This window comes from Vipera berus (assembly GCF_964194415.1).
Source record: "Vipera berus genome assembly, chromosome: W".
Classification (NCBI taxonomy): Eukaryota; Metazoa; Chordata; class Lepidosauria; order Squamata; family Viperidae; genus Vipera; species Vipera berus.
In genome coordinates, this window is record NC_138210.1 from 40286739 (window position 1) to 40358827 (window position 72089).

Genomic DNA, 72089 nt, shown 5'->3' on the forward strand with positions numbered 1-72089 from the left:
GTTGTTCTTCTTTTGCAGGAGGGCAGGTGGTAGGGGAAGCCGACTGTCAAGCCCCGCCGGTCCGCCGCCCGCTCGGGCCTCGACATTGCCACCGTCAAGCCCCGGAACCTGCCGTGATGGGCGTGGCTTCGCCCAAACATCGTGGAGCGCGCCGCAGGTCCGCCGATCAGCTAGCCGGCGCCCAGCTAACCGGCGCGCCCCCTCCGGATCGCCGACATTGTCTCCGTCGAGCCCCGGAACCTACCGTGATGGGCGTGGCTTCGCCCGAACGCCGTGAGGCGCGCCGCAGCTCCGCCGATCAGCTGGACGCTGGAATGATGGGCGTGGCTTCGCCCGAACACCACGGAGCGCGCCGCAGCTCCGCCGATCAGCTGGCCGGTGCCCAGCTGATCGGCGCACCCCCTCCAGACCGTCGGCTCCGTCGGGCCCCGGGCATTCGGTCGATGGGCATGGCTTCGCCCGAACTCTGCAGGACGCACCGCAGCCCCGCCGCGCAGCTGGCCGGCGCCCAGCTGATCGGCGCGTCCGCTTCCAGACGGCCGGCGGACGCGCGTTCACCATGTCGGCGAGGACGGCGCCGGGCGCCCACCGAACTACTGCTGGCGTCTGTTCCGGGCCCTTTAACATCTCGGCGGCAGGGCTCTGAGCTGCAGGCAGCGTCCGGGCAGGAACAGACTGGAGGCACCGTAGGGCTGGACGGACAGACAGGCCCGCCCCAGCAAAACGTAGAGGGGGGTGTGGCTGTGCCCGTGTTGCCACCCTCACTCACTGGGCGCTTAGATGGACTCGGGGGGGAGCTAACAGCCGCAACGCCGGCACGGACTAGGGCGCATGAGGGAGGCTTACCTGGGAGGGGGCTTGGCGGGCCGCAGCAGTGCACACGGTGGGTGGTGGCTATGCAAGGTGATGGGTGGGGCATTTATGGGGAGGCGGGCGGATGCCGGTTTGCTTTGAAGGGGTGGGGTTAGGGTGTGGTAACATGATAAAAGAGCGTTGAGGCTAAATGCCTCAACGCTGACTTTACCGCGGTTTGATTTGTGGAAGAAATAAACCTGGTCACCCGTTCCTTTTGGAGTGCTTTTGTTTCCTGGCAGAGGACGTCGTGACAGGGTGGCTTGTAGTACACACCTATAGCAAAGTCATTTCTTTTTCCTCTAATATTTGCCCAAGTACTTTCAAAAGGGCATTAATCCCTAGGATTGTATTTCTGTGGCGGTGTAGTAATTCCTTACATACAATGTGACACACACACACCTTTTGTTGGGACCATTTCTTATGAATAATTTGTATTCTCCCAGTTGTGTGTTCCAATCATGGGTTCCATCCCACCAAATTTCAGTAATAGCTACAATATACTTGCCTTCATATACTAGCTCTCCCTGTTTGTTCCCCATATTATGAGCATTGGTATACCGGTATTTAATCCCTTTATGGTTGACCCTAGTTTTGCCTCCTGTATCTCCTGATTTGTACTTGTGTGCCGCTTGTTCACCACTCCCTATCTCGTTTTTTGTTGGGCTTTATGCTTTGGGTTTAGTCCTATAAGTTGGTCTCCTTCTTCCTTTAGGTTTAGATTAAAGCCATTCAGACTTCAAATACATTCTTGCTGATCTTCTTTTTTCTTATTTCTCCCTCCTTACCTGCTTTCACTTCTGCCCACATTTTTATTTTTATTCTTTCCTTATTCTTTGTTTGAAAATATTTTTTATCATGCAATTGCTTTGCTTATTCACAAAGGTTGTAAAGGGTATAGATGATGATATCTTCCTTTCCTAAACCTCCTGTGTTTTTTCTCTTTTTTTCTTTATTAGAGAAAATGCATTAAGAAAGGAAATAGAGAATAATTGTACAATGTCTTTTGATGCATAGCACTAGGAGCTATCAGTCTGGCAATACCCCTCAAGGCATCTGACAACATCTCACACTTCAACTAGTACAAAATGAAGCTGACAATCTCAAGTTTGAATGTGAATATGCCCTGTGTTACAGGCTACTTTGACCAGTATTGGATTATGTACTACCCATCCTAAAATGTAACCTACTAATATTATTAAAATTCACAGTTTCTACATATCATTTAAGCAAGGGTGAATCAACATAATTTTTGAAGTAAAAGTTTAGTTTAGTTTTGTCAGTGCTACATAAGTGAATAGCCTAACTTCTCTTAGATAATTTGAGAATTGTCAGTAGCTATTTTGGCTCTAAATGCCATTGCATACATGTTGGTGCTTGTCACAAAATCTGTTCCTTTCTTTATTTTTTATTATTAATCCTTAGGTCTAGAAACTCAACAAAGATCAAACTGTTGTTACCACCTCATTGGCTTTTTTTATCTGTCTAGCCTGGCAATTGAAAGGAGTTCTTGGTAAAAGGCGAAAGATTTATACGATCTGAAGAGAAACCAGCTGGATGGATGGAAGGATTAGGTGGTTCTCTTTGCTTTATCAAATCATTTTTCTCTTAAACGCCTTTCAACCAAGTCATGGGGATAGAGCAATAACTGCAAAAACAATACAACAACAACAACAACAACAATAACAATAAAAGATGGATTAGTAAACTATGCAATCAAGCAGGGGAGATGGTACATCAAAATGAAGAAAAAAATGGGTGACGTATGAATGCTATAAAAATCTTTATAAAGATGACAAAAAGATTACTGAGGAAAGAATATCACAATATCTTATGAAAGTGGATTTACCAAAGGTTCCGGAAGAATTTCAAAATATATTAAATAAGGATATAACAGTCCAGGAAATTATAGAAGCAATTAAAAAGCAAAAAAAGTAATAAAATACCTGGCCCCGACAGATTACCGTCTGAAATATATAAGAAACTCCAAGAACTTTTGGCCCGAACTCTATTGGACATATTTAACAATGTACTAAACACAGCAAAAATCCCAAACTCATGGAAAGAAGCAATCATCTCACTAATTCCTAAAGAAAACTCTGATTTGACCTGCATTAAAAAGTATAGGCCCATTTCTTTATTGAACACGGATTATAAGACTTTCATGACCATAATGGCAGAAAGATTAAAAAAATATTTAGCTGAATTTATCCATACTGACTAAAACGGCTTCTTGCCCAAAAGACAAATTAGACATAATGTTAGGATCATACTAGACACCTTAGAATATTATGAATCACACAGCGAAAAACAAATGGCATTGATTTTTTTATTGAAAAGTTTTAAAATACATTTTTAGAACATATACCCCATCTCCCCCACCCCCTTCTCCTTCCCGCCCTTCCCAACCCCCCCCTCCCGACTTCCCAGAGCTGAATACAGGGTATTACATCATACAATCTTAATCTAAAATAATCTAATTACTATAATTACTCTTTAAATCCTATCGCACTTTAACTCTCCTTAGCCATAGAAAAGAAAAATAATATAGCCTCTAATTACTATAACTAATAACTATTCATATGCTAAATGATACTTTATAGTCCCATATTTATTCTGAATATAATCAATCCATCTTCTCCATTCTGCTATATATCTTTGTTGCGAGTGATCTTTCACATATGCTGAGATTTTGGCCATTTCTGCCAGGTTCGAAACTTTCAAAGTCCATTCTTCTATAGTAGGCAGATCCCCCTTCTTCCAGTATTGCGCTACCAAAAGTCTTGCAGCTGTTATTAAGTTCAGCATCAATTTCGTTTCTATAGCAGTACAGTCAGTGATAATACCCAACAAAAACAATTGTGGTGAAAATCTTATCTTTTTCTTAAAGATCTTCTGCATGTTCCACCAAATTTTGATCCAAAAAGCTTTAACTTTTTTACAAGTCCACCATAAATGATAATACGTTGCATTATCACAACCACATCTCCAACATTTTGGTTGACAATTTGGATACATACATGCTAATTTTTTGGGATCTAAATGCCATCTATAAAACATTTTGTAAAAATTCTCCCTTAAGTTTTGTCCCTGTGTAAATTTAATATTCCTAACCCATATTTTCTCCCAAGTATCCATTATTATTGGTTCTTGAAAATTCTGGGCCCATTTTATCATACAATCCTTAACCAGTTCCGCTTCTGAGTCAATTTCTATCAATGCATTATATATCCTTCTTATATGTGCTCTACTTTGATCTCTAATTTGCTTTAACAAATTCCCATCTGATATTGAAATGCCAATTTTCTGATCTTCTTTCCATCTGGCCTGTAACTGACCATACTGAAACCAAGTTTGTACTATTTTTTCTTCTTTTAGAATATTAAAAGACTTCAATTGCCATTCATTCTTTCTTTTCCAATCTAAGAATTTCTTTATATGTTATCACATCATGTTTAAACCCCACATTTATATTTTCTATTGCATGTTTAGGTATTGCCCAAATAGGAATTTTATAATTCAACTTTTATCGATATTTTTTCCAAACTCTCAACATGGCAGACCTTAATATATGTGTTTTAAAAACTTTGTCCACTTTTTTGTCATACAATAAATAAGCATGCCAACTATATAACAAATCACACCCTTCAATATTCAATAATCTCCTTTGTGTTAAATTAAACCAATCACTAATTGACGATAATACTGCCGCCTCATAATATAATTTAAGATTGGGCACTTTGAGACCACCTCTTTCACGTACATCTTGCAATATCTTAAGTTTAACTTTCGGTCTCTTCCCTGCCCAAATAAATTTATTAATACCTCTCTGCCATTCCTCCAAATTTGAATCTTTTTTAAGCACAGGTATCATTTGAAATAAAAATAAAAATTTAGGTAAAACATTCATTTTCACAGCTGCAATTCTTCCCAATAAAGACAGTTGTAATTTTCTCCAACTATCAAACTCTTTTTGTATTTTTGACCATAAAAATTCATAATTATTCTTGTATAGTTTAGTATTTGAAGCTGAAAGATATACCCCCAAATATTTAACCTTTTTAACTATTTTAACTATTTTTTGTCTGTTTACCTTGAATCCAGAAACTTGTCCATATTGTAAAATTATTTCCATTAAATCTATAACTGATTGAATTGGTTGTCTTAATGTAATAACCAAGTCATCTGCAAACGCTCTCAATCTATAGTCTTGATCTTTTATTTTAATTCCTTTTATTTCCTTTGAATAATGTATTTTAATCAATAATATTTCCAATGTTAAAACAAACAACAATGGTGACAGTGGACATCCCTGTCTTGTACCCTTTTCAATTTTACAAGCTTCTGATAAGCTACCATTAATTATTATTTGTGCTGTTTGTTTTTGATATATAGCCCTGATAGGTTGTAAAAACTTATCCCCAAACTGCATCTTCTCTAGAACTTTAAATAAGTATTGCCAATCCAATTGATCAAAAGCTTTTTCAGCGTCCAGAAAAATCAGCGCTGCAGGGACTTGGTTATTTCTTTCTAAATATTCTAATACATTTACAATATGTCTCACATTATTTTTCATTTGCCTACCACTTATAAATCCTGTTTGATCAATATGAATCATTTGTTGCATAACCTTCATCAATCTATTTGCTAAAATTTTTGCAAATATCTTGTAATCAGTATTTAACAACGATATAGGTCTGTAATTTTTAGTTTGTATAGGATCTTAATCTTCCTTTGGAATCAATGTTATAAATGCAGTTTTCCATGATGGAGGAACCTCTCCTCCGGATTGAATTGTTCTAAACAATTCTTTTAAAGGTTCCACCATCTCTAATTGTAAATTTTTATAATAAGTAGCAGTCAATCCATCTGTCCCAGGTGCCTTACCTACTTTTAATTGTTTAATTACTAGAATAATTTCTTCAGTGGTTATCAATTGGTTCATCTCTTCCTGTTGCTCTTGTGTGAGCACCGGGATATTCACTCCTTGCAAATAACTATCTATGTCTAAACCTTGACTTTTATCCCTTGCATACAGCTTAGAATAAAATTCAACAAAGGCCTTTTTAATGAGATTTTGCTGAAACACTTCTTTACCCTTATAATCTATCTTATCTATATGACGAGACCTTTGTTTTTTCCTTAAGCTAACCACCTACCAGGTTTATTTGCGTTATTAAAAATGTTATGTTTAGCATATCTTAAATTAGTTGCCACCTGGTCCGCCATCAGCATATCAAACTGACCTCTTAACAAATTAATTGACTCTTTTAGCCTCTTATCAGATGGATCCATAGTAAAAGCTTTCTCTTTCCTCTTTATTTCCTCCTCTATTTCTTTACGCTTAAATTCCATTCTACGTCTATATTTATTATTCAAATATATTAAAACTCCTCTCATATAAGCTTTACTTGCATCCCGTACCATTTCAATAGAGGTGCCTTTGTGCATATTCATAATAAAAAATTCTTTCATCTGCTTTTTACATTCTTCCACATTTTCTACATATCTAAATAAATTTTCATTTAATCTCCATGATCTTCTGTCACCATTACCCTTATCCAATTCCATCCAAACTGGATTGTGGTCTGATAAAGTTTTTGGACATAACTTGATCTTCTTAATCCTAGAAAAAAAATCATTAGTAATTAGTATAAAATCAATCTTAGAAAAGGATTGATGTCTGTCAGAGAAAAAAGTAAAATCCTTTTCATCCACGTTTCTTTCTCTCCAAATATCTCTCAATTCCAAATCATCTTTCAAATCAAAAAAAAGATTTAGGCAATCTAGCATGATTAGGAGTATTTTTAAAAGATCCTTTCTTATCATTCTGTGTGTCCATCACACCATTCCAGTCTCCCATTAAAATACAAGACTTGTAATCCCATTGAATTATTTTGTTATGTAGCAATTTATAAAATTCTTCTTGTTGATTAGGAGCATATATTCCAATTAGAAGTATTTTCTTCCCTTCAATAAAAAGTTCAAGTGTATTTGTCACCCTCAAATGCAAAGTTATATAAAAATAATTATGAAAAGGTATGGGGAAAAGTTCAAAAAGAATTGGAGAGTTGGAAAAAATTACAATGGTCTTTATTGGGAAGAATTGCAGCAGTGAAAATGAATGTAATCTGGTAAAGCAAATTAGAAATCAGGGTCCAGCACATATCAAACGGATATATCTTGCATTGATAGAAATTGACTCAGAAACAGAACTTGTTAAAGATTGCATGATAAAGTGGGCCCAGAATATTCAAGAAGTTATTACAATGGACACTTGGGAAAAGATCTGGGTGAGGAACGTAAAATTCACGCAAGCCCAAAACTTAAAAGAGAACTTTTATAAAATGTTTTATAGATGGCATTTAGATCATAAAAAGCTTGCAAGCATGTATCCGAATTATCAACCTAAATGTTGGAGATGTGGTGGTGAAGATGCAACGTATTTTCATATATGGTGGACCTGCAAAAAGGTTAAGGCTTTTTGGATAAAAATTTGGTGGAATATGCAAAAGATCTTTAAGCAAAGGATAAAGTTTTGTCCGCAATAGTTTTTGCTGGGCATAATTACAGATGCTACTGTTGTGGACATCAAGTTGATGTTGAATTTAATTACAGCAGCAAGACTCTTAATAGGTCAATATTGGAAAAAGGAGGAACTGCCGACTATAGAAGAATGGACTCTAAAGGTTTCTGACCTGGCGGAAATGGCAAAGATTTCTGCTTACTTGAAAGATCATTCGCAAGAACGTTATATTATGGAGTGGAAAAAGTGGATTGATTATATTCAGAACAAATATGGGACTAAAAAGTTTCATTTAGCATTTGAATAAGTTTTCTTTTCTTTTTTCTTTTTTTTTCTTTTTATATGTAACATTAGTATTGCTTGTAGTCATTTTATATGAGCTAGAGGGCGATAGAATTAATAGTTTATTGTTTTTAGCATATGGATGTTTATGATTGTTCTTTGTTTCTATACCTTGTACTTAGCTCTGGGAAGTCGGGGGGGAGGGGGAATGGGGGGGAGGGATAGGGAGGGTTAGGTAGGGGTGGGGGGAGGGGGGGATTGTTAAAGATAAAATGTACTGTAAAACTTTTCAATAAAAAAAATATTGGAAGAAGGAGGAACTGCCGACTATAGAAGAATGGACTTTAAAAGTTTCTGACCTGGCGGAAATGGCAAAGATATCGGCGTACTTGAAAGACCATTCACAACAACGTTATATTACGGAGTGGAAAAAATGGATTGATTACATCCAGAATAAATATGGGACTAAAAAGTTTCATTTAGCATTTGCATAAGTTTTGATGTGGTACTAGTATTGCTTGTAGTCATTTTATATGAGCTAGAGTGCGATAGACGTAATAGCTTATTGTTGTTAGCATATGGCTGTTTATGATTGTTTTTACTTTTATACCTTGTATTTAGCTCTGGGAAGTCGGGGATGGGGAGGGGGGAAGGGGAGGGGGGGAGGGTCGGGGAGGGTTGGGTAGGGGGTGGGGGGGAGGGGTTGTTAAAGATAAAATGTATTGAAAAACTTTTCAATAAAAAATAAAAATAAAAAGTTCAATAATAATATATCTTCCTTGTATATCTGCTTCTATTAATTTGGCTATCAGACCCTTCTTCACATATATTACTACACCATTTTTCTTCTCTGGAGCGGATGCAATAAATTGTGTACCCAGTCTCAGATTTATCAAATATTTCTGATCAGATACCCGAATATACGTCTCTTGCAAACATACAATGTCATTTTTAAAATGTTTCAAATACTGAAATATTTTCTTCCTCTTTTGTGGTGAATTCAAACCATTAACATTCCAAGTCAGGAATTTTGTCACCATCTTTTGCGACTTGAAGCCTCCGGAGCGCCTCCTGAAGATCTTCAGAAATCTGTATCTTCGGCCTCGCTCCTCCCACTGCTTCACTTGATTCTTGAGTTGTAATCATCAAACATTGATCCTGTTGCCGTTGTTGTTGTGCCTTATGTCTAGATGCAGCCCGTGTTATTCTTTGAGTCATAGGTTCTTCTACTAAAGCCAAGGGTTGCACAGTTTCAGAAAATTGCTGTTTTTCTTGTGACTGTCGCTCTCCTTCATCCTTTCCTCCTTTATCTTCTGAAGATGGTGGTGAACCTGCTTTCAATACATTAGTATAAAAATCTCGTGCCTTCAAAACTGTATTAAGACGGTATCTTATTCCAGCATAATTCACCACAATCCCCATTGGTATCTCCCATCTGAACTGAAGCTATTGTTTTTTCAATTCTTCTGCCAAAAAAGCAAAATCTTTTCTTTTTCTCAAAAGTTTTGGGGGAATCTCTTTCAGAATCAAAACCTCCTGACCAGCAATTTTAAATCTCTTATTTTAAAAAAATTGAATAATCTCATTTCTTATCTTTCTCTTCGTAAAATACACCACCACATCTGTTGGCAATTTCCTTTGCCTGGCAATCCAAGAATTAACTCTGAAAACTTTATCTATCTCGCCAAAGAAATCTTCAGGTTGAAACCCCAAATTAGGTGCCAGGGCATCCACCAGCAAATTCTCCTGAGGAGTCTCTTTCAAACCTCTGATCCTCAGGGTAAACTCCATATCTCTGTATTGTATCATCACAACCTCTTGATCCATTTTATCCATATTATATTCAACTTCACCCATTTTGGCCTCCAACATCAGATTATTTTGTTTCACTTCTTCCACCCGCTCATTCAGAGTCTCAATACAACCTGCCAGCCCCTGAAGTGCTAACAGAATGTCCTCCCGCATTTCTTTGTTCTTATCCTCAATAAGCACAGCCACCTGTTCAGTTATTTTTTCAGTTATTTTTTCAGACTGAGTTGCTAAAGCCACTTTTAAAGCATCTTGTAAGTCCTTTAAAGTTACAGGTGGAGCAGCTGCGGGGGATGAAGTCAAAGACTGCAATCCAGATTGCTGAACAGGCGATGTCCCTGCACTTTTAGTAACAGGGATTCTAGGAGGCTTAGAAGCCATTTTATAGCCAGTTAACTCTCCGTACACACTTTCACTTTTCTTCTCCTTTAACAGCTTAAACCAAATCTTGTAAATTTAAGCAGGTCAAGTTTAAAGTCCAATTCCTCCTCAATATCCCAGCAAACACTTTCACTGTAAAAGAAGTGAGAGAGGAAAGGAAAAAAAACCCCTGGAACCAACTATTTAGCGTCTGGCTCTTCACGGGTACTGGGCCGGGGGTGGTCACCTTTCAGGAAACCGTCAAAATTGACATGGCACCTGTCCCCTTAGGGGTGGCCACTCCTGGTGATCCGGGGAACATTTGGATATCCCGGACGAGCCCCCAAGTTGTTTGGAACGTGGCTCAAGATCCCAAAAGAAACAAACTCACTTGGAATTCCAGCAACAAAGTTTTATTCAAAATAAAGCATTTGCAAATGCTTGGTGGACTGAAACACACACAGGAGTTCAGCCACACCTTAAACAGCTCTTTGACACATTTTTATATCCTACCCCTGACGCAGATTCCCCCCTCCCCTATCGCAGTCAACACCCCTTCCCTAATCATCCAGTAAACTATCCGGACTGCCTAAAACTACTGTCCTTCCTATGTTCCAGGAAGCCCCTTTGTCCATATCCTATCTTTCACCATCTAATTTTCTGTTAACACAGTTCATCTCCTATAGTTATTTCTATATTTCCTCTAGCAAAGTTAGTGGTAACTTCTGCTTTTCACATTTGTACCTGTAAATACTTAGATAAGATATATATTATTATTTCTGATCTTCAGTTGGCTTCTGCTTCAACCTTTAGACTCATTAGAAATTTCTGAATACTTTATTCCTTTCACTACTTTCTTTTCTTTCCTTCTGTTTGTACCTCTCTTCTTTGTTCTTTAACTTTCCTGACTTTTTTCTATTTGTATTTTATATTTATATTTATATTTATTAAATTTTTATACCGCCCTTCTCCCAAAGGACTCAGGGCGGTGTACAGGGCAATAAGTATTAAAAAACAAAATACAAAAGTTAAAAAACAATTAAATAATTATGCCCGATATATACAATAATTAAAACCATGTTAAAAACCCAACCCCAAACCCATCAAACCAGGCCGGATTGCTCAAATAAGTAAGTTTTTAGATCCCGCCGGAAGGAGCGAAGGTCGGGGGCCATCCGGAGCTCAACCGGCAAGCGGTTCCACAGGTCTGGCGCGCCCACAGAGAACGCCCTCCCCCTGGGGGCCACCAGTTGACATTCTCTGATCGGAGGCACCCTGAGGAGGCCCTCTCTGTGGGAGCACACTGGACGGAGGGAAGTTGACGCCGGCCGCAGGTGCTGCCATAGGTAATCTGGACCCATGCCATGTAGGGCTTTGTAGGTCATTACCAGCACCTTGAATCTCACCCGGAGGGCAACTGGCAGCCAATGCAGCTCGCGGAGCAAAGGTGTAACATGGGAGTATCGGGAGACTCCCAACACAACTCGCGCGGCTGCATTCTGCACCAGTTGGAGCCTCCGAGTGGTCTTCAAGGGCAGCCCCATGTAGAGAGCATTACAGTAGTCCAAACGAGAGGTCACGAGTGCATGAGTGACTGTACACAAGGCATCCCGGTCCAGATAGGGTCGCAACTGGCGCACCAGGCGGACCTGGGCAAAGGCCCCCCTAGTCACAGCTCCAATATGATCTTCTAAAAAGAGCTGTGAGTCTAGGAGGACCCCCAAGATGCGTGCCCTATCTACGGGGGGCAATAGCTCACCCCCATAGCAAGAGATGGAGTAATCTGAATTTCCCAGGATGCCGGCATGAACAGCCACTCAGTCTTGTCAGGGTTGAGTCGAAGCCTGTTCCTCCCCATCCAGACCCAGACCGCCTCCAGGCAATGGAACATCACGTCAAGGGCATCACTGGGGTGGTTTGGGGTCGAAATGAAAAGCTGGGTATCATCAGCATACTGATGATACCCAACTCCAAAACCACGAATGATCTCACCCAGAGGCTTCATATAGATGTTGAACAGGAGAGGCGAGAGGACCGATCCCCGGGGAACTCCACAAATGAGAGGCCTCAAGGTCGACCTCTGCCCCCCTGCCAACACCGACTGCGAACGTCCCAGAAGGTAGGAGGAGAACCACTGAAAAACTGTGCCTCCCACTCCCAACCCCCTGAGACGCCGCAGTAGGATACCATGGTCGATGGTATCGAAAGCCGCTGAGAGGTCTAATAGGACTAGGACAGAGGAACAACCCCTGTCCCGAGCCCACCAGAGATCATTCACCAGCACGACCAATGCCGTCTCCGTGCTGCACCCGGACCTGAAACCCGATTGGTACGGGTCTAGATAATCAGCTTCATCCAAGAACAAAGGGAGCTGATGCGCTACCACGCTCTCAACAACCTTCGCAAGAAAGCGAAGGTTGGAGACCGGACGAAAGTTGTTTAATATTGCTGGGTCCAAGGCAGGCTTCTTGAGGAGGGGTCTCACCACCGCCTCCTTCAAGGCGGCGGGAAAACTGCCCTCACTCAAAAAAGCAGTTATCACTGCCTGGAGCCAGCCTCGTGTCCCATCCCAGGCCGTATAAACCAGCCAGGAGGGACACGGGTCCAACAAACACGTGGTGGAGCTCAGCTTCCCCATGATCCTGTCCACGTCTTCAGGAGTCACAGGGTCGAACTCCTCCCAGATAACATCGACAAGACTGCCCGTGTCCTCATCGTCAGACTCTGCCCAGTTGGAGTCCAAACCGGTCCGAATCCGAGCGATTTTGTCCGACAGATATCGGCTAAACTCCTCAGCATGACCCTGCAAGGGCTCCTCCCTCAACTCCTGATTAAGGAGGGAGCGAGTTACCCTAAACAGGGGGGCCGGGCGATTATCTGCGGATGCGATGAGGGTGGCAAAGTGGTTAGACCTTGCCACCCTCATCGCCGCGAGATAGGTTCTCGTGAACGACTTTAGTCGCAACCAGTCAGATTCGGATTGGCTGGACCTCCAACAGCTCCCTAGGCCCCGTCTCCGACACTTCATCTCCCGGAGCTCCATGGAGAACCATGGAGCCCATTGGGATCTGCACCGGGTCAAGGGCCGCATGGGTACAACTTATAACAAACTTTAATAAAACTTTAATAAAAATATTAAAACTCAAAAATCATGAGTCACAAAAACCACCTTTTAAGAATATTTGTTTTTCTTATTTTTAGCCTTATTAAGATCACAGTCCTATACATTTCAACAATAAACCATTTAACTGAGCATTTGTGTCTATGGAAATCTATTCTTGAAGATTTGCCTTGCCAGCTAAAGGAATCGTGTTTGTTAACTTTAGTGACTCCTTACTTCTAGTTGCATGAAGATAAACTTTACTTTGCATTTCCAGACTTAAATCATAGTGTCCAACCAATTCACTATGCCAGTGCTTTTCAACCTTTTTACAGATTGTACCACTTTTAGGACATAACAATATTTGAGTACCACCAATGCTTAGCAAAGTGTCAAACACTTGATGACTAGGAAAAAAAAGTGGGGGGGAATTTTGGGTTTTACTGATTAGATTCATTTGTTTTTATAGAAATGGCTAGTTTATAGTATTATGGAAAAGTAAAGCGGGTAAAACTAATTACATTTGTTTAAAGGGATTAAATCTACAAAGCCAACACTTTGGACTCATTGCTAGCCTTTGTGAAACAGACTAAAATATTCCAATAACCAAAGCACACAAACCGAGCCTCTGAATTAGAAAACGCTGTAAAAACTGTATAAAAATCCTTATGGTAATCCATTCAAGCCACCAGCTGAACAGGAACCCACTGGCTTCCGAAATAAACCCACCTTCTTTCCAACATGCTTGTCTGCCGGCTTTTCATTTCATCAGTGCTGATTGCATTCTCCTGGCTGGAGAAAATGAACCAGTGGACCTTTTCTTCTAGCAACAGCTTCTTCTTCTTCTCTGTCTCTTTTTCCTCCCTGCCTGCTGAGCTCTCCTTCCACAGCTTCTTCTCCATCCTGTTCTCTTTCCCTGTTCTTTTTTCCCCCTTTCCCATCAAAACCACCTCCTTTTATATCCTCACCTCTCCTCCCCCCCTTTTCTCCTGTTCACCTCCAGCTCCGTGCTGCTTCCGGAAGCACCAATCAGCTGGAGCCAATCAGCTGAAGACCTGCTGGTGCTCCTGGGGCTTCTGCTGAGCCCTGACAGTCCTGCAGCTCCAGCTGCCTCTCCCTCAGGCTTGGGTCGCTTCAGCTCATTCCCCTCCCCCGCTACACTTCTTTAGGATGGTCACGTACCACCTGCCAGGTGCCAAAGCACCACAGGTGGTACACGTACCACTGGTTGAAAAGCCCTGCACTATGCCATTGACCACTGAACAAGCTGCAAATACATGTTCGCTATTGCTCCAGCATAAAATCTTGGTGGACCAACATCTAGGTGCCCAGATTAAACATTTGAAGCAGGCAATAAACCAAATAGTAAAAGAGAATGGCTAAATCCAGCAACTCTTAGCTGTTGCATGGCTTCCTGATATTATGTTGCTTTGATTTCCAGGTTGCTTCCCAGATAATTAGCATAGAACTCCAGAGAGATTTATGGTCCATCATTCAATAAGAACTGTACTTCTCTCTGTACAGACTGTTCAAATGTAGGTTTTATACTTGGAGATGTGAAATGGGCAATCCTCTTGTAGAAAACAATAACCCTGTTCTTGACAATTATGCTAATTTTACTGCCAGACCAAGAACTCCTTTTTTTGTTTTTTATTGAAATTTTTATTAAATGTACATTTAAAAACAAAAGTGGACACGATTCAACTTCACTGGCTACAGCACTGCTATTAGTATTACCTTATGTGAAAAAAGAAAAACAGAAAATTAAAATACATTCTATGATGGGACAGAGTATGACAAAATGTACATATAACATCTGTAAATTTTCTGGTAAACCATCTTTCGGTCGTCTACGTTGTACTTAAATATCTTTCAATTGTGTCCTGATAGAGGTGCTAGTAAGAAGTCTTTACGTTATCAACTAAACAATCGATAGTCATCTCAGCGTTCCTCCTTATCTCTAAACAATCGTACAAATTTTTCCAAATTTCATAATATTCTGTTTCACTTTTATTTTTAATCTCTAGAGTTAACCTGTCCATTTCGGCGCAAGATAAAATTTTATTTACTATTTCTTCTTCAGTAGGGGTTTCCTTTCTTTTCCATTTTTGGGCGTAGGCCAATCTTGCTGCGGTTAAAATATGCAATAGTAAGTAAAAAGATGCTTTGCTGAGTTTATCATTAATAATCCCTAATAAGAAGGTTTCTGGTTTTAAATCAATTTTTTGTAATAATATTTCTTCCAACCAATTTTTTATCTGGTGCCAAAGCTTTTGCGCTTTTGGACATTCCCACCACATGTGACAGTAGGTCCCTAGAAGCTTTCTGCATTTCCAGCATGTCGGTGAGATTTTTTAATCCATTTTTGCTAGCCTTGTGGGGGGAAGGTGCCACCTATAAAACATCTTGTATAAATTTTCTTTATAGGAGGTGGCTAGCATTAACCTCCTGTTTCTATCCCAGAGTGATTGCCAATTATCTAGGTCTATACTGTCTCCCCTTCATGGATTACTGCCTTGCATAATTCAATGAAGCTATGAGCTATGCCATGCAGGGCCACCCAAGATGGACAGGTCATAGCAGAGAGTTCTGACAAAACGTGATCCACTGGAGAAGGAAATGGCAACCCACTCCAGTATCTTTGCCATGAAAACCCTATGGACAGTACCAAAAGGCAAAATGATATGATGCTGGAAGATGAGCCCCTCAGGTTGGAAGGCATCCAATATGCTACTGGGGAAGAGCAGAGGGCTAGTACTAGTAGCGCCAGAAAGAATGAAGCGACTGGGCCAAAGCCGAAAGGATGCTCAGCGGTGGATGTGTCTGGTGGTGAAAGGAAAGTCCGATGCTGTAAAGATTTTTTCTCCATAGGAACCTGGAATGTAAGATCCATGAATCAAGGAAAGCTGGACGTGGTCAAACAAGAGATGACAAGATTGAACATTGACATCTTAGGTATCAGCAAACTAAAATGGACAGGAATGGGTGAATTTAATTCAGATGACCATCAGGTATACTACTGCGGGCAAGAATCCCTCAGAAGAAATGGAGTAGCCTTCATAGTCAATAAAAGAGTAGGAAAAGCAATACTGGGATACAATCCCCAAAATGACAGAATGATCTCAGTTCGAATCCAAGGCAAACCATTCAATATCACAGTAGTCCAGGTCTATGCCCCAACCACCAGTGCTGAAGAGGATGAAATTGACTGGTTCTATGAAGCCCTACAGCACCTTATAGAACTAACACCAAAAAATGATGTCCTTATCATCATGGGGGATTGGAATGCTAAAGTAGGAAGCCAAAAGATAACCGGAATAACAGGCAAGTTTGGCCTTGGAGTACAAAATGAAGCAGGGCACAGGCTGATAGAATTTTGTCAAGAGAATATGATGGTCATAGCAAACACTCTTTTCCAACAACCCAAGAGACGGCTCTACACATGGACATCACCAGACGGTCAACACAGAAATCAGATTGACTATGTGCTCTGCAGCCAAAGATGGAGAAGCTCTATACAGTCAGTAAAAACAAGACCAGGAGCTGACTGTGGCTCAGACCATGAGCTTCTCGTTGCAAAGTTTAGGCTTAAACTGAAGAAAGTAGGGAAAAGCACTAGGCCACTCAGGTATGAATTAAATCATATCCCTGTTGAATATACAGTAGAGGTGACAAATAGATTTAAGGAATTAGATCTGATAGACAGAGTGCCTGAAGAACTATGGACGGAGGTTCGCAACATTGTACAACAGGTAGCAACCAAAACCAAAGAAAAAGAAATGCAAGAAAGCAAAATGTCTGTCTGAGGAAGCTTTGCAAATAGCTGAGGAAAGGGGGGAAGCGAAAGGCAAGGGAGAAAAAGAAAGATATGCCCAATTGAATGCAGAATTCCAGAGAATAGCTAGAAGAGATAAGAATGCCTTCTTAAATGAACAGTGCAAAGAAATAGAAGAAAACAATAGAATAGGGAGGACCAGAGATCTCTTCAAGAAAATTGGAGAGATGAAGGGAACGTTTCATGCAAATATGGGCACGATAAAGGACCAAAATGGCAGGGACCTAACAGAGGCAGAAGAGATTAAGAAGAGGTGGCAAAATTACACAGAACTGTACAAGAATGAGCTTATCGTCCCTGATAACAACGATGAGGTGGTCACTGACCTCAAGCCAGACATCCTAGAATGTGAAGTGAAGTGGGCCTTAGAAAATCTGAGCAACAACAAAGCTGGTGGAGGTAACAGTATTCCAGCTGAGCTATTCAAAATCTTAAAAGACGATGCAGTAAAAGTGCTACACTCAATTTGCCAGCAAATTTGGAAAACTCAACAGTGGCCACAGGATTGGAAAAGATCAGTTTACATTCCAATTCCAAAGAAAGGCAGTGCCAAAGAATGTTCAAACGATCGCACCATTGCACTCATTTCTCATGCTAGTAAAGTTATGCTTAAAATCCTACAAGCTAGATTCCAGCAGTATGTGGATCGAGAACTAGCAGATGTACAGGCAGGATTTCGAAGAGGCAGAGGAACTAGAGATCAAATTGGGAGATGGGAGTACCAGACCATCTTATTTGTCTCTTGAGAAAGCTATATGCGGGTCAAGAAGCAACAGTGAGAACTGGACACGGAAGCACTGATTGGTTCAAAATTGGGAAAGGAGTCTGGTAAGGCTGTATACTGTCGCCCTGCCTATTTAACTTATATGCAGAGCACATCATGAGAAAGGCAGAGCTAGATGAATCAAAAGTTGGAATTAAGATTGCCGGAAGAAATATCAACAACCTAAGATATGCAGATGATACCACTCTAATGGCAGAAAGTGAAGAAGAACTAAAGAGCCTCTTGTTGCGGGTGAAGAAGGAGAGTGCAAAAGTTGGGTTGAAAGTTAACATTAAGAAAACCAAGATCATGGCATCCGGCCCTCTCAATTCCTGGCAAATAGATGGGGAAGAAATGGAGGTAGTGACAAATTTTATTTTCCTGGGCTCCAAGATCACTGCAGATGGGGACTGTAGCCAAGAAATTAAAAGACACTTGCTCCTGGGGAGGAAAGCCATGGCAAATCTAGACAGCACACTAAAAAGCAGAGACATCACCCTGTCAACAAAAGTGCGTATAGTCAAAGGTACAGTCTTCCCAGTTGCAATGTATGGCAGTGAAAGTTGGACCATAAGAAAGGCTGAGCGCCAAAGAATTGAGGCCTTTGAACTATGGTGCTGGAGAAGACTCCTGCGAGTCCCTTGGACTGCAAGGTGATCATACCGGTCAGTCCTAGAGGAGATCAACCCTGACTGCTCTTTAGAAGACCAGATCCTGAAGTTGAAACTCAAATACTTTGGCCACCTAATGAGAAGGAAAGATTCACTGGAGAAGAGCCCAATGCTGGGAAAGATTGAGGGCAATAGAAGAAGGGGACGACAGAGAATGAGGTGGATGGATGGAGTCACTGAAGCAGTAGGTGTGAGCTTAAATGGACTCCAGAAGATGGTAGAGGACAGGAAGGCCTGGAGGAACATTGTCCATGGGGTCGCGATGAGTTGGACACGATTTTGCAGCAATAGAAGAGAATGAAGAGAAGGGTGAGGGGGTGACATGATAGCAGTGTTCCAATATCTCAGGGGCTACCACAAAGAAGAGGGAGTCAAGCTATTCTCCAAAGCACCTGAAAGCAGGACAAGAAGCAACGGATGGAAACTAGTCAAGGAGAGAAGCAACCTAGAACTAAGGAGGAACTTCCTGACAGTTAGAACAATTAACCAGTGGAACAACCTGCCTCCAGAGGTGGTGAATGCTCCAACACTGGAGGTTTTTAAGAAGAGACTGGACAGCCATTTGCCTGAAATGGTATAAGGTTTCCTGCCTGAGCAGGGGGTTGGACTAGATGACCTCCAAAGTCCCTTCCAACTTTATTATTATTATTATTATTATTATTATTATTATTATTATTATTATTATTATTATTATTATTATTATTATTATTATTATTATTAAAATTGGCTATGTCAAGCACTAAACATATAGGTTAATAAAAGAAGTTTATATGCCTGTTGGATCCCAGGCAATATATATTTTTTTATTTTTTTAATTTTAATTCCATTTATATCCCGCCCTTCTCCGAAGACTCAGGGCGGCTTACAAGCTTAGCAGTAGCCTTCATTCTATGTATATGCCTGCTTATTAGGGCTTTCACACACACACACCCAAGCGGCATTTTTACAAAGTCAGCTTATTGCCCCCAACAATCTGGGTCCTCATTTTACCTACCTCGGAAGGATGGAAGGCTGAGTCAACCTTGAGTCTGGTGGGATGCGAACCTGCACTAATTGCAGGCAGCTGGTGTTACTTAAGGAGGCATTAGCCCACTGCTCCACCAAGGCTCTATATAGTCCGTTTTTGTTAGAGGAGTGTGGAGATAGTGTATATGTGTCTGTCTGTGTTGTGTCTAATAATAACAATTAATAAAAAGGCCTTATTTACAAACAAAGAAAGAGATTAAAAAACTAAAGGAGCTCATTGGCTTGTAAACAGCTCTTTGTAATTATAATAATAGTTATTGGTTTGTCAGGAGAAAGTATGAAATGAAATATCTGTATGTGAAAGTGTTTATGCAAGCAGTTTGAATGGAAGTGAATGGAAGTGAGTTTCTCCCTCACCCCAGACTGTGAAAGAAACAGTAAACTGCAGATTTTTTGTTTGTTTGTTGTTGCTGTAAAAGTGAAATGGAAAGGCAATTGTAAGCATTTGCATGAGAAGAGTCCCATGGATGATGTGTGAGAGAATTCATGGAAATGCATTGGAAAAAGAGAAAACTATTTTGTTAGTGGTGAGATTTTTGTGTAATTCTTCTTTTCCTGTCTCTCTCTCTCCCCCCCCAGTTGTGTTGCTTTAAGTGCGAGAGAGAGGGAGAGAGAGAGAGAGAGAGAGAGAGAGAGAGAGAGAGAGAGAGAGAGAGAGGGAGGAAGGAAAAGGGGGGGGTTCTGATATTTTTAACTATTTTTTTCTGCTTAGAATTCTGGTTTGAGGAAGGGAGGGTGGATGTGAAATTTAACCTACTTAATGGAAATTTGTTTCCATCTGAATGGAATCTGATTAAATTGGAATTTGAGTAAATTTATATTAAGAGCAAAGAGTTGATACTAGAGTATGATACAAAACTATTTCAGTAACTCAGAATATCTTATTAAGCTTGTTTATTTATTTATTTTTTGTGGAGTTGCTTTTTGTTGTTGTTTTATTTTTATTTTTATTTTTTATGTTTTTATGTCTGTGTGCTGGACACACTGATAGAAAATAATAACCAAGAGAATTGAAGAAATTGTAATTCAACCCTTGTTTAAAACAAAGGAGTTGAGAAAATTTTGGGGATTATAAATGAGCTATGTTGTTTTTAATAAAGATTTGTGTGCAAACAAACTCAAGCAGAGTTTGATGAGCGATCCGTTGTTGGCTCTTTACTAATCAATTTGTTTGTAAATACAGACAAAGGAATGGCTAGGGGAGTGGGGGGTTTACCCAGAAGTGGGGGAAAAGAGGCAGCCAGTGGTATTTTTGTCTAAAATTGACATTTGGGGAAGTCTTGTTGGTTAGGATTTGTTATCAAGTGTGGGTAATTTTAATTCAGAAAGCTGAAAGGATGTAAACACTTGTTCATAGCAAAGTAGTTGGGGGAAAAGAAGCAGCCACTGAAGGGAGGGATGGTTGATATTTTTCTATGGTTAATATATGGTTGGTTATGTGATAAATATGATATGTAAACAAATACATAAAATGCTCTATAACATCTAGTGGTGAGGCTATTTCAATGCATTCAAGTTGATTTTAAATTACCTCAAGTGGGAAATTCTACAATACTATGAAACTAATGACATGTTTATAAAGAATTAGATATTGGGGCTGTTTTCTGCTTTGTCTTTTCTCAGTAAGCAAGGATTGTTAGCCTAGACACCTCCATTGAAGTTTGCTGTCCACAAGTTTCAGCCTGGTGATTGGGTCCTGATAAACGCTGGTGTGAAGAAAAACTTACTTCAGCCTGGGGTGGTCCCTACCAAGTCCTCCTAACACCTGAAACAGCAGTTTGAAAGAAAAGAAAGGGTGGAGCCAAAAGAGTGGAAAAAAATTCCTGTAGAAGACCCCCTGTGAAGAAAAATTACCAAAAACTTATGTGGTCATTGTGGGCTGAAAAAATAATAGCCTGGGTTTATTTATGATTTTTCTCATTGCAGAAAAATCCGCTGCCAATCCTCAACAGAAATGCTCACAACAATGAAAACCTTGGACAGGAGGAAGAGCGCCGCCAGGCGGGCAGGCAGGTGTCTTGCTCGGCTGTGGCTTGGGGGGCACTTTTTTCAGTGCCATTGTAACTTCGAACAGTCACTAAGTGAACTGTTGTAAGTCAAGGACTACCTGTACTTCATCACTTTTTTCTCTTTTTTTTTGGTCATCAAGTTCGCCTGCCCGCCCAGTGGCGCTCTTCCTCCTGTCTGAGGTTTTCATTGTTGTCAGCATTTCTGTTGAGGATTGGCAGTGGGGGTGGGGGGGGTGTTTGGTTTTTATTTCCCCCGTCTGCTGGGTGGTTGCAGCAGGGTTTGGTCACTTCACATGACCCTGGGACACTGTGACCGTCATAAATATGAATCAGTTGCCAAACATCTGAATGTAAATCACAAGACCCTGGGGATGCTGCAACATTCCAGCTGATCCGCACTTCTTTTGTGCTCAGCAGAAGCACTGGGATCAGTGCTTAGCTTCAGCTGGAGCCTGGTGCTGATCCTGGAGCTTCCGCTGAGCCCTGACAGCCCTGCAGCTCAAACCATCTCTCGTTCAGGCTTGTGCAGTGCTGCCACCAGTTCATCTCATTCCTCTCCCTCACTACCACTTTTCTAGGATGGTCGAGTACCACCTGCCAGGTGCCAATGTACTACAGGTGGTACCCTTACCACTGGTTGAAAAACCCTGTGCTAGGCAACTGGTGGTACTCGGATGTTGTCATATCCTAAAAGTGGTACAATGGGTGTAAAGGTTGAAAAGCCCTGATCTAGAAGAGTGAAAGTTTCCAAGTACAACAAAAGTCTTATCTGGGTCTGGGTTTCAAGCCACGTTTCCCTTAAACATAATAAATTGTAGTGCTGTGGTTCACCACTACATGTTGTTGACACCGTCATCCAGCTTTTTAAATCCAAACTTATATTACAAGCTTTTGAAGTCTCTTTTTTTTTAAAAAACAACTCTAGACTTCCGGGTGGCTCTCCAGTGTTGCAGACGGTCGGAATCGACCGCCGGCCCTTCGTTTCTGTTTAAACTGCGGAGCAGCCGACAATCAGCTGCTCTACGGCGTGAAAACTCCACTTCTTGGGTGAAGAGGGGAGGGACAGTTCCCAGGTAGGGGTAGAGCCCCCTTAGAGCCCCAGAACATTTGTTATGGGGCTTGAAGGGTGAGGGCTCCCCCAAAGCCTGGGAATCTCCGGAGCGGAGGACTCTTCTGCTGTTAGCAGAACAAGACGCTGAATCCACTCCTGCTGGATCTGATTGACATCTAGAAACATTGTTGCAGCAGAGCGGAGACAGGAGCCTATAAACAGTGTGAGGTGTTCTCACAATGAATCGTTAAAGGTGCTTCCAAGCAAAGGCATCACGCAGAGATGCAATCATATTAGCTTTATTCATGATAGATCAAAAAGAAAGAAATACTTGGCATGAAAGCATTCATGCCTGCATGTGAGAGAGAAATAAAATAAAAGGAAATAAGCTAGTATTACATGACTAAAATAGAGGTTAGGAGTAGAGATAGAACTGGAACAAAGAAGCTAGAAAACTAGAACAAAGAGCAGCCCCTCGTGCAGAGGTATTTATGGGGGGTCTTGGCCCCTCCTCGACCATAAAACACTCTCGCCAATGGGGCTGTGGGTCCGAGACCCTTGGCTCATCAGTGGAAGCAAAGAAGCCTCTTTGCCTCCATCTGATGACCCTTTTGGGGAACTGCCAATGGCTGGCACTAATCATCTAACAATTCCCCTTCTTGCCAGCCAATGACAGGGACCAGTGAATGTATGTAAGGGGTGAGCAGGTGTCATAGACATGCATGAAAACATTCAGAAGGCCAAACACAAACGCTTACACAGAAGGTTGTGCCGGTCAATGGGAACAGGCTTGGTAAACAGATCAGCTATCTGGTCAGCTGTATTACAGTGCTCAACATGTATAAAACCCTTTTTGGTAAGCTGCCTGACATTTTTGTAGCGTATGTCTATATGGCGAGATCTGGAGCCTACTGCATAAGCCTCCGAGATTGCAATTGCGGCAGTGTTGTCCTCTAGAATTTGGATGGGCAGAGGGGGAGATGCCCAGATGCTTGCTATCAGCTCATTGAACCAAGTCAAATCATTGGCCGTGTCTGACAGGCTGGCATATTCAGCCTCGGCCGTGGAGCAAGAAATAAATTTTTGCTGCCTAACATGCCAATGTATTGGGCAGCCATTTAGCAATATGAGGAAACCAGAAGTTCTCCGTCTAGTTTTGGTGTCTCCAGCCCAGTCTGTGTCTGAGTAAGCAGAGAGCTGGGCCGTCTTCCCCTTCTCTGGTTCTAGCATAAGGAGAGCATCAGCTGTGCCCTTTAGGTATCTAAGCACCCTTTTAACAGCAGTCCAGTGGAATTCCTTTGGGTGTTCCACATGCCTGGACAATAGATTCACAGCTAAAGCTATGTCAGGTCTGCTCCAATTGCTGATGTATAGCAAGGAGCCAATCACAGATCTCTAAAGCGTGTTATCTGTGAACTCAGGACCGTCCTTATGGGTGTGGTTGTAAAAGTCGCTTTGCATTGGGCTATGCATAGGATTAGATTCTGTCATTTTGCATTTGGCCAGTAATTCCTCTATCTTTTCTTTTTGAGATAGAGCGAACCCCCCCTTAGTGGCCAAAATATGCACACCCAAGTACTTGTCAACCCGCCCCAAAGACTTCAGAGTAAACTTTTCTTCCAGGGCCTTGGCAAATTCATCACACCTTTCCTTGTTAGGCCCTACATATAATAGGTCGTCCACATAAACTAACACCCGTTCTGTGGTTCCCTTGGAATTGCGTGTGAAAACACATTGATCTGCATGAGATTCTGAGAAACCAACTCATTCTAAACTCTTTCTAAGACAGTCATACCATAATTTCCCTGACTGCTTAAGACCATATAACCCTTTGTGAAGCAACCATGTATTTCCCCCTTCTTGCTGGTAGCCAGGAGGAGCCTTCACGTAGATCTGCCGGTCCAAGTTGGCGTGGAGGTAAGCCGTCTGGATGTCAAATTGGAAGACTTCTTCTCCCAGAGCGGCTGCAGTCACGAGGGCGGCCTTGACGCTCTCTGCCCGGACGGTTGGAGAGTAAGTCTCCGAGTAGTCCTCCATATAACGCTGAGCGAAGCCCTGGGCTACCAAACGGGCCTTGTATAGGTAGAGGCCATTGGCAAGTGGTTTGGCCTTGTAAACCCATCTTGTGCCAATGACTTTTCTCTCCTTTGGAGGTTGCTGGGGGGGTGAAGACCTTGAGTTGTTTTAAGCTCTGCATTTCCTTCTCCATCGCGAGCTGCCATCTCTCCTGCTCCTCGATGGGCAGCTCCTGGATGTCAGAGAAGGATTTTGGGGTGACCACAACGCTGTTGACAGACGCGATGTGGCCAATGTCAATTCTCTTTGGTGGGACCCCTTTGTTGGACCGCTTTGACCTCCTTACCTTCTGCCACTCACCGCTCTTTTCTTCCGCGGGTTTCTGAGGTGTCGCTGGGGGTGAAGACGGCGTGTCTTCTTCCATGGGGCTGGACGCATCTTCGTCTTGTTCCTCACTTTCGTCGGTGGCAGGGTATGTGGTCGTCTCAGGTGATGTCGTTGTCGATGTGCCTCTGCTGGGTCGGTTGGCATATGGGCCCAGATCATTTGAGTGGATCTGGGTCCAATTGGAATCCTCTTCGAAAGAGGCAGATTGGGAAGTCACAGGCCTGCCCCCTTCTCCCAGGAAACGATAGGCCTTGGAGCCAGGAGCATAGCCCAAGAACCTTAGTCTCTGGGAAACAGATCTCCCCTTCTTCCGCAGCTGCTTGGGGATGTGCACCCATGCATAGGTACCAAAAACACGCAAATGTGCCAGATTTGGTTTCCTACCGTGAACCAGGAAATATGGGGTCTGGTTCACAACACTGCTCCAGGTGCGGTTTAAAGTGTAATTGGCATAATGAATTGCCTCCCCCCAGTATGATTCTGCGACACCCGCGTCTGCAATCAGACTACGCATCATGGTTTGCAGGATTCCATTCCTTTTCTCAGCTACACCATTTTGCGAAGGCGTGAATGGTGCAGTTAGAAAATGGCGGATGCCCTTACGCCTTACCCAGTCCTGGAACTTCTGAGACATGAACTCAGCCCCGCGATCGCTCTGCAATTGTGCGATCTTGGTCTTGTACTGGTTCTCTACGAAGTTGTACAGCGACTTTATGGCGTCAAAGGCTTCAGATTTTTCTGTGAGAGTATACACGTGACCGTAACGTGAAAAATCATCAACGGCAGTGAGAAAATACCTTTTCTTTCCTAGGGATGGTGTAAAAGGCCCAACCAAATCAACATGTACTAGTTGGTAAGGGTATTGAGTCTTACGGGATGACACCTTTGGTATAGGAGCAGCCTTCCTCTTTGTTTTCTTGCAAATGGCACAGTCCAGAAACACGTCACAGTCCTTGAGCTGGACTCCCTCAGCAAATTCTCCCATCTTTTTAACTACAGGGAAGCTTGCATGTCCTAGCCTTCTGTGCATGAGGTGGACGCACTTATTGTGAATTGGCTTTCCCATTGACACTCTCTTGGCTCTTGTTGCTTTGAGTGTTGCTGTAGGTGCCTGCTGAGATTCAGGCTCCTTGCCCACACTGCCCTTGGAAAGCCTTGGGGCAGGTTGTGGTGCCTTGGGAGAAAAATATGGCAAGCCATTTATTATTGTAATATTTCCAATGACCTTCTGGTCCCGGGTGACATGACCTCCCCCCTTGCGAAATAAGACTTCCACTTTGTCATCGTCACACAATTTGGTGATGCTTAAAAGGTTGTTGGCTATGGAAGGGGCGTGCAAGACACCTTCAACTTTCCCAAGTCCAGGTACAGAAACAAAACCCTCCCCAACAACTGAAGCAGTATCACCGTTTGCAACCTTGACAGATGAGTTAATTTTCTTTAACCTTTTAAAACCTTGACTCATATTAGTAATGTGAGAAGAAGCTCCAGAGTCCAGTAACCATACGTCAGTGGAGCTATCAGCCTTTGTTGTGGGGGTGAGGGAACAAGTATGCAGTGAATTTCCCTTGCCCCTGCCACGCCCCCTTCCTCCCCCCTTGCTTCTTACTTGATTGGGACCACGTTTAGGGGCTTGATATTGATGGGGGCAGTCTTTCTTGAGGTGCTCCTCAGAGCCACAGATGAAACATTTAAGCAGAGCATTAATTTGCTCTGAGTTGTGGCGCCCCCTTCTTGCTTGCTGAGTGGTGACTCTGGCGTATTCTCCAGCATTTCTCCTTCTCCAATCTTCTTCGATCAGTCTCCCTGTGAGGTAGGACAGATTTATGTCTTCCCTCCTGACCGCTTCGAGTGAAACAATGAAATTGCTCCAACTCCTGTCTAGAGAAGTAAAAATTATGGAGAGCATGTTCACATCAGACACAGGAAAATCTCTGGAAATCAATTCTGCCCTGAGTGCCTTTAATTTTGCAAGATGTTCAGGCATGCTGGCACCAAATTTCAGTTTGGTTGTATAGAGCTCAGTTGTATATCTGGTGATGGAACCAATGGTATCGTTGTTGAATAATTTGAATAACAGTTCCCAGACCTGAGCAGCTCTGAGACCAGCTGGGATGCTAGGGAACAAGTTATTGTCCAGAGAACTGAGTAGAGCAGAATAAGCCTGCAAGTGTCGCAGCTCTTCTTGACGTCCCCATGGGGGAGGGGGTGGTTTTCGAACCATTTGTAGAATCCCATTCTTTAAGAGATATAGCTGTATATCTTTACTCCAACTGCTATAATTTTCTCCCCCTAGTTGCAGTTTTTTAAAATCTCTAGGAAGATCTGTGGCTAGGAACTCAGACCCATATTCAAAAAAATCTGAAACGTCCATTGACGTAAACGGGAGTGGAAAAATGCTTGCTCCTGAAGTGGTTCCTTCAGTGAATCCTTCAGTGAAAGGGGTCCCTCTAGTGGTCGAGGAGGGAATCCTTTCTTGATTATTTATTGACTCCAGATGGGCGTGCCCGGGAACCATGTGACCCGGGGGAGGGCGTTGTTCAGGGTTTCTCCCTTCTTCCCATGAGGCATTGGGGGGGCGGAGCCCAGATTTGCCGGCTCGGGGTTGCTGCAATGGATCCTCCCGAGAATTGCAACAGCATGGATTTTCATCATTGCCCTGAGGAGCCCATTGCTGGTCCTGAAGACCTGGAGAGAAGGTGGGAGGCCGCGGGGGTTGATTGTTGGGAGGCTGCAGGCTGGATTTCCCCCGGCAGTTGGGCCCTGGGGAGAGGATGGGAGGCCTTGGGGGGGGCACCCCCGACGTCTGCTTGGCCCCCAGGGCCGTAGTCAGGACTTGGATGGCCGTTTTAATTGCATTTGTACTTGTATTAGTATCGGCTGGGCAGATCTCATCGCCATCATAGGCCTTTAGGCTTTGTGGTGGGGAGAACTCAGGAATTAACATGCTGCTGTGGCTAGAAGCCAGGGATTGCATGTCATTTCTGCTGTATGCCAGGGACTGCTGGCAATTTTGGCTGGATGCCAGGGACTGCTGGCCTTCCAGACTTAAACAAATCAAGTCTTTGTTAGATTTAGTGGGGGCCGCCATCTTGTTTCCTGTGCCAGACCACGTGGGCGTAGCCATCTTGTTTCCGCTTGCCCCAGGAAGTTGTAGCTCACGGCTGGGCGGGGGGGTTCGCGCCAAAAGCCCTGGGGTCCCGGGGTCACTAAGGGTGGCAGGCGCCATATTTGGGAGCCTCGTGGTGTCTAGGGAGAGACTCACCAGGGTTTCTGAGGCTTCGGTTTCCTGGGCTGCCTTCCCCCTCCCTTTCCCCTGCATTGCAAGGATCTCTTTAAGCAGCTCTTCACGTTCTTGTGCAGTCAGTTTACTCACGCGACGTTTGGTTTCAGCCAGGTCCGTCTCTGCAGCATCTGAGCAGCCTTGGGCAGTCTGCAAACCTTGTATGCTCTCCTCTGTGGCGTTCAGTTGTAGAGAGGCATGTGAAGGGGTCCTGGACGCTCTGCTGGATCCTCTGACGGAATGAAGGCCATCCGCGTTTTCATCTGCAGCTGAGGTTGCTTCAGGGACTGAAGTCTTGGATGTAGGCATCTTTGATTGATGACTCCTGGTCACGATCTGGGATCTCCGGCCATCCATTTCAGTTTCAAATCTTCTGCAAGCTTGGAAGCTTTCCTTTAAACCATCCTCTGGCTACCAACTTGTGAGGTGTTCTCACAATGAATCGTTAAAGGTGCTTCCAAGCAAAGGCATCACGCAGAGATTCAATCATATTAGCTTTATTCATGATAGATCAAAAAGAAAGAAATACTTGGCATGAAAGCATTCATGCCTGCATGTGAGAGAGAAATAAAATAAAAGGAAATAAGCTAGTATTACATGACTAAAATAGAGGTTAGGAGTAGAGATAGAACTGGAACAAAGAAGCTAGAAAACTAGAACAAAGAGCAGCCCCTCGTGCAGAGGTATTTATGGGGGGTCTTGGCCCCTCCTCGACCATAAAACACTCTCGCCAATGGGGCTGTGGGTCCGAGACCCTTGGCTCATCAGTGGAAGCAAAGAAGCCTCTTTGCCTCCATCTGATGACCCTTTTGGGGAACTGCCAATGGCTGGCACTAATCATCTAACAATTAGCAAGTACAAGGCTTTAACCCTCGAAAAACAATTCTTTTTTCGTCTTGCTTATTATTTGGAAAAGAAAGGGAAAATGGCGTCCGAGTGAATAGGGAAAAGAGAGGGGAAGAACTTTTTTTCCTTTTTTATAAGAGGTGAAGGGGTTTTTCTTTTTTCTTTCCCCTCTCTCACTCTTTTTATAGTGAAAGTGTTTGCTGGGAGATTGGGGAGGAATTGGACTTTAAATTTGCTCTGCCTGAACCTACAAGATCTGGTTTTAGTTGTTAAAGGAGAAGAAAAGTGAAAGTGTGAACGGAGAGTTAACTGGCTATAAAATGGCTTCTAAGCCTCCTAGAATCCCTGTTACTAAAAGTGCAGGGACATCGCCTGTTCAGCAATCTGGATTGCAGTCTTTGACATCATCCCCCGCAACTTCTCCACCTGTAACGTTAAAGGACTTGCAAGATGCTTTAAAAGTGGCCTTAGCCACTCAGTCTGAAAAAATAACTGAAAAAATAGCTGAACAGGTGGCTGAGCTTATTGAGGATAACAACAAGGAAATGCGGGAGGACATTCTCTTAGCACTTCAGGGGCTGGCAGGATGTATTGAGACTGAATGAACGGGTGGAAGAAGTGAATTCCCCCAAAAGTTTTGAGGGAAAAAAAAGAATTTGCTTTCTTGGCAGATGAATTGAAAAAACAACAGCTTCAGTTCAGATGGGAGATGCCAATGGGGATTGTGGTGAATTTTGCTGGAATAAGATACCGTCTTAATACAGTTTTGAAGGCACGAGATTTTTTTTTATTGAAGAGTTTTAAGATACATTTTTAAAAACATAAACTCCCTCCCTCCCCCTCCCCTCCCCCCTCCCCTCCCTTACCCTCCCCCTCAACTTCCCAGAGCTGAATACAGGGTATAAACTTACAAACCTAAGCTAAAATATGCTAACTAACTAAAAAAGACACATTAAATTCCATGGCACTTTAACTCCCCTTAAACATAACTAAATTACTAACAAATAATGTGTTAGATGTTTAGTGCCAGCCATTGGCAGTTCCCCAAAAGGGTCATCAGATGGAGGCAAAGAGGCTTCTTTGCTTCCACTGATGAGCCAAGGGTCTCGGACCCACAGCCCCATTGGTGAGAGTGTTTTATGGTCAAGGAGGGGCCAAGACCCCCCATAAATACCTCTGCACGAGGGGCTGCTCTTTGTTCTAGTTTCTAGCTTCTTTGTTCCAGTTCTATCTCTACTCCTAACCTCTATTTTAGTCATGTAATACTAGCTTGTTTTGTTTTATTTTATTTCTCTCTCACATGCAGGCATGAATGCTTTCATGCCAAGTATTTCTTTCTCTTTGATCTATCATGAATAAAACTAATATGATTGCATCTCTGCGTGATGCCTTTGCTTGGAAGCACCTTTAACGATTCATTGTGAGAACACCTCACAGGTTGGTAGCCAGAGGATGGTTTAAAGGAAAGCTTCCAAGCTTGCAGAAGATTTGAAACTGAAATGGATGGCCGGAGATCCCAGATCGTGACCAGGAGTCATCAATCAAAGATGCCTACATCCAAGACTTCAGTCCCTGAAGCAACCTCGGCTGCAGATGAAAACGCGGATGGCCTTCATTCCGTCAGAGGATCCAGCAGAGCGTCCAGGACCCCTTCACATGCCTCTCTACAACTGAACGCCACAGAGGAGAGCATACAAGGTTTTCAGACTGTCCAAGATTGCTCAGATGCTGCAGAGACGGACCTGGCTGAAACCAAACGCCGCGTGAGTAAACTGACTGCACAGGAACGTGAAGAGCTGCTTAAAGAGATCCTTGCAATGCAGGGGAAAGGGAGGGGGAAGGCAGCCCAGGAAACCGAAGCCTCAGAAACCCTGGTGAGTCTCTCCCTAGACACCACGAGGCTTCCAAATATGGCGCCTGCCACCCTTAGTGACCCCGGGACCCCAGGGTTTTTGGCGCGAACCCCCCCCTCCCAGCCGTGAGCTACAACTTCCTGGGGCAAGCGGAAACAAGATGGCTACGCCCACATGGTCTGGCACAGGAAACAAGATGGCGGCCCCCACTAAATCTAACAAAGACTTGATTTTTTTAAGTCTGGAAAGCCAGCAGTCCCTGGCATCCAACCAAAATAGCCTGCAATTCCTGGCATCCGACCAAGGCAGTATGCATATTCCTGAGATCTCCCCACCACAAAGCCTAAAGTCCTATGATGGCGATGAGATCTGCCCAGCCGATACTAATACAAATACAAATGCAATTAAAACGGCCATCCAAGTCCTGACTACGGCCCTGGGGGCCAAGCAGACGTCGGGGGTGCCCACCCCCCCCCAAGGCTTCCCATCCTCTCCCCAGGGCCCAACTGCCGGGGGAAATCCAGCCTGCAGCCTCCCAACAATCAACCCCCGCGGCCTCCCACCTTCTCTCCAGGTCTTCAGGACCAGCAATGGGCTCCTCAGGGCAATGATGAAAATCCATGCTGTTGCAATTCTCGGGAGGATCCATTGCAGCAACCCCGAGCCGGCAAATCTGGGCTCCGCCCCCCAATGCCTCATGGGAAGAAGGGAGAAACCCTGAACAGCACCCTCCCCCGGGTCACATGGTTCCCGGGCACGCCCATCTGGAGTCAATAAATAACCAAGAAAGGATTCCCTCCTCGACCACTAGAGGGACCCCTTTCACTGAAGGATTCACTGAAGGAACCACTTCAGGAGCAAGCATTTTTCCACTCCCGTTTACGTCAATGGACGTTTCAGATTTTTTTGAATATGGGTCTGAGTTCCTAGCTACAGACCTTCCTAGAGATTTTAAAAAACTACAAATAGGGGGAGAAAAATATAGCAGTTGGAGTAAAGATATACAGCTATATCTCTTAAAGAATGGGATTCTACAAATGGTTCGAAAACCACCCCCTCCCCCATGGGGACGTCAAGAAGAGCTGCGACACTTGCAGGCTTATTCTGCTCTACTCAGTTCTCTGGACAATAACTTGTTCCCTAGCATCCCAGCTGGTCTCAGAGCTGCTCAGGTCTGGGAACTGTTATTCAAATTATTCAACAGCGATACCATTGGTTCCATCACCAGATATACAACTGAGCTTTATACAACCAAACTGAAATTTGGTGCCAGCATGCCTGAACATCTTGCAAAATTAAAGGCACTCAGGGCAGAATTGATTTCCAGAGATTTTCCTGTGTCTGATTTGAACATGCTCTCCATAATTTTTACTTCTCTAGACAGGAGTTGGAGCAATTTCATTGTTTCACTCGAAGCGGTCAAGAGGGAAGACATAAATCTGTCCTACCTCACAGGGAGACTGATCGAAGAAGATCGGAGAAGGAGAAATGCCGGAGAATACGCTAGAGTCACCACTCAGCAAGCCAGAAGGGGGCGCCACAACTCAGAGCAAATTAATGCTCTGCTTAAATGTTTCATCTGTGGCTCTGAGGAGCACCTCAAGAAAGACTGCCCCCATCAATATCAAGCCCCTAAACGTGGTCCCAATCAAGTAAGAAGCAAGGGGGGAGGAAGGGGGCGTGGCAGGGGCAAGGGAAATTCACTGCATACTTGTTCCCTCACCCCCACAACAAAGGCTGATAGCTCCACTGACTTATGTTTACTGGACTCTGGAGCTTCTTCTCACATTACTAATATGAGTCAAGGTTTTAAAAGGTTAAAGAAAATTAACTCATCTGTCAAGGTTGCAAACGGTGATACTGCTTCAGTTGTTGGGGAGGGTTTTGTTTCTGTACCTGGACTTGGGAAAGTTGAAGGTGTCTTGCACGCGCCCTCCATAGCCAACAACATTTTGAGCATCACCAAATTGTGTGACGATGACAAAGTGGAAGTCCTATTTCGCAAGGGGGGAGGTCATGTCACCCGAGACCAGAGGGTCATTGGAAATATTACCATAATAAATGGCTTACCATATTTTTCTCCCAAGCCACCACAGCCTGCCCCAAGGCTTTCCAAGGGCAGTGTGGGCAAGGAGCCTGAATCTCAGCAGGCACCTACAGTACCACTCAAAGCAAACAGAGCCAAGAGAGTGTCAATGGGGAAGCCAATTCACAATAAGTGCGTCCACCTCATGCACAGAAGGCTAGGACATGCAAGCTTCCCTGTAGTTAAAAAGATGGGAGAATTTGCTGAGGGAGTCCAGCTCAAGGACTGTGACGTGTTTCTGGACTGTGCCATTTGCAAGAAAACAAAGAGGAAGGCTGCACCTATCTCAAAGGTGTCATTACGTAAGTCTCTATATCCGTACCAACTAGTACATGTTGATTTGGTTGGGCCTTTCACACCATCCCTAGGAAAGAAAAAGTATTTTCTCACTGCCGTTGAGGATTTTTCGAGATACGGCCACGTGTATACTCTCACAGAAAAATCTGAAGCCTTTGACGCCATAAAGTCGCTGTACAACTTCGTAGAGACCCAGTACAAGACCAAGATCGCACAATTGCAGAGCGATCGCGGGGCTGAGTTCATGTCTCAGAAGTTCCAGGACTGGGTAAGGCGTAAGGGCATCCGCCATTTCCTAACTGCACCATTCACGCCTTCGCAAAATGGTGTAGCTGAGAAAAGGAATGGAATCCTGCAAACCATGATGCGTAGTCTGATTGCAGACGCAAAAGTCCCAGAATCATACTGGGGAGAGGCGGTCCATTATGCCAATTACACCTTAAACCGCACCTGGAGCAGTGTTGTGAACCAGACCCCATATTTCCTGGTTCACGGTAGGAAACCAAATCTGGCACATTTGCGCGTGTTTGGTTCCTATGCATGGGTACACATCCCCAAGCAGCTGCGGAAGAAGGGGAGATCTGTTTCCCAGAGACTAAGGTTCTTGGGCTATGCTCCTGGCTCCAAGGCCTATCGTTTCCTGGGAGAAGGGGGCAGGCCTGTGACTTCCCAATCTGCCTCTTTCGAAGAGGATTCCAATTGGACCCAGATCCACTCAAATGATCTGGGCCCATATGCCAACCGACCCAGCAGAGGCACATCGACAACGACATCACCTGAGACGACCACATACCCTGCCACCGACGAAAGTGAGGAACAAGACGAAGATGCGTCCAGCCCCATGGAAGAAGACACGCCGTCTTCACCCCCAGCGACACCTCAGAAACCCGCGGAAGAAAAGAGCGGTGAGTGGCAGAAGGTAAGGAGGTCAAAGCGGTCCAACAAAGGGGTCCCACCAAAGAGAATTGACATTGGCCACATCACGTCTGTCAACAGCGTTGTGGTCACCCCAAAATCCTTCTCTGACATCCAGGAGCTGCCCATCGAGGAGCAGGAGAGATGGCAGCTCGCGATGGAGAAGGAAATGCAGAGCTTAAAACAACTCAAGGTCTTCACCCCCCAGCAACCTCCAAAGGAGAGGAAAGTCATTGGCACAAGATGGGTTTACAAGGCCAAACCACTTGCCAATGGCCTCTACCTATACAAGGCCCGTTTGGTAGCCCAGGGCTTCGCTCAGCGTTATATGGAGGACTACTCGGAGACTTACTCTCCAACCGTCCGGGCAGAGAGCGTCAAGGCCGCCCTCGTGACTGCAGCCGCTCTGGGAGAAGAAGTCTTCCAATTTGACATCCAGACGGCTTACCTCCACGCCAACTTGGACCGGCAGATCTACGTGAGAGCTCCTCCTGGCTACCAGCAAGAAGGGGGAAATACATGGTTGCTTCACAAAGGGTTATATGGTCTTAAGCAGTCAGGGAAATTATGGTATGACTGTCTTAGAAAGAGTTTAGAACGAGTTGGTTTCTCAGAATCTCATGCAGATCAATGTGTTTTCACACGCAATTCCAAGGGAACCACAGAACGGGTGTTAGTTTATGTGGACGACCTATTATATGTAGGGCCTAACAAGGAAAGGTGTGATGAATTTGCCAAGGCCCTGGAAGAAAAGTTTACTCTGAAGTCTTTGGGGCGGGTTGACAAGTACTTGGGTGTGCATATTTTGGCCACTAAAGGGGGGTTCGCTCTATCTCAAAAAGAAAAGATAGAGGAATTACTGGCCAAATGCAAAATGACAGAATCTAATCCTACGCATAGCCCAATGCAAAGCGACTTTTACAACCACACCCATAAGGACGGTCCTGAGTTCACAGATAACACGCTTTAGAGATCTGTGATTGGCTCCTTGCTATACATCAGCAATTGGAGCAGACCTGACATAGCTTTAGCTGTGAATCTATTGTCCAGGCACGTGGAACACCCAAAGGAATTCCACTGGACTGCTGTTAAAAGGGTGCTTACATACCTCAAGGGCACAGCTGATGCCCTCCTTATGCTAGAACCAGAGAAGGGGAAGACGGCCCAGCTCTCCGCTTACTCAGACGCAGACTGGGCTGGCGACTCCAAAAGTAGACGGAGCACTTCTGGTTTCCTCATATTGCTAAATGGCTGCCCAATACATTGGCATGTTAGGCAGCAAAAATTTATTTCTTGCTCCACGGCCGAGGCTGAATTTGCCAGTCTGTCAGACACGGCCAATGATTTGACTTGGTTCAATGAACTGATAACAAACATCTGGGCATCTCCTCCTCTGCCCATCCAAATTCTAGAGGACAACACCGCCGCAATTGCAATCTCAGGCGCTTATGCAGTAGGATCTAGATCTCGCCATATAGACATACGCTATAAAAATGTCAGGCACCTTGCGAAAGAGGGTTTTATACATGTTGAGCACTGTAATACAGCTGACCAGATAGCTGATCTGTTTACCAAGCCTGTTCCCATTGACCGGCACAACCTTCTGTGTAAGCGTTTGTGTTTGGCCTTCTGAATATTTTCATGCATGTCTATGACACCTGCTCGCCCCTTACATACATTCACTGGTCCCTGTCATTGGCTGGCAAGAAGGGGAATTGTTAGATGTTTAGTGCCAGCCATTGGCAGTTCCCCAAAAGGGTCATCAGATGGAGGCAAAGAGGCTTCTTTGCTTCCACTGATGAGCCAAGGGTCTCGGACCCACAGCCCCATTGGTGAGAGTGTTTTATGGTCAAGGAGGGGCCAAGACCCCCCATAAATACCTCTGCACGAGGGGCTGCTCTTTGTTCTAGTTTCTAGCTTCTTTGTTCCAGTTCTATCTCTACTCCTAACCTCTATTTTAGTCATGTAATACTAGCTTGTTTTGTTTTATTTTATTTCTCTCTCACATGCAGGCATGAATGCTTTCATGCCAAGTATTTCTTTCTCTTTGATCTATCATGAATAAAACTAATATGATTGCATCTCTGCGTGATGCCTTTGCTTGGAAGCACCTTTAACGATTCATTGTGAGAACACCTCACATAATGAATAACTAATAATACATCATATAAAACTAATACTTATTCAAATGCTAAATGAAACTAAATGAAAATAAGTCCCATATTTATTCTGAATATATTCGATCCATCTTCTCCATACCACAATGTATCTCTGTTGCAATTGTTCTTTCAAATATGCTGAAATCTTTGCCATTTCCGCCAGGTTTGAAACTTTCAAAGTCCACTCTTCTATAGTAGGCAGTTCCTCCTTCTTCCAATATTACGCTACTAAAAGTCTTGCTGCCGTAATTAAATTCAACATCAATTTAGTATCTATGACAGTACAATCTGTGATGATACCCAACAGAAATAACTGTGGAGAAAACCTTATCTTTTTCTTAAATATCTTCTGCATGTTCCACCCAATTTTAATCCAAAAAGCTTTAACTTTTTTACAAGTCCACCATATATGATAATACGTTGCATCCTCACAACCACACCTCCAACATTTAGGCTGGCAGTTCGGATACATGCTTGCTAATTTTTTAGGGTCTAAATGCCATCTATAAAACATTTTATAAAAATTCTCTCTTAAATTTTGAGCCTGTGTAAATTTTACATTTCTGACCCAAATCTTTTCCCATGTATCCATTGTTATAACCTCCTGAAAGTTCTGGGCCCACTTTATCATACAGTCTTTAACAAGTTCCGTTTCTGAGTCAATTTCTATCAATGCATTATATATCCTTCTTATATGTGCTTGACCTTGATCTCTAATTTGTTTTACCAAATTTCCATCAGTTATCGAAATACCAACTTTCTGATCTTCTTTCCATCTTGCTTGTAACTTCCCATACTGGAACCAAGTTTGTACTATCTTTTCTTCTTTTAAAATATTATATGGCTTTAGTTGCCATACATTCCTTTCTATCCTTAAAATTTCTTTGTATGTAATCACATCATGTTTAAATCCCACATTTATATTTTCTATTGCATGTTTAGGTATTGCCCAAATTGGTATTTTGTAATTTAACTTATGTCGATATTTTTTCCAAACTCTCAACAGAGCATACCTTAATATATGTATCTTAAAAACATTATCCACCTTCTTATCATACAATAAATATGCATGCCAACCAAATAAAAAATCATGACCCTCAATATTCAATAATCTCCCTTGTGTTAAATTAAACTAATCACTAATTGATGATAAAGCAGCAGCCTCATAATATAATTTAAAATTGGGCATTTTAAGACCACCTCTTTCACGTACATCTTGCATTATCTTAAATTTGACTCTTGGCCTTTTCCCTGCCCAAACAAATTTATTAATACCTTTCTGCCATTCCTCCAAATTTGAATCTTTTTTAAGTATAGGTATTATTTGAAACAAAAATAAAATTTTTGGCAAAACGTTCATTTTTACTGCTGCAATTCTTCCCAATAAGGATAATTGTAATTTTTTTCCAACTATCTAACTCTTTTTGTATTTTTAACCATAACAATTCATAATTATTTTTGTATAATTTTACATTTGAGGCCGAGAGATATACCCCCAAATATTTAATCTTTTTAACTATTTCAAATCCTGTTAGCTCTTCTAAAACAACCTTCTGTTCTATGGTCATATTTTTAGACAATATTTTAGTTTTTTGCGTGTTTATCGTAAATCCAGAAACTTTTCCATATGACGTTATTATCTCCATCAATTCTACAACTGAGTAAGTTGGTTGACTTAATGTAATAACCAAGTCATCCGCAAACGCTCTCAATCTATAATCTTGATCTCTTATTTTAATTCCCTTAATTTTATTTGAATCTCATATCTTAATCAATAATATTTCCAATGTTAAAACAAACAACAAAGGTGACAACGGACACCCCTGTCTTGTACCCTTTTCAATATTACATGTTTCTGTCAAACTACCATTGACTATTATTTGAGCTGTTTGCTTCTGATATATTGCCCTAATAGGTTGTAAAAAAATATCCCCAAACTCCATTTTCTCCAATACCTTAAATAAAAATTTCCAGTCCAATTGATCAAAAGCTTTTTCAGCATCCAAAAAGATCAGCGCTGCAGAGACCTGGTTATTTCTTTCCAAAAATTCCAATAAATCTACAATATGTCTCACATTATTCTTCATTTGTCTGCCACTTATAAATCCTGTTTGATCACTATGAATCATTTGCTGCATTACCTTCATTAATCTATTTGCTAAATTTTTTGCAAATATCTTATAATCAGTATTTAAAAGCAATATTGGCCTATAATTTTTGGTTTGGGTAATATCTTGATCTTCCTTCGGAATCAGCGATATAAAGGCTGTTTTCCATGATGGAGGCACTTCTCCTCCCAATTGAATTGTTCTAAATAATTCTCTTAAAGGTTCCACCATTTCTAACTGTAAATCTTTATAATAGACGGCAGTCAAACCATCTGTTCCTGGTGCTTTCCCCACCTTTAATTGTTTAATTGCCAAAATAATTTCTTCATCATTTATCAATTGATTCATCCCTTCCCTTTGCTCTTGTGTAAGAACAGGGATATTAACTTCTCGTAAATATCTATCTATATCTACATCTTGAATCTTATCCCTAACATATAACTTAGAATAAAACTCAACAAAAGCCTTTTTAATAAGATTCTGCTGAAACACCACTTTACCCTTGTACTCTATTCTATCTATATTACGTGACCTTTGTTTCTTCCTTAACAAGTAAGCTAACCACCTACCCGGCTTATTAACATTACAAAAAGTATTGTGTTTAACATACCGTAAATTGGTTGCCACTTGATCTGCCATCAACATATCAAACTGACCTCTTAATAAAGTAATTACCTCTTTAATCTTCCTATCAGATGGATTCAAAATTAAAGCCTTCTCTTTCCTCTTAATTTCCTCCTCTAATTCTTTTTGCTTATGTTCCAGTTTACGTCTATGTTTATTATTCAAATATATTAACACTCCTCTCATATAAGCTTTGCTTGCATCCCAAACCATTTCAATAGAAGTACCCTTGTACATATTCATATTAAAAAATTCTTTCATCTGTTTTTACACTCTTCCACATTTTCTTGATATCTAAACAAATTTTCATTTAGTCTCCAAGACTGCTTGTCTCCATTGTCTTTTTCTATTTCCAACCATACTGGACTATGATCTGATATAGTTCTTGGACATATCTTAATCTTCTTAATCCTAGAAAAAAAAATCATTAGTAATTAATACAAAATCAATCCTGGAAAAAGATTGATGCCTATCGGAAAAAAAGGTAAAGTCTTTTTCTTCCAAATTTCTTTCTCTCCAAACATCTCTCAGTTCCAAATCGTCTTTCAACTGGTACAGAATGCGGCCGCGAGAGTTGTCTTGGGAGTTTCCCGGTACTCCCATGTTACACCTTTGCTCCGCGAGCTGCATTGGTTACCAGTTGTCTTTCGGGTGAGGTTCAAGGTTTTGGTTACGATCTTTAAGTCCCTACATGGCATGGGTCCGGGATACCTCAGGGACCACCTGCTGCCGGCATCAACTCCCCTCCGCCCTGTGCGTTCCCACAGAGAGGGCCTCCTCTGGGTGCCGCCAGTCAAGGAATGCTGACTGGTGGCCCCCAGGGGGAGGGCCTTCTCTGTGGGCGCTCCGGCATTATGGAACCAACTGCCGGTAGAGCTCCGGACGGCATCAGACCTCCGAACTTTCCGTCGTGGCCTGAAGACCCACCTATTTGAAATGGCTGGTCTGGCCTGACGGGGGATTATGGGTTTTAATTTGTTGTTTTAGATTTGTATTACTGTTTTAACTGGGCATGGGTTTAATCTTTTTTAATTTTTGTATTGTCTTTTTTATATATGCCCTGTGAACCGCCCTGAGTCCCTACCAAGGAGAAGGGCGGTATACAAATTAAATAAAACTTAAACTTAAACTTAAACTTTCATCTCAAAAAAAGATTTAGGCAATTTAGCATGACTTGGTATACTTCTAAAAAGACCTTTTTTGTCCTTTTGTACATCCAAAACACCATTCCAGTCTCCCATAAGAATACAGGATTTATAATCCCATTGAGTTATCTTGCTATGTAATAGTTTATAAAATTCTCCTTGCTGTTGATTAGGAGCGTATAATCCAACCAAAAGTATTTTCTTGCCTTCTATTAATAGTTCAATTATAACATATCTTCCTTGTTTATCTGTTTCAATTAAATTAGCTGTTAAGTTATTCTTAACATAAATAACTACTCCATTTTTCTTGTCTGGAGCAGACGCAATAAACTCTGTACCCAGCCTAAAATTTTTCAAATATTTTTGATTAGCTGCTTGAATATGCGTTTCCTGTAGACAAATAACATCATTTCTAAATTGATTTATATACTGAAATACTTTCTTTCTCTTGTGCGGGGAATTTAATCCGTTAACATTCCAAGTTAGAAACTTTGTCGCCATCTTTTGTGACCTGAAGCTTTCGGAGCGCCTCTTCCAAGACCACCTGCACTCTCTTCGGTTTCGCTCCTCCCACTGCTTCACTGTAAGTAGGTTTTTGAGATATGATTGTAGCTTTCTGTTGTTCTTGTTCTTGTCTCATTCGTCTAATTGCAGCCCGTGTCATTCTTTGTTCTCTAACCTCTTCTGTTGGCACCTGGGACTGATCCACTTCTGTAATTTGCTGGGATTCTTTATCCTTCTGCAGAGTAGCTCCTTGTTTACTCTCCATTCGCGACTGACGCTCTCCTTCACCATTCCTTCCTTTAAATTCTGAAGATGGCGGAGAACCTGCCTTCAAAATATTAGAATAAAAATCTCGTGCCTGCAAAACTGTATTAAGATGATATCTCGTGCCTGCATACATCACCGCCATGCCTGCTGGAATCTCCCATCTAAACTGAAGCTGCCGTTTCTTTAATTCATCTGCCAAGAAAGCAAATTCTTTTCTTTTCCTTAAAATTCTTGGAGGAATCTCTTTCAGAATTAAAACTTCTTGCTCAGCAACTGTAAATCTGTTGTTATAGAAGGCTTGGATGACCACATTTCTAATTGATCTCTTTGTAAAATAAACCACCACATCTCTAGGTAACTTTCTTTGTCTTGCAATCCAAGAATTAACACAAAATATTTTGTCTATATCCCCTATAATATCTTCTGCTGAACGCTCCAAAACCGGTTCAAGGTCTTGTGCCAATAATTCTTTCAAATCTTCCTTAGGATCTTCTTTCAAACCTCTGATCCTCACAGCAAACTCCATATCTCTATATTGTATCATAACTACATCATCATCAATCTTTTCCATCACATTTTCAGCATCCAACATTTTAGCATCTAATCTCATATTGTTTTGACTGAGCTCTTCCACGCGATCATCCAGACGCTCAATACAAACTGCAAGCCCTTGAAATGCAGCCAAAATGTCTGCTCTTATTTCAGTATTCTTCTCCTCAATAAGTTCAGCTATTTGTTGGGATTGTGTTTTTAAAGCATCTTGTAAAGCATCTTGTAAATCTTTTATTGTTAATGCTGGTGTGGGTGCGGGTGCCACAGGAGGAGGCATCAAAGCCTGTAACGAAGAATGCTGAACTGGCAAAGCACCAGCACTTCTAGGAACTTTAGTTAGTTTAGAAGCCATCTTAACTCCCAGTTAATTTCTATTACGCACTTTCACTTTCCACACCGCTTGCAGCTTTTTCTCTCAAAGTATTCAGAGTTAAAGTTCAAATACTTGCTATTACAGTATTCTCCTGCACAGCTCTGCCTGCATCCAGGTAATCCACAATTAATTATTGAAAGCAGGGATGGTTGCAGCATCCTGCTCTGCTCCAAAGCCTTGGAACAGAGAAGTCCCGGAGTCCAGAGCAAATTCAGGCTTCGGGGCGGCTCACACCCTTCAACCACCAGAATTTAAGCTCTGGTGATCTAGGGGAGCTCTACCCCTACCTAAACACTCACCCCCCTTCTCCTGAGGAGAGGGTTTCCGAGCCACCAAACAGCTGATCGTTGCTGTTTTTAGTGGCTCCACGGAAAGCAACGGGGCTGACAGCCGAAACGGCCGCCATCGACGAAGGCTTGCCACCCGGAAGTCCCCCAAGGCATGAGATTTTTATACTAATGTATTGAAAGCAGGTTCACCACCCCCTACAGAAGATAAAGAAGGAAAGGATGAAGGAGAGCAACAGTCACAAGAAAAACAGCAATCTTCAGAAATTGTGCAACCCTTGGCTTTAGTAGAAGAAACTTTGACTCAAAGAATAACATGGGCTGCATCTAGACGTAAGGCACAACAACAACAATGGCAACTGGATCAATGTTTGATGATTACAACTCAAGAATCAAGTGAAGCAGTGGGAGGAGCGAGGCCGAACAGGCAGATTTCTGAAGATCTTCAGGCAGCGCTCTGGAGGCTTCAAGTCGCAAAAGATGGCGACAAAATTCCTGACTTGGAATGTCAATGGTTTGAATTCACCACAAAAGAGGAAGAAAATATTTCAGTATTTGAAACATTTTAAAAATGACATTGTATGCTTGCAAGAGATGCATATTCGGGTATCTGATCAGAAATATTTGATAAATTTGAGACTGGGTACACAATTTATTGCATCCGCTCCAGAGAAGAAAAATGGTGTAGTAATATATGTGAAGAAGGGTCTGATAGCCAAATTAATAGAAGCAGATATACAAGGAAGATATATTATTATTGAACTTTTGATTGAAGGGAAGAAAATACTTTTAATTGGAATATATGCTCCTAATCAACAACAAGAAGAATTTTATTAATTGCTACATAACAAAATAATTCAATGGGACTACAAGTCTTGTATTTTAATGGGAGACTGGAATGGTGTGATGGACACGCAGAAGGATAAGAAAGGATCTTTTAAAAATACTCCTAATCATGCTAGATTGCCTAAATCTTTTTTTTTTATTTGAAAGATGATTTGGAATTGAGAGATATTTGGAGAGAAAGAAACGTGGATGAAAAGGATTTTACTTTTTTCTCTGACAGACATCAATCCTTTTCTAAGATTGATTTTATACTGATTACTAATGATTTTTTTTCTAGGATTAAGAAGATCAAGATATGTCCAAGAGCCTTATCAGACCATAGTCCAGTTTGGTTGGAATTGGATAAGGGTAACGGTGATAGAAGATCATGGAGATTAAATGAAAATTTATTTAGATATGTAGAAAATCTGGAAGAATGTAAAAAGCAAATGAAAGAATTTTTTATTATGAATATGCACAAAGGCACCTCTATTGAAATGGTATGGGATGCAAGTAAAGCTTACATGAGAGGTGTCTTGATATATCTGAATAATAAATATAGACGTAGAATGGAATTTAAGCGTAAAGAAATAGAGGAGAAAATAAAGAGGAAAGAGAAAGCTTTTACTATGGATCCATCTGATAAGAGGCTAAAAGAATCAATTAATTTGTTAAGAAGTCAGTTTGATATGTTAATGGCGGACCAGGTGGCAACTAATTTAAGATATGCTAAACATAACATTTTTAATAATGCAAATAAACCTGGCAGGTGGTTAGCTTATTTATTAAGGAAAAAACAAAGATCTCGTCATATAGATAAGATAGAATATAGGGGTAAAGAAGTATTTCAGCAAACTTTTATTAAAAAAGCCTTTGTTGAATTTTATTCGAAGTTGTATGCAAGGGATAAAAGTCAAGGTGAAGACATAGATAGTTATCTGCAAGGAGTGAAGATCCCGGCGCTCAGACAAGAGCAACGGGAAGAGATGAATCAATTGATAACCACTGAAGAAATTATTCTAGCAATTAAACAATTAAAAGTAGGAAAGGCACCTGGGACAGATGGATTGACTGCTACTTATTATAAAAATTTACAATTAGAGATGGTGGAACCTTTAAAAGAATTGTTTAGAATAATTCAATCCGGAGGGGAGGTACCTCCATCATGGAAAACAGCATTTATAACGTTGATTCCAAAGGAAGATCAAGATCCTGTACAAACCAAAAATTAGAGACCTATATCGTTGTTAAATACTGATTACAAGATATTTGCAAAAATTTTAGCAAATAGATTGATGAAGGTTATGCAACAAATGATTTATACTGATCAAACAGGATTCATAAGCGGTAGGCAAATGTAAAATAATGTGAGACACATTGTAAATGTATTAGAATATTTAGAAAGAAATAACCAAGTCCCTGCAGCGCTGATTTTCTTGGACGCTGAAAAAGCTTTCAATCAATTGAATTGGCAATACTTATTTAAAGTGCTAGAGAAGATGCAGTTTGGGGATAAGTTTCTACAACCTATCAGGGCTAAATATCAAAAACAAAAAGCACAAATAATAATTAATGGTAGCTTATCAGAAGTTTGTAAAATTGAAAAGGGTACAAGACAGTGATGTCCATTATCACCATTGTTGTTTGTTTTAACATTGGAAATATTATTGATTAAAATACGTGATTCAAAGAAAATACAGGGAATTAAAATTAGAGATCAAGATTATAGTTTGAGGGCGTTTGCAGATGACTTGGTTATTACGTTAAGTCAACCAATTCAATCAGTTTTGGATTTAATGGAAATAATTTTACAATATGGACAAGTTTCTGGATTTAAGGTAAATAGACAAAAAACTAAGATATTGTATAAAAATATCACCATAGAACAAAAGGTAGCTTTAGAAAAATTAACGGGATTTGAAATAGTTAAAAAGGTTAAATATTTGGGGGTATATCTTTCAGCTTCAAATACTAAACTATACAATAATAATTATGAATTTTTATGGTCAAAAATACAAAAAGAGTTTGATAGTTGGAGAAAATTACAACTGTCTTTATTGGGAAGAATTGCAGCTGTGAAAATGAATGTTTTACCTAAATTTTTATTTTTATTTCAAATGATACCTATACTTAAAAAAGATTCAAATTTGGAGGAATGGCAGAGAGGTATTAATAAATTTATCTGGGCAGGGAAGAGACCGAGAGTTAAATTTAAGATAATGCAAGATGTACGTGAAAGAGGTGGTCTCAAAGTGCCCAATCTTAAATTATATTATGAGGCGGCAGCATTATCGTCAATTAGTGATTGGTTTAATTTAACACAAAGGAGTTTATTGAATATTGAAGGGTGTGATTTGTTATATGGGTGGCATGCTTATTTATTGTATGATAAAAAAGTGGACAAAGTTTTTAAAACACATATATTAAGGTCTGCCTTGTTGAGAGTTTGGAAAAAATATTGATACAAGTTGAATTATAAAATTCCTATTTGGGCAATACCTAAACATGCAATAGAAAATATAAATGTGGGATTTAAACATGATGTGATAACATATAAAGAAATTCTTAGATTGGAAAAGAATGAATGGCAATTGAAGTCTTTCAAAATTTTAAAAGAAGAAAAAATAGTACAAACTTGGTTTCCGTATGGGCAGTTACAGGCTAGATGGAAAGAAGATCAGAAAATTGGTATTTCAATATCAGATGGGAATTTGGTAAAGCAAACTAGAGATCAAGGTCGAGCGCATATAAGAAGGATATATAATGGATTGATAGAAATTGACTCAGAAGCGGAACTGGTTAAGGATTGTATGATAAAATGGGCTCAGAAATTTCAAGAACCAATAATAATGGATACTTGGGAGAAAATATGGGTTAGGAATGTTAAATTCACACAGGCACAAAATCTAAGGGAGAATTTTTACAAAATGTTTTATAGAAGGCATTTAGATCCCAAAAAATTAGCATGTATGTATCCAAATTGTCAGCCAAAATGTTGGAGATGTGGTTGTGATGATGCAACGTATTATCATGTATGGTGGACCTGTAAAAAAGTTAAAGCTTTTTGGATTAAAATTTGGTGGAACATGCAGAAGATTTTTAAGAAAAAGATAAGATTTTTACCACAATTGTTTTTGTTGGGTATTGTTCTGTACCAGCCTGCTACCGGCCCTGCAGCAAAAGCAGGGACAACCCCTTTACAAACGGCAAGAGGCTGGAATAAAGCCTGCCAAATTTATTAACATAAAACAGAGCAAGACAAGACACCAACCATGAAACAGGAGCTATGAAACAGGAACTATCCAAGCGGTTGCCTTCAGCAAACCAGCCCTCCCACACATTCCCCTTAAATACAGTTCAGGGCGTGGCCTCTCTCTGCCTCCTTCCGAGGTACCCCATTGCCTTCCTCTGTTTACTCCTGATTGACTGCCTCCTGCGTCGGGCGTCCTTGAACAGGGCCAGCTGTGGGTCATCTTCATCCATGCTGTCAGGCTCACACAGCTGGGTCTCCGTCGTGACCAAGTGGGAGGGGCCCGGCTGAGGGCTCTGCGGAGCCTCAAGGCCATCATCAGCAAGCTCTTCAACACCCCCCTCCTCCTCCTCTGAGTCGTCCGACCCAACTGCCGAACCCACAGGCTGACCCTGAATCACAACAGGTATTATCACTGATTGTACTGCTATAGAAACTAAATTGATGCTGAATTTAATAACAGCTGCAAGACTTTTGGTAGCGCAATACTGGAAGAAGGAGGACCTGCCTACAATTGAAGAATGGACTTTGAAAGTTTCGAACTTGGAAGAAATGGCTAAAATCTCAGCATATGTGAAAGATCACTCGCAACAGAGATATATAGTGGAATGGAGAAGATGGATTGATTTTATTCAGAACAAATATGGGACTACAAAGTATCATTTAGCATTTGAATAGTTATTAGTTATTGTAATTAGAGGCTATATTATTATTTTTGTTTTCTATGGCTAAGGAGAGTTAAAGTGCGATAGGGTTTAAAGAGTAATTACAGTAAAGTAATTAGAATATTTTAGAGTAAGAGTGTATGATGTAATACCCTGTATTCGGATCTGGGAAGTCGGGTGTGTGTGTGTTGGGATGGGAGGGATGGGGAGGGGGGTGGGGTAGATGGAGCATATGTTTCAAAAATGTATTTATAACTTTTCAATAAAAAAAAATCTCAAAAGCACATTTAGTCCCCAAATTTCAAAGCTATATATTGATGTGTGTGTGTTCTGTTCCAGCCTACGACCAGCCCTGTTTGAATGTCAGGGACAACCCCTTTTTATAGTCAACAGGCTGGAAAAAACCCAACCAAATTTATTTACAAAGAGTTCAAACAAAAGTTAAAGAAAAAGTTCAAGAGTTAAACCAAAAGTTCAAACAAGAGTTAAATAAGAATAACAGACCAGGACTCCAGCAGAAGATCTTCAAACGGTTGCCTTCAGCAACCAGCACCTCCCACACCTTCCCATTTTATCAGCAGTCCCAAGGCGTGGCTTCTCATTGCCTTCTCCCGAGTTGCCTCATTGCCTTCCTCTGTTCTGCTCTGCTAGATTGACTCCTGCTCCTAGCGTCCCTGAACAAAGCCAGCTTTCTGAATAATATTTTATTCCTTTCAATCCACCCTTTCTTTTCTTTATCCTTTGAGAAATTTATAAACAATTCAAAAATACACTTTGCATATATGTGTTACATTTTATACTTATATATTGGCAAGCAAGCCTAAGCTATAGTGATCCCTGTTATAAAGGGGTTCACATCCATTCTGATAGTTCTTGTTCTACCTCTCTGGGATTTTCCAGTATCTCCCTTTCTTGTGGTTCTTCCTTCTCATTATCCCTCAGACACATCATTTCCTCATTTTTATATGGTGGGGGTTCTCCTAAAGGCATTCTTTTAGTAATGGAAGTTTCTATTAATCTCTGTACCAGTCCTCTTATGTTTGATTAGCCTGTATACACCTTAAATCTATCCATTCTATATCCTGTAGAATTTGAATATCACTATCTCCCAATATAATTGAATTTAAGTCAGGTTGTGTTTCTGCTGCCTAAATTTCAATTTCTCCTATAATTGGGTATGTGGGATAAAGAGTCTGTTGATGTCAGACCTTTACATATTTTTAACCAATCCTCCACTATTACTATGTCACAAGTTTCTTCACAGGGACAGACTGGTCCACAATCACAACAGTGATAAGAACTACAACATTCAGTGACACAATTGCAATCACAGAACCAACACATTATGTAGAAGTTTGTAGAATGCGGAGGTCCACAGCTTCTTCTGGAATCCTTGGATGGAATAACATAGGCCACCACTCAGATTTTATTTATTTATTTATTTATTTATTTATTTTATTACATTTATATACCGCCCTTTCCCTGAGGACTCAGGGCGGTTTACAGGGAATTAAAAACCAACAATACAAAAGTTAAAACCAGTTTAAAAAAGATTAAACTTAACCCTGTGCAAATAAAACCCCAGTTAAAATAGATTAATCCTCAGCCTGGGCCAGAGAGCTCAAAGAGCCAGGTCTTCAGGCCACGGCGGAATGAACGGAGGTCGGGGGCAGTCCTCAGCTCCACTGGCAACTGGTTCCAGAGGGCAGGCGCCCCCACTGAGAAGGCCCTATCCCTGGGCGTTACCCGCTGGCAATCTCTTACCGGTGGGACCCTGAGCAGACCCTCCCTGTGGGAGCGCACTGGACGAAGGGCACTTGATGCTGGCAGCAGGTGTTCCCTCAAATACCCCGGACCCAAGCCATGTAGGGCTTTATAGGTAATGACCAGCACCTTGAATTTCACCCGGAGGGCAACTGGCAGCCAATGCAGCTTGCGGAGTAGAGGTGTTACATGGGAGTATTGGGAGACCCCCATTACAACTCGCGCGGCCGCATTCTGCACCAGTTGAAGCCTCCGAGTGGTCCTCAAGGGCAGCCCCATGTAGAGAGCGTTGCAGTAGTCCAAACGGGAGGTCACGAGCGCATGAGTAACTGTGCGTAGGGCATCTCGGTCCAGATAGGGCCGCAACTGGCGCACCAGGCGAACCTGGGCAAAAGCCCCCCTGGTCACGGCTCCTATGTGGTCTTCAAAATTGAGTCGTGAATCCAGGAGGACGCCCAAGTTGCGAGCCCTATCAACGGGGGGTAACACCTCACCCCCCATCGTTAGAGATGGAATAGTCTGGTTGACCCGAGATGCCGATATGCACAGCCACTCAGTCTTGGCAGGATTGAGACGAAGCCTGTTTCTCCCCATCCAGACCTGGACCGCCTCCAGGCACCGGGACATCACGGCGAGGGCATCACTGGGTTGGTTCGGGGTGGAAAGAAAAAGTTGGGTATCATCAGCGTACTGATGATACCCCACCCCGAAACCACGAATGATCTCGCCCAGCGGCTTCATATAGATGTTGAACAGGAGGGGCGAGAGAACCGACCCCTGAGGAACTCCACAAATGAGAGGCCTCGGGGCGGATCTCTGCCCTCCCGCCAACACCGACTGCGAGCGGCCCAGGAGATAGGAGGAGAACCACCGTAAAACGGTGCCTCCCACTCCCAACCCCCTGAGACGCCGCAGCAGGATACCATGGTCGATGGTATCGAAAGCTGCTGAGAGATCTAATAGGACCAGGACAGAGGAGCAACCCCTGTCCCTAGCCCTCCAGAGATCATTCACCAGCGCGACCAATGCCGTCTCCGTGCTGTGTCCGGGCCTGAAACCCGATTGGTACGGGTCCAAATAATCAGTTTCCTCCAGGAACAGAGGAAGCTGATGCGCCACCACACTCTCAACAACCTTCGCCAAAAAGCGAAGGTTGGAGACTGGACGATAGTTATTTAAAACAGCCGGGTCCAAAGCAGGCTTCTTGAGGAGGGGTCTCACCACCGCCTCCTTCAAGGCAGCAGGGAAGACACCCTCCTTCAAAGAAGCAGTTATTACTGCATGGAACCAGCCTCGTGTCCCCTCCCGGGCCGCATAAGCTAGCCAGGAGGGGCACGGATCCAACAAACAGGTGGTGGTGCTCAGTCTCCCCATGATCCTGTCCACATCATCAGGGGAAACAGGGTTGAACTCAGTCCAGATAACATGCTCAAGACCGTCCGATTCCTCCACATCAGACTCTGCCCAGTCAGAGTCCAGACCGGTCCGTATCTGAGCGATTTTGTCCGCCAGATGATGACTAAACTCCTCAGCTCGTCCCCGCAAGGGATCCTCTCTCACCTCCTGGTTAAGGAGGGAGTGAGTTACCCTAAACAGGGCAGCCGGGCGATTATCTGCGGACGCGATAAGGGCAGCAAAGTAGTTAGACTTCGCCGTCCTTATCGCCGCAAGATAAGACCTTATAAAGGTTCTTAACTGCAATCGGTCAGATTCGGATCGGCTGGACCTCCAACTGCTCTCTAGACCTCGTCTCCGATGCTTCATCTCCCGGAGCTCCACAGAGAACCATGGGGCCCAACGGGATCTGTGCCGGGTCAGAGGTCGCAAGGGTACAACGCAGTCAAGTGCCCCGGCGGCCGCCGTTTCCCAGGCATCCACCAGAGCATCGACTGGGCTGTGGGTAAGGGTGATGGGTATAGGCCCAAGCGCCCTCTGGAACCGTTCCGGGTCCATTAGGCGCCTGGGGCGGAACCACCTGGTCGGTTCTGCCGCCCAGCGGTGGGGGGTGGCATAACGGAAAACCAGCCGCAGGAGGTAGTGATCTGACCATGACAGGGGGTTGATGGTCGGTGAACCCCCACCCAGATCATCCAACCATTGTCCAGATAGGAACACCAGGTCGAGAGTATGATCCCCCACATGAGTCGGGCCCTTAATAACTTGGGTCAGGCCCATGGCCGTCATGGAGGCCATGAACTCCCGAGCTAACTCAGACGACCCTCCCAGTGACGGCAGGTTGAAGTCACCCAGGACTATAAGCCTGGGGAACTCCACCGCCAGCCCTGAGAGAGTGTCGAGCAGCTCGGGCATGGCTGTTGCCACACAGCCGGGCGCCAGGTATGTGAGCAACAAGCCCAACTGAGCCCGAGGACCACATCTCAAGAGGAGGGATTCACTCCCGGCCATCTGGACAATGGTGGCCTCCCGCGGACACAGAGTCTCCCGAATAACCACTGCCACCCCACCACCCCTGCCCTGAGCCCGTGGCTGGTGTAGCACCCGGAAACCTGGAGGGCATAACTCGGTCAGAGGCACCCCTCCCTCCGAGCCCAACCAAGTTTCCGTAATGCACACTAGATCCGCACATTCCTCCTCGATCAGATCATGAATGAGGGGAGCTTTGTTAATGACGGATCTAGCGTTAAAATAGACCAGCCTGAGCTCAGGGACCTGATCACCCTCATCCCCGGGTAAGAGGGTGCTAACCGGAGGGTCGGTGCGCGCCACCGCTCGGAGATAGCGGGGGCGCGATCCCGGGTGTTGATATGGCCCTCCGTGCAAGCAGATTGAAAAAGCCAGAAAGCTGCTACTCCTGCAATGAGAAAAATCACAAACAAACCCAGGCTGTTATTTCTTCACCCCACAATGACCGCAACAGTTTTTGGTAATTTTTATTCAGAGCGGGTCTTCTCCAGGAATTATTTTCCACTCTTTTGGCTCCACCCTTTCTTTTCTTTCAAACTGCTATTTCAGTTTTTAGGAGGACTTGGTAGGGACCATCCCAGGCTGAAGTAAGTTTTTCTTCACACCAGCTTTTTATCAGGACCCAATCACCAAGCTGAAACTTGTGGACAGCAAACTCCAATGGAGGTGTCTGGGCTAGCAATCCTTGCCTGCTGAGAAAAGACAAAGCAGAAAACAGCCCCAGTATCTAATTCTTTATAAACATGTCATTAGTTTCATATTGTGGAATTTCCCACTTGAGATAATTTAAAAACAGCTAGACTGCATTGAAATAGCCTCACCACTAGATGTTATAGAGCATTTTATGTATTTGTTTACATATCATACTTATCATATAACCAACCATATATTAACCATAGAAAAGTATCAACCATCCTTCCTTCAGTGGCTGCTTCTGTGTCCGAGTTATTGCTTTATTCCCCCAACTACTTTGCTATGAACAAGTGTTTACACACACTTGATAAAAAATGCTAACCACCAAGACTTCCCCAAATGTCAATTTTAGACAAAAATGCCACTGGCTGCCTCTTTTCCTCCACTTCTGGGTAAAAACCCCCATTCCCCTAGCCATTCCTTTGTCCGTATTTACAAAAAAATTGCTTAGTAAAGAGCCAACAAAGGAATGCTCACCAAACTCTGCTTGAGTTTGTTTGCACACAAATCTTTACTCAAAACAACATACAGTAGCTGTATGTTGTATGCAATTAGTGCAGGTTCGCATCCCACCAGGCTCAAGGTTGACTCAGCCTTCCATCCTTCCGAGGTAGGTAAAATGAGGACCCAGATTGTTGGGGGCAATTAAGCTGACTTTGTAATAATGCCGCTTGGGGTGTGTGTGAAAGCCCTAATAAGCAGGCATATACATAGAATGAAGGCTACTGCTAAGCTTGTAAGCCGCCCTGAGTCTTCGGAGAAGGGCGGGATATAAATGGAATTAAAATAAAAATAAAATAAATATATAATCCCCAAAATTTTCTCAACTCCTTCGTTTTAAACAAGGGTTGAATTACAATTTCTTCAATTCTCTTAGGTATTATTTTCTATCAGTGTGTCCTGCACACAGACATAAAACATAAAAAAAATAAAAATAAAAACAACAACAAAAAGCAACTCCACAAAAATAAATAAATAAACAAGCTTAATAAGATATTCTGGTTTTTTTTTTTTAAGCTGGAGTCCGAGATGGCGCTGCCTTGGGAGGAGAGGTGATAGACGGCCGAGCCTCTTGTTGTTTTTCAGGCCTCCTGCGGCGATATTCTGCCGTTTCCAGCCCTGGAGAGGCTGGGAGAAGTGGAGGGGGCATCTTTGGAGGCGAGGTGTGATGCAATCACCTCGCTGGAAAAAGGAAAACACCCCGAGGATCCGGAGGCTTGAAAGAGGGCCGCAGTTTGGCAGCCCCGAAGCCAATGACTCGGCAGTTTGAGAAAAAGCAGGGAAGTGAGAAAGAGTGGAAGTGAGTTTAAAGACTTTCTGAGCGAGCGCGCCGGCGGGGTGCTAAGCAGAAGTGAAAGGAGCGGCAGCCAGTTATCGGGGGTGGTTTTGGCAACAAATATTTTTTTTTCCTTCTTTTCTTTTCTTTTCTTTTCTTTTCTTTTCTTTTCTTTTCTTTTCTTTTCTTTTCTTTTCTTTTCTTTTCTTTTCTTTTCTTTTCTTTTCTTTTCTTTTCTTTTTTCTTTTTTTTGTTACCCCTTTTGTCTTTTGCTGCCGTGAATGCTGATTAGAGGCTTAAATGGACTTGTCTACGAATATGACGTGATTGGTGGAAGCTTTCTCTTCCCTGAAAAAGTTAGTGTATTGCTTTGCGGACTTATAGAAACTGACGGATATTGATGTGACTCCTTCTTTCTTTTTTTTCTTCTACCTAAAGAGCGGAAGTGAAATTATTAGAAGGAAGTACGGGGTTTGTGATAAAGTTTCTGGGAAGGAGTCAACCTGTGGTGTACAGTAGTGTGGAGAAACCTCCTGGGACAAACTGAAATGTCTTTAACGACAACGTCAACTAAAACCTTAAGGAAGGCCCCTACCTTGACAGCAGCGGCCTCTCCGGTTACGACGCCACCAGGGGTTAGGAAGTCGATGGAGAACCTACCAGCGACAGAAAAATCTGCTACAATTCAAGGAATTTATACGATGTTACAAAATATGCAGGACATAATGGAGTGGAATTTTGACAGCTTGAAGGCTGAGTTGGGGGACATGAGAGAGGAGATGAAGGAAATTAAAGGAAAATTGGGTGCAGTCCAGGTGACTCTGGATACGCATGAAGAGCGAATTAAAACAGTAGAAAAGGACTCTGAGAATATGGAGAAGCGGATGGAGAAATGGGAGCACAGGTGCACGCAAGCATCCAAGAAGCTGGAAGATGATATGGTGTACCTGGAGATGGAGAAAGCGGCCTTTTTTTGCACTTCCAAAATGTTATGGAAGACAGAGAAGAACAGCTGGAAGAAGTGGTAGGAGAAATGATTGCAGACCTGGTGGGGAAAGAGAAAAAAGAGGTTCGGTGCGATATTGATGAGGCTTTTCGAGTTTATACCAATTATGCCAGGCGATACAGCCTCCCTAGGGAAGTGCATGTTAGGTTTACCAAAAAGGCGCTTAGAGATGAAGTGCTTCATAGAGCTAGAGGTCAACCAATTCAGTATAAAGGCCGTCCGGTTACAATTCTTAAGCAACTGCCAAGAAGGGTCCGAGAGCAACGTCAACGCTATCAATTTGTTACTTCGCAATTGAGGAAAAAAGGTGTGACATATAAATGGCTGCTTCCAGAGGGGCTCCTGGTGATGTGGGAAGACCGAAAGATAAAGATTGAGAGTCTACACGACGCACAAGATTTCTATAAAAAATTTTGTGGGACTAGTGATCAGGAGAGTGATGGAGAAGTGGAGAGTAGAAGTCAGAGGGAGGAGAGGAATCTGGGGGGAGCAGAGGGGGGAGGGGGGGAGGGGGGTGGAGAGGGAAAGGGAGAAGAATATAAGAGGGTAACTAGACAGACTACCAAATCTAAGGCCCCACGTAAGTAAGGATGTGTCAAGGGGTGAATTTTTTGACACTCAATGTTAATGGTCTCAATGCTCCTGTTAAGAGAAAAAATATCTTAACTAGATTAAGGAAATGTGGAGCTGATGTATTATGCCTTCAGGAAACTCATATTAAGAAAAGCCAAATTAATTTGTTGAGTTACTCTAAACTAGGGAAATTATTTGTAGCATCTGCTGAGGACAAAAAGAAAGGTGTAGCAATGTATGTTAAGGAGTACTTGTGTCCTAAAGAATTATGGGCGGACCCGGAGGGGAGAAGCCTGATGCTGGAGATAGAAATGGTGGGAAGCAAAGTGTTACTGGTAGGCATATATGCACCTAATAATAATCAGGGAGACTTTTTCCAGAAAATATATCGGAAAATATTAGATCTGGAGTATGAGCAGATGTGTCTCTTGGGGGACTTTAATGCGGTGGTAGATAGGGCTAAGGATTACAAAACAGGGAGGGTTGATTTGAAGAAGAAAAAAGGGAAAGATAGGAGGGTCTTACCCAAAGTATTTAGGGATATGTGTGAAGAATTTGGCCTTAGGGATATATGGCGTGTGATTAACCCAGCCTCTCAACATTATACCTACTACTCCCCCAGGCATAACTCATGGTCTAGGTTGGATATGGTATGGTTGTCGGATGGGCTGATACCTTATGCAAAAGATGCCATGATTTTGACGAACGAATGGGCGGACCACAACCCGGTGGTTATTACATTGATAAGGGGGAGTAGAGTGAGGAGTAGATGGATGATGAGTCTGGAGATCCTGAAGGATACGGTTTTTGTACAAAAAATTAAACAAGAGATGAGTCTGGTTTTTTTAGAAAATAGGACGGAAGGGATGCCCCTACGAATAGTTTGGGATACGGCTAAAGCTTATTTGAGAGGCTTGATAATAAAACAGATGGCAGTTAAATGTAGGAAGGAGGAGGAAAGTAGGAGGGAAATTGTTGAGCAACTTACTAAGGCAGAGAAGGCTCTCCAGGTAAACCCACAGAAAGTGTACGGGAAGGAGCAGGTGGATTTTTGGAGGCATAAACTCAACCTTGTGGACCAAGAGAAAATAGCACGTCAAATTAGGGTGGCGAGGCAGAACTATTTTGAATATGCCAATAAACCAGGGAGATGGCTTAGCTATAGAATAAGGAAAGAGAAGGAAAGTAGAAGAATTGAGCAGTTAGAGGATAAGAGGGGGACACTGATAGGGGATAAAGAAGGGATAGAAAAGATAGCGATTGAGTTTTTTACAGAATTATATCAGGAAGAAAAGGTTCCTGAGGAGAGGATTAAACAATACCTGACGGAGTCAGACCTTCCTAAGTTATTTCCTAATGAGAAAGAGGCCTTAGATCAGGAGATAACAATAGCAGAAATTGAAAAAGCGGTCAGACAACAGAAATGTCAGAAAACCCCAGGCACTGATGGAATTCCTGCAGAATTGTATAAGGTATTAGTGGAATCGTTGGGAAAACATATGAAAGATCTATTTAATGAAATTTTGGATGAGGCTATAGTCCCACAAATTTGGTTGGAGGCAAATATTAGTTTGATTCCTAAGGATGACTTCCCTTCGAAGCAAAAATTATAGGCCAATATCCCTTCTTAATTCAGATTATAAAATATTTGCAACAATAATTGCAGATAGATTAAAAATTTACTTAAACCAATTCATACATACAGACCAGAATGGGTTCCTTCCCACTAGACAAATAAAAGATAATCTCAGAATTATATTCAATGTTCTGGAGTATTATGAAAGCTGACCAGATAAACAATTAGCTTTAATATTTATCGATGCTCTAAAAGCATTTGATAGGGTTAATTGGGATTTCCTGATGTGTCAGTTGGAACATATGGAGTTTGGGGCTAAATTCTGTAATATGATTAAAGCAATCTATACTAAGCAGGAAGCAAGATTGTTGATAAATGGGAATTTAACTGACAAATTTGATATCTGTAAGGGCACTAGGCAGGGTTGTCCACTCTCCCCACTTTTATTTATCCTAACCTTAGAACCCCTACTGAGAATAATAAGGAAAGATGAGGAGATTACTGGGCTTCAGATAAGAGACCAAATTTATAAACTGCAGGCGTTTGCAGATGATATGGTCTTTGTTTTGGAAAACCCTCTGGAATCCAGCACGGCATTACTAAAAAAGATTGAGGAATTTGGAAACGTGGCTGGTCTGAAAGTAAATAAAGATAAGACAAATATATTGACGAAAAATCTTTCAAATAGAAGTAAACAGATGTTAGAGGACACTACAGGGTTTAAAATCGTGAAGAAGGTGAAATATTTAGGAATCTGGTTGACCGGAAGATGTTCAAGTATTAGGGAGGATAATTATTCTAAATTACTGATACAAACAAAAATGGACCTGGGAAAATGGGGTAGGATACAGTTGTCATTATTAGGAAGGGTAGCCACGGTGAAATCTTATGTTTTGCCGAAATGGAATTTTCTTTTTCAGACAGCACCAGGAAACTTTCGCTGAAATTTTTAAAAGAGTTAGAGGGGGAAGTTTCTAGATTTGTTTGGCAGGGGAAACGGCCCAGGATTGGGAAAAAAATGATGCAAGAAATTAAGGAAAGAGGGGGCCTTGGCCTACCGAACTGGGAACTTTACTATCAGGCTGCCCTCTTAGTTTGGGGCAAGGAATGGATAAGTCTAAGGAATAATCGATTGTTGAGTTTGGAAGGATTTGATTTGCTGCAGGGATGGCATGCAGCTCTTTGGCGGGAAGGTACTCCTCCAAGCAAACAGTTTACTCGCCACTACATAAGGGATATACTGATTCGGAATTGGGATAAGATAAGGGCTACGTACTATGCGCAAATTCCGTGTTGGTTATCAACTTTGGAAGCCTTGACCCATCCAACCCTACTCAAGAAGGGAAGAAGACCAACTTATAAAGAACGTTTAGATAGCAGGGGAGAACTCAAAACACGACAAAATCTGGCTCAGCAAGGGTTTCAATTGGAGTGGTGGGCCTACCTGCAGATCCAGTCAAGGTATAAGAAGGATAAGGAAGGAAGGGGTATTTATCTGAATCTGCAGGAATTAGATAAGATTCTGCTGGGTCCGGAGAAAGGGATGATATCTAAGTGCTATAAATTGTTGCTAACTAGGGTAGTAGGGGAGGAGGTGGTAAAAGATGCGATGATTGCCTGGGGGAAGAATTTTGGTTATGCACTTCCACTTGAGAAATGGGAAGAGATTTGGTGGACTAGTATGAGGCTGGTGGTTTCCACGTCATATAAGGAGAACATATACAAAATGCTTTATAGATGGCATCTCCCTCCGGCTAGACTTTCCAAAATGTTCCCCGGATTGTCGGCCGATTGTTGGAAGTGTGGTAAAGGGATTGGCACATACTATCACTTATGGTGGACATGTCCGGAAGTGGTTAGATATTGGATGAGGATCCAAAAATGGATAGAGGAAATCACAGGGTGTTTAGTTGATCTTAAACCAGAGACGTATCTGCTTGGCTCCAGGCCTGGAAATATTAAGAAGGAAATATGGTATTTGGTTTTACATATCTTAACGGCGGCAAGGATGGGGTATGCTCAATTTTGGAAGGCAAATCATACCCCGCCGGATGAAGTTATAATTAGGAGAATACTTGATTGTGCAGAAGCAGACACATTGACCAAGAAGTTGAAGGGTAAAGAAGAGACACCAGCATTTCTATCATGGAATAAATGGTATATTGGGATGGATAAAAGATTAAAGAAATGAGGGTGGCTTGGAGGTTGGTCAAAAATGAAGTGATATAGTCTTTGTTAATGAATAAGCTTTGGAGTTGAATAGTTATAAGAGACTTAATGAGTGGAATATAATTGTTAGTTTAGAAGTAGATATAATGTGAAATTTTTGAAATGGTTTTCAATTTTTTGATTTCTTCGTTTTTTGTATATTGTAAATGGTTTTTTTTGTCTTTGTTGGTGTATGGTGTGTTTTTAACACGAAATGTAAATAAAGATTCATTTATAAAAAAAAAGATATTCTGAGTTACTGAAATAGTTTTGTATCAAACTCTAGTATCAACTCTGCTTTTAATATAAATTTAGTCAAATTCCAATTTAATCAGATTCCATTCAGATGGAAACAAATTTCCATTAAGTAGGTTAAAACATTTACAGATCTAAGCAAAACAATTGTAAATTCGAGCTACAGCTTTTCCATCACACGCCGAATCCACACAGCCCGAGAGAGGGTTGCTCCTAAGGGGCGAACCACTTCGGAGGGGGGGCTGGGGAAAAAAACCAACCAGAAAGCAGCAGCCGCCTTTTCGTGAAGCAAGGTTGCTGTGGCACATTCGCTTCTCCCTCATGCCTTCCGCCAAGTGGAGCTTTTTCTTTCTTTCTTTTTTCCCTTTGGAGGTGCAGATTTTCCCCTCCCAGTAAGGCGTGCATGAAGCAGATAAATCCAAACACTTCCTTGGCTCTAACCTTTTCACCACATGGTCCTTGGCCTGCAGCCTTGCTCTGCGTGGAGGACGGAGCCCCATTGGAGGTTTCCTGACCGAGGCTTTGGAGGGGCACCCAGCAGGGCAGGACAGCCACCTGTGCCCAGAACCCCCGGATGGCCACGGGTGGTGGCAAGGAGATGGCCTGGCTTCCCCTCGTCACTGCTGACTGTCTGGGCTCTGCAGCCCAGCAACCCCCCCTCCCCCCAGAGCTCGTAACGCCGGGGTCACGGCTGGAGATCTGCACCTCCTCTCAGCCTAAGCCCTGGCAGAGCGCTCGCCACGATGAAACTGGCCATTACCTGCAACACATGAGGCGGGAAACAGCCATTTTCGTTGTGGCGTGGATCCCCAGCCATGACCCTGGCCTTACAAGCTGCAGGGGGAGGGGAGGCGCTGGGCTGCAGAGCCTGGATGGCCAGCAGCGACAAGGGGAAGCCAGGCCGTCTCCTTGCTGCCACCCAGTAGCCGTCCGGGTGGCGGCCTCCGGGCAAGGCGGGCCGTGTTTTGGCAGGAGGCGAGCGCACCGTCAGTGCTGAGGCTGAGAGGAGTTAAAGATCCACACCAAGCCAACACCATCCGTTTCCACCTGCCGCACAGATTTCCTTTCCCCCGCCGCCATTCTCCCTCCACCCGCCACGCAGATTTAATTTTCCCCACCACCGTTCTCCCCCCACCCACTGCACAGATCTCCTTTTCCCTGCTGCTGTTCCCCCCCACACACAGATCGCCCTGCTGTCCTTCTGGAGCTCGAATTCATGGCCACGGGGCAATTTTTCAGCACCCCAGCGGCCCGATCCAGGCTCCAGAGGCTTGGAAAAGGCCTCTGTTGCCCGGACCAGCCATGTGGGGGCCCTGCAAAATCACTCTGCAGGCTTACCTGGACTTGCGCTGGCAGCTGCCTCCACTATTCAGCCCTGCTCCAAGTCAGAGTGCAGAGAGAGAGAAAGAGAGTACAGGAGCATGTAGAGAAGCGGAGGGGAGGAGCCTGGTCCCGCCTCCTTCTGGGGTGATGGCATGCGTGCCCACAGGGATGGCTCCGCATGCCACCTGTGGCACGCGTGCCATAGGTTCGCCACCCCTGGGCAAGAGCCTAGCAGAGCTTCGCTGGGGAAGGCGACTAATCACAAAACTGGACAGGCTGCACCCAGACCGGGTGGCAGCAGACGCCTCTCGCCCAAGGCCTCCGAGGGGGTTACAAGTGGATGATGGGGTGTGTGCCCGGGACTATGGGCATGGGAACTTGTGGGTGCCAGGCAAAGTCGCTAAAATCTTGGGCCCTCTCTTATATGAAGTGACATTAGATGGCAGGTGAGTCATTCGCCACCATATTGATCAGCTGTGGAGGCAGTTTCCAGAATGGCCACAAAGCAAGGACCTCGTCCCAGGTCCAATTCAAGGACCTCAAACCGGCAGCCAAGCCGAACAATACAGCCGCTGTGCTAACTCTGCGCAAACAATGAACTCTGGGGTGGGCCGACCTGGAATGGCCAGCCAGAGGAATTTGAGTCAGCCAAACTCTCACAGACTCAATGATCCTGGTCTACCCAGCCCAGCGGTCAAGCTGGTAGACCGGGAGTTGCCGAGATCCCCCAGGAGATCTACAAGGGTTTGTAAACCTCCAGCTTATTTACAGGATTTTGTCCTAAAATAATTGTGCTGTAATGTTGTGTGTGTCACTGAGATTGCTGCCTGCTCAGGAAAGTCTCTGTATTAGTGAATACATTGGAACAATGCTGAACTTGTGCATACTACTATTTTGTACTTTGTAAACTCTGTAATTGCTTTACTTATTTCTTTTGTTACTATAATGTGTGTACATTCTAGGGGCGAGGAGTGTAATGTATTGGGCCTTGTTTTACTGAGTGTACCACGTGGGTTTGAATGCTGGAAGGTTGTTTAAGCAGGGAGCTGGCTAACGGCTCCCAGCTCCTCAGACAACCCATCTCCAGCGCCGCCATTGGCTGCCTCTAGGGCGGCAATAGGTTGCTTCAAACCTATTGACCGCCACCTAGAGGCCAGGGTATAAATAGCTGCATTCGCAGCCCTGTTTCCCAGTTCAGTTCCTACAAGCAAATAAAGAATGTTCCTGACTGCTTCTCTAAAGCAACGAGCCCAGTACACAACAGTGGCGACCAGAATAGTACGTGAATTGTCTTGTTTTCAAATTTCTCTCCCTCCAGCTATCCTGTATGTTAAATTCCTCCACCATTTTAAAAAAAGTACTGGGAAGTGTTCTTCTAATTCCTTTCCTTGTTATACCACTTTTATAATCTAGCTCTCTGTCCACTATTGCATTAAAGTCACCCATTAAGCAAATGTTCTCATTATCAATTTCTCCAATAACCTTATGCAACTTTTTATAGAGCTGTTTTTGTCTTTCATTTGGGGCATAAATTCCAACGAGGGCTACTTTTTATTATTCAAAAAGACCTCGATTATTAATATTCTACCCTCTTCATCCTTATAAATTTGTCTTGCCAAGATTCCTTCCCTAATATACACCACTATTCCTCCCTTTTTCTGTTGTGATGATGACACAAACATAGTTCCTAACTTGGGATAATTCAGTAAGTCTTGATGTCGCCTATTTATATGTGTTTCTTGTAAGATTATTATATCCAGATGCATTTTACTCAGCTTATTGAGAATTTTATTCCTCTTTGTGGTGGAGTTTAAACCATTGACATTTAAGGATAAAATCGCCGTTTCTTCCATATCACTGCTTATATTTTGATCTTGTCGCCCTAGTTGGTCTTATCTCTTTAAGTTCTTTGAGTCTGCCCTCATCACCATTACCATTATCCACTTTTCCCCTTCTCCCGATTTCCTTTTCTTTACTTTGTAATTCCCTTGTTTCTGTAACCTGTTCTCCTATGGCAACTTCTCTCAATTCTCTTATTTCTAATTCTTCTTCACTACCAAAATATTGCCTGAAGAACTCTTCTGCCTTATCTATTGTGTCTAAGCTGTATCTTTTTCCTTGCCATGTCACCATAATTTCTTCCGGCGTCAACCACCTGAAGTTAATATTTTATCTTGTTAGTTTGGATGTTATGTGTTGATATGGCCTTCTTAAATCTCTTACCCTTCTAGGGATTTGTTTAAGAACAACTAGTTCTTTCCCTCTAAATTCTATCAGATCGTCTCTGGTTCTATATAAAATCTCATCTCTGATCGATTTTTTGACGAATCTAATGTGAATTTCTTTGGGCAGATTGTGTCTTCTAGCATAATTGGTCTGAATCCTATAAATTTCATCTATCTCATTTGCCATTTCTTCCCTCCCAATTCCCACAGCACTCACTAGCAAGGTTGTCATCATTTCTGGGAGATCTTCCCCTTTCTCTTCTCTCACATTTTGAAAGCGTAGATAGTGGTCCACTTTCTCTGTTTCAAGAAAAATAACTGTCTTTTCTAATTCTTTATTGGCTTGTATAAGTTTTTCATTCATTTCATCTACCTTTTTCTCCTCCTTATTCATTCTTTCTTCCATCTCTAATAATTTCTGTTCATTCTTTTGAATTTGTTGTTGAAAGCACTCAAATTTCCCATCCATCGCCCCCATCTTTTCTTTGAGTTCTCCTGTATCACTCCTTACTTTTCCAATTTCTTTTTTCAAGTCTTCATGATTTCTTAACATTACTTCCTGCGTGGATTGTAACATCAATTGCAAGTCCTTAAATGAACTCACTCTTTCTCGCTGCATCATCTCTTCTATTGATCTTTGCTCTGCAGGGCTCAGTTCAACTGATGTCGTTTGAGTAATTTGCTTCCTTCCTGTCCCCACTCTTGTTAAGTTAGGAATACTTCTCATCTTTTGCAATATTGTGAACCAGCCCTCCCACTTATATACAATCCTTGTTTTTCTTTCCAACATGCCTGAAAGAGTAATTTGCCTATTCTGTTATTCTTTCCAAGCTTACCTTTATGGTGAAATGATAATTTATATTTTCTATCTTGAATATATTGAAATTTAGTGCTAAGATCTTATAAAATGTATAACAATCACACCCTCAGTTCACATTCAGTAGTTGTCTTATAGATTATAAGTACATTATATTATGCTATGATCTTGAGTCGCTTTGATATTATAATGATCAATATTATAAATTCATTGGCAGTACAGTATACAGTTTAACAATTATAAATATAAATATATTCAACAGGGTATACAGATGTAAAAAGTCTCTCCTCCTCTCAAAACTTTCAATCTTTTGTTCTAAGTTTTTTTCAGTTTTGTCACACAACAGAAACTTGTTTAACTGGCTATTAATTTATATAAGCCCTTACTTTTAGTCACGGATTTTCCTTCTCTCTGGAACAGTCTTTCTCTTCTTTATTTTAACTCTATGTCTGTTTTCTTCTCAGCCAGTAGAAGAAACTTGTTCAAAATGTCCGCTTTCTCTGCTTCATCAGCACTTTTTATTCCTCAACTTTTCTTAAATTGTTCTAAGTTCTTACTTGCTTCTCACATAAAAGAAGAAAGGCCACCCTAGATCTTTATCCTTTTCAGCCCATATAATCCAACTAGTTAAGGTGATAAACCTCATTTGTCCCAACCTTTCTATCGCAACTGTGCCACAGGGGAGAAAGTTCCACTCCTTTCTTTCTGGAGCTCCTTTTTTCTTCTCCCTTTTTAGAAATCTTCTGGGGGAGCTCTCCCTTCCCGGATCACTCACATGGGATCTTTAGATATACACACCAGATCCATCACACCTTCACTCCGCTGATTCTCCGTTGCTTTTTGTCCAGCTGGCTGCTGTCACTTCTTCGCGGCCACCATTCTGGGCCATCTCCTTCCCCCATCCGGCTTCTCCGAGGCTTTCCTGCTTCTGTCAGACCTGACCGCCATCTAGGACCACTCCGCAGAATGCCTCATTCTTCCGGTCCCCCTCCGAGGGACCTGGGAACCCGAAAAATCTGCCAGGCGAGGGGAAGAGGCTGCAAAAGCGGCACTCTTATCCAGAGCGCTGTCCCAATGCAGCCATCTCCTCGGCAGTTGGTCATGTGATCCCTGTTGTCTAGTCTAGTATTTTTTTAATTATTTCTTACTCTGATGGTATTTCTTCATTTTTCCAGTAATGGGCAAATATAAGTCTTGCTGCTGTCATCACATGCAAAATCAAATATATACTTCGTTTATCAAGCTTTTCTGGCATTATACCTAATAAGAAAAGTTCAGGTTTAAAATCTACAGATTTTAGATTTGATTTTAAACACATGAAGTGATAATACCACTTTATAATGCCTTGGTAAGGCCACAACTGGAATACTGCATCCAGTTTTGGTCACCATGATGTAAAAAAGATGTTGAGACTCTAAAAGAGTGCAGAGAAGAGCAACAAAAATGATCAGGGGACTGGAAGCTAAAACATATAAAGAATGGTTGCTGGAATTGGGTATGTCTAGTTTAATGAAGAGAAGGACTAGGGGTGACATGATAGCAGTGTTCCAATATCTCAGGGGTTGCCACAAAGAAGAGGGAGTCAAGCTATTCTCCAAAGCACCAGAGGGCAGGACAAGAAGCAATGTATGGAAACTAATTAAGGAGAGAAGTAACCTAGCACTATACTTTGTCATAAATCTTTTCATAAATTTAACATGCAATTGTCATACAGAATAGTGATCATGTTTGTTGTACTGTATCCTATACGGAATACTGAAATTCTGACAGTAAAGTAGTTGAAAGAAATGGTATTGTAAAGAAAGAACACTGAAAGACTTATCGTACTCAAGAACAAAAGTTGCCTAACCAAGGACATATTACTTAATGTAAAGTTTTTCAGTCTAGTTATTTCTCGTAATGCACTTGTAGCTAAGGTATACTCACTTCACAGATTTTCCAGATCTGATTACATCTGCAAAATTGTATTTATATTAGCAACAATCTCTTCTTAAACAAGCATGTAATTCTACTATAATAAGTCTTCAAAACTATAATCATTTATAATGGCAACCAAAATAATTAAGTACACAGCTAACACTCCCATAGGCAGAGAAAAGTCAATTGCCTGGGAGAAAAATGTAAGTTTTGGTATGTCTTGTTAGGATTTTTTAACGTTTCTATTAAAATTCTGAAAAAAATGATGTTAGGACATTTATATATAGAATTATCAATATGCAACAAAGGTCATGCCTTATACACTCAACTAGACAAATGAAAGGAAGTAATGATGTGGCCTTAGTGCTTACTGACAAATGTGCCTTCTTTAATGGTTAGTTTATTGAAAAAAATTGTCTGGCCGCCTATCTTAAAGCACAACTCTCAGCGGCTCACATCATTAAAACCACAAAACCATAGAACAAAAACTAAAAACCCAGCACCTCAATCATCCTCCTAGAATGCCCCAACAACCACCTTCAGGCTCCCATCACTCTACTGCAGCACCTGGGTAAAGAGTCAGATCTTGATGGAACTACTCAGAAATAACTCTGTAAGTCATTCTTGGTTCCTTGGGTCTGACATGTAGGTTGGGCAGATACTTTCAGTTTTTAATGATTTGTGTTTCTCTATCCTAGGAACCAACTTGATTGGTGGAAATTAAATATAAATATGAACATTACATACTCTTTTGTTTCTTATTTATATACAACTTTAGATAAAGGACTTGGCAAAGCCTTATTTCAGTCAAGCACTATAAATCTAGCATTTGTTAGGTTAAGTCCAAGAATGATGTAGAACAATTCTGTCAGAGTTCAGTTCTTTATTTGCATACACAATGCACAGAATCTTGCCAGACTAAACCCTTACTACTCTCACCCTAACGCAGGGGTCCCCAACCCACGGTGGCCACGGCATGCCAGAAACTGGGCTGTACAAACAAGTGAAGCCCCATCTGTGGGATGCAGGCAGCATGCAAAACCATGCCCCCTCCAGTCCACAGACCAACCTCTCTCCATGGAACCAGTCCCTGATGTCCAAAAGGTTGGGGGGGGCGCTGCCACTTCACTATAGTCCATCACACCAGCTCCCCCTCTGTATGCATCATCTCTCACAGCATCTTTCAAATGCTGCTTTATTGATGATGCACCATTAGCAAAGCGGTGCTTTATCCAGTACAAATTGTGGCTTACATACAGTATCAAATAATGACAGTTTTGAAGATATCAAGTAATTTCAGGCATGTTTGTTCTGGAACCTAACATGATAAATGTTAGATACTGGGTTCGTTGCTTGCTTGACGAGACGAGGCGAGTGAGTTCAGCAAGAAGCATTCTTTATTTGGTTGCAGGAACTGAACTGAGAAACAGGGCTGCGAATGCAGCAGTTTATACCCTGGCCTCTAGGTGGCGGCCAATAGGTTTAAAGCAACCTATTGCCGCCCAAGAAGCAGCCAATGGTGGTGCTGGAGACGGGGTTGTCTGATAAGCTGGGAGCCGTTAGCCAGCTTCCCTGCTTAAGCAACCTTCCAGCAATTAACCCCACGTGATATTCTTAAGTAAGACAAAGCCCAATACAATACACCCCTCCCTCTAGAATGTACACACATTATAACAACAAAGGAATGATTACAGCAATTACAAGTTTTACAGAGATACAGAAGTAGTATGCAACGTACACATTTCCCGTACTTGCTAATACAGAGGCTCTCCTGGCTAGCAGCAATTGAATGACACATACAACATTATAGCTCAGTTATTTTGGAACAAAATCTTGTAAATACGCAGGAGGCTTGCGAGCCCACGTGGAATGCCTGGGAGATCCAGGCACTCCCCAGTCTACCAGCTTACCCGCCGGGCTGGGTAGACCAGGGTCCATATGTTCAAGCGAGTTTGGCTGACTCGGAATTCTCTGGCTGGCCATTCCCGGCCAGTCTGTGGTGCTAGTCCCCAGTCACTATGCACTTCATTGATTCTTTCGTGGAGCGCACCATTTGTTCGGCTTGACCATTACTAGATGGGTGAAATGGAGCCGATGTCGCATGCCTAATGAGGTTTGCCCTCAGGAAAGCCTGAAATTCTTCCGCAGTAAATTGGGCCCCATTATTGGACACTATGACGTCCGGTAGCCCGTGCGTTGCAAAAAGTTTCCTAAGCAACTGGATGGTCCTTGTTTTTGTTGTTGTTAGCTGCGAAGTCATGTGCGACCCATCGCGACCCTATGGACAATGTTCCTCCAGGCCTTCCTGTCCTCTACCATCTTCTGGAGTCCATTTAAGCTCACGCCTACTGCTTCAGTGACTCCATCCAGCCACCTCATTCTCTGTCGTCCCCTTCTTCTCTTGCCCTCAATCTTTCCCAGCATTAGGCTCTTTTTTTTTTAATTGAAAAGTTTTACAGTACATTTTATCTTTAACAATCCCCCCCTCCCCCCACCCCTACCTAACCCTCCCTATCCCTCCCCCCCTTCCCCCTCCCCCCCCGACTTCCCAGAGCTAAGTACAAGGTATAAAAACAAAGAACAATCATAAACATCCATATGCTAACAACAATAAACTATTAATTTTATCGCCCTCTAGCTCATATGAAATGACTACAAGCAATACTAATATTACATATTAAAAGAAAAAAGAAAAAGAAAAAAGAAAAGAAAACTTATTCAAATGCTAAATGAAACTTTTTAGTCCCATACTTGTTCTGGATATAATCAATCCACTTTTTCCACTCCATAATATAACGTTCTTGCGAGTGATCTTTCAAGTAAGCCGAAATCTTTGCCATTTCCGCCAGGTCAGAAACCTTTAGAGACCATTCTTCTATAGTCGGCAGTTCCTCCTTTTTCCAATATTGACCTATTAAGAGTCTTGCTGCTGTGATTAAGTTCAACATCAACTTGATGTCCACAACAGTAGCATCTGTAATTATGCCCAATAAAAACAATTGCGGACAAAACTTTATCCTTTGCTTAAAGATCTTCTGCATATTCCACCAAATTTTTATCCAAAAAGCCTTAACCTTTTTGCAGGTCCACCATATATGAAAATACGTTGCATCTTCGCCACCACACCTCCAACATTTAGGTTGATAATTCGGATACATACTTGCAAGCTTTTTAGGATCTAAATGCCATCTATAAAACATTTTATAAAAGTTCTCTCTTAGGTTTTGGGCTTGCGTAAATTTTACGTTCCTCACCCAGATCTTTTCCCACGTGTCCATTGTAATAACTTCTTGAATATTCTGGGCCCATTTTATCATACAGTCTTTAACAAGTTCTGTTTCTGAGTCAATGCAAGATAAATCCGTTTGATATGTGCTGGACCCTGGTTTCTAATTTGCTTTATCAAATTTTCATCAGTCATTGAGAAACCAATTTTCTGATCTTCTTTCCACCTGGCACATAATTGAGTATATTGAAACCAAGTTTGGACGATCTTCTCATCTCGCAAGAGATTGTACGGCTTCAAACACCAGACGTTTCTTTCCAAACTTAAGATCTCCTTATACGTAGTCACATCATGTTTGAAGCCAACATTTATGTTTTCTATTGCATGTTTCGGAATTGCCCACAACGGCATCTTGTCGTCTAACTTATGTCTATACTTCTTCCAAACTCTCAACAATGCCTGTCTTAAAATATGCACTTTAAACACATTATCTGCCTTCTTATCATACAACAAATATGCATGCCAGCCAAATAACAAGTCGTGGCCCTCAAGATTTAATAATCTCCCTTGTGTCAAATTAATCCAGTCACTTATTCCTGACAACGCAGCAGCTTCATAATATAATTTAAGATTAGGCATTTTAAGACCACCTCTTTCACGAGTATCCTGCATAATCTTAAGTTTAACTCGTGGCCTTTTCCCTGCCCACACAAATTTATTGATACCCCGTTGCCATTCTTCCAAATTAGAGTCTTTTTTAAGGACCGGTATCATTTGAAATAAAAATAAAAATTTAGGCAGGACATTCATTTTCACTGCTGCAATTCTTCCCAGCAAAGACAATTGCAGTTTTTCCCAGCTCTCCAATTCTTTTTGAATTTTTCTCCATAACTTTTCATAATTATTTTTATATAACTTTGCATTGGAGGGTGACAAATACACCCCCAAATATTTAACCCTTTTAACAATCTCAAATCCAGTTAAGCCTTCTAAAAGGGCCTTTTGCGGTGCTGTCATATTTTTGGCCAAAATTTTTGTTTTTTGTACGTTAACCTTAAATCCAGAAACCTTCCCATATTGCATTATTATCTCCATCAGGTCCACAACAGAGTTTTCTGGCTGGGTCACCATAACAACCAGATCGTCTGCAAACGCCCTCAATCTATAATCCTGATCTCTAATTTGAATACCCTTAATTTTTTCCGAGTTCCGTATTTTTATCAATAATATCTCCAATGTTAAAACAAATAATAAAGGTGATAACGGACACCCTTGTCTTGTGCCCTTCTCAATATTGCATACTTCAGTCAGGCTATTGTTAACTATTATTCGGGCAGTTTGTTTTTTATATAATGCCCTAATTGGTTGTAAAAATTTATCCCCAAAATTCATTTTATCTAAAACTTTCATCAGAAATTGCCAATCCAATTGATCAAAAGCTTTTTCAGCATCTAAAAAATTAGCGCCGCAGGGATCTGGTTGTACCTCCCAGCATTAGGCTCTTCTCCAGTGAGTCCTTCCTTCTCATTAGGTGGCCAAAGTATTTGAGTTTTAGCTTCAGGATCTGGCCTTCTAAAGAGCAGTCAGGGTTGATCTCCTCTAGGAGACCAAGTCTCCAAGGGACTCGCAGGAGTCTTCTCCAGCACCAGAGTTCAAGGGCCTCAATTCTTTGGCGCTCAGCCTTTCTTATGGTCCAACTTTCACTGCCATACATTGCAACTGGGAAGACCATAGCCTTGACTATACGCACTTTTGTTGACAGGGTGATGTCTCTGCTTTTTAGTGTGCTGTCTAGATTTGTCATGGCTTTCCTCCCAAGGAGCAAACGTCTTTTAATTTCTTGGCTACAGTCTCCATCTGCAGTGATCTTGGAACCCAGGAAAATAAAATCTTTCACTACCTCCATTTCTTCCCCATCTATTTGCCAGGAATTGAGAGGGCCAGATGCCATGATCTTGGTTTTCTTAATGTTCAGTTTCAACCCAACTTTTGCATTCTCCTTCTTCACCCGCAACATGAGGCTCTTTAGTTCTTCTTCACTTTCTGCCATTAGAGTGGTATCATCTGCATATCTTAGGTTGTTGATATTTCTTCCAGCAATCTTAATTCCAACTTTTGATTCATCTAGCCCTGCCTTTCTCATGATGTGCTCTGCATATAGGTTAAATAGGCAGGGCGACAGTATACAGCCTTGCCAGACTGCTTTCCCAATTTTGAACCAATCAGTGCTTCCGTGTCCAGTTCTCACTGTTGCTTCTTGACCTACATATAGGTTTTTCAAGAGACAAATAAGATGGTCTGGTGCGCCCATCTCTTTAAGAACTTGCCACAGTTTGTTATGATTCTCACAATCAAAGGCTTTAGCATAGTCAATGAAGCAGAAGTAGATGTTTTTCTGGAACTCTCTAGCTTTCTCCATGATCCAGCGTATGTTGGCAATTTGATCTCTAGTTCCTCTGCCTCTTCGAAATCCTCCCTGTACTTCTGGTAGTTCTTGATCCACATACCTCTGGAGTCTAGCTTGTAGGATTTTAAGCATAACTTTACTAGCATGAGAAATGAGTGCAATGGTGCGGTAGTTTGAACATTCTTTGGCGCTGCCTTTCTTTGGAATTGGAATGTAAACTGATCTTTTCCAATCCTGTGGCCACTGTTGAGTTTTCCAAATTTGCTGGCAAATTGAGTGTAGCACTTTTACTGCATCGTCTTTTAAGATTTTGAATAGCTCAGCTGGAATACTGTCACCTCCACTACCTTTGTTGTTGCTCAGCTTTTCTAAGGCCCACTTCACTTCACATTCTAAGATGTCTGGCTCGAGGTCAGTGACCACCTCATTGTGATTATCAGGGACATTAAGCTCATTCTTGTATAGTTCTTCTGTGTAATTTTGCCACCTCTTCTTAATCTCTTCTGCCTCTGTTAGGTCCCTGCCATTTTGGTCCTTTATCGTGCCCATTTTTGCATGAAACGTTCCCTTCATCTCTCCAATTTTCTTGAAAAGATCTCTGGTCCTCCCTATTCTATTGTTTTCTTCTATTTCTTTGCACTGTTCATTTAAGAAGGCATTCTTATCTCTTCTAGCTATTCTCTGGAATTCTGCATTCAATTGGGCGTATCTTTCTTTTTCTCCCTTGCCTTTCGCTTCCCTCCTTTTCTCAGCTATTTGCAAAGCTTCCTCAGACAGCCATTTTGCTTTCTTGCATTTCTTTTTCTTTGGGATGGTTTTGGATGCTACCTGTTGTACAATGTCGCGAACCTCTGTCCACAGTTCTTCAGGCACTCTGTCTATCAGATCTAATTCCTTAAATCTATTTGTCACCTCTACTGTATATTCAACAGGGATATGATTTAATTCATACCTGAGTGGCCTAGTGCTTTTCCCTACTTTCTTCAGTTTAAGCCTAAACTTTGCAAGGAGAAGCTCATGGTCTGAGCCACAGTCAGCTCCTGGTCTTGTTTTTACTGACTGTATAGAGGTTCTCCATCTTTGGCTGCAGAGCACATAGTCAATCTGATTTCTGTGTTGACCGTCTGGTGATGTCCATCTGTAGAGCTGTCTCTTGGGTTGTTGGAAAAGAGTGTTTGCTATGACCATCATATTCTCTTGACAAAATTCTATCAGCCTGTGCCCTGCTTCATTTTGTACTCCAAGGCCAAACTTGCCTGTTATTCCGGTTATCTTTTGGCTTCCTACTTTAGCATTCCAATCCCCCGTGATGATAAGGACATCATTTTTTGGTGTTAGTTCTATAAGGTGCTGTAGGGCTTCATAGAACCGGTCAATTTCATCCTCTTCAGCACTGGTGGTTGGGGCATAGACTTGGACTACTGTAATATTGAATGGTTTGCCTTGGATTCGAACTGAGATCATTCTGTCATTTTGAGGATTGTATCCCAGTATTGCTTTTCCTACTCTTTTATTGACTATGAAGGCTACTCCATTTCTTCTGAAGGATTCTTGCCCGCAGTAGTATACCTGATGGTCATCTGAATTAAATTCACCCATTCCTGTCCATTTTAGTTCGCTGATACCTAAGATGTCAATGTTCAGTCTTGTCATCTCTTGTTTGACCACATCCA